Source organism: Vipera berus (assembly GCF_964194415.1).
Source record: "Vipera berus genome assembly, chromosome: 1".
In the NCBI taxonomy this organism is placed as follows: Eukaryota; Metazoa; Chordata; class Lepidosauria; order Squamata; family Viperidae; genus Vipera; species Vipera berus.
Genome location: NC_138202.1, coordinates 242,366,853 through 242,423,529, shown reverse-complemented (window position 1 = coordinate 242,423,529; position 56,677 = coordinate 242,366,853). Strand labels below are relative to the sequence as shown.

Sequence of the window (56,677 nt, the reverse complement as noted above, 5' to 3'; positions counted from 1 at the left end):
CAAAACTCCAGGAACAGATGGATTAACAGCAATTTATTATAAAAAGTTGCTGCCTGAAATGATTGAACCCTTAAAGATTTTGTTTAATGAAATTCAGACTGGAGGCGCAGTTCCTCCATCATGGAGGACAGCTTTTGTCTCGTTGATCCCAAAGGAGGATCAAGATCTTACCAAACCTAAAAATTATAGACCTATATCGCTCTTAAATACAGATTATAAGATCTTTGCGAAAGTATTGGCTAATAGATTAATGCAAGTTTTGAAACAAATGATTCATAGTGACCAATCGGGATTTATATCTGGGAGGTATATGAAAAATAATGTAAGACAAATTGTTAACTTGCTTGGATATTTGGATAAGAACAACCAAGTCTCCGCAGCACTGATATTTTTGGATGCAGAGAAAGCCTTTGACCAATTGAACTGGCAGTTTTTATTAAGAGTTGTTGAGGAGATGAATTTTGGAGAAGGTTTTCTACATGCTATTAAAGCTATATATCAACAACAAACTGCACAAATTATAGTTAATGGGGGACTAACAGAGACTTTTAGAATTGAAAAAGGTACAAGGCAGGGCTGCCCCCTATCACCATTATTGTTTGTTTTAACATTAGAGATTTTACTAATTAAAATTCGAGAGTCCTCTTTGATAAAGGGAATTAAAATAAAACAGAATGATTATAGACTGAGAGCTTTTGCTGATGACTTGGTTGTGACAGTATCCCAACCGCTACAGTCGGTTGTAGACTTGATGGAAATTATAACTCAGTATGGTAAGGTTTCTGGGTTTAAGGTGAACAGTAATAAAACTAAGATATTATCCAAGAATTTATCTACGAGTGAAAGGGATATGTTATCTAACTTAACAGGTTTTGAAATAGTGAAGAAGGTTAAATATCTAGGAGTGCATATTGCAGCCTCAAATGTAAAATTGTATAAGAATAATTATGAAACACTATGGTTGAAGGTACAAAGGGACTTAAATAATTGGAAAAAATTACAATTATCACTACTGGGAAGAATTGCAGTTGTTAAAATGAATGTTCTACCAAAGTTCCTCTTTCTGTTTCAGATGATACCTATACTGAAAAAGGATGCCAACCTTGATCAATGGCAGAAGGGTATTAACAAATTTATCTGGGCGGGGAAAAAACCAAGAGTTAAATTCAAGATTTTACAGGATGCCAGGGAAAGAGGGGGACTCAAGGCGCCGAATTTGAAATTGTACTATGATGCGGCTGCTTTGACCTGGGTTAGTGATTGGCTTAATTTAACTAACAAGAGAATACTTCATCTTGAGGGATGGGATTTGGTATATGGATGGCATGCATACTTGCTTTATGATAAGAAGGTAGACAGGGCTTTTAAATCCCATATTCTTAGAAGTGCTTTACTGCGTGTCTGGAAAAAGTACTATAATAAGTTAAATTATAAAATACCGATTTGGGGAATTCCTGGACACGCGATAGAGGGTGTATCTATGGGAGTGAGTATGGATATGGTTTCTTATAAGGAACTACTCAAATTGCAAGGGAATGATTGGCAACTTAAATCAGCAGAGGAGTTAAGACAAGAAAACATAAATTACTCTTGGTTTCAATATACCCAATTGAAAGCTAGGTGGAAGTCAGATCAAAAGGTTGGTATCACAATTACAGATCAAAATTTAGTAAAGCAAATTAGAGATTCAAAATGTGCACATATAAAGAGGATATATAATGCTTTAATTGAATTGGATTCGGAAACGGAATTGGTTAAAGATTGCATGGTAAAATGGGCACAAAATATTCAGGAACCAATCTCGTTGGACACCTGGGAGATAATTTGGGTTAGAAATGTTAAATTTACCCAGGCTCAAAATTTAAGAGAAAATTTTTACAAAATGTTTTATAGATGGCATCTGGATCCCAAGAAGTTGTCCAACATGTATCCTAATCTGCAGTCTAAGTGTTGGAGGTGTGGTAGCTTAGAAGCTACCTATTTCCACATGTGGTGGACTTGTAGAAACATAAAAGCCTTCTGGATTAAAATTTGGTGGAACATTCAAAAGATTTTTAAGAGGAAGATAAAGTTTTCCCCGCAATTGTTCTTACTGGGTATCGTTGTAAATTGTGATGTCAAAGAGACTAATCTGATGTTGAATATGATAACGGCAGCACGGTTACTGGTGGGACAATATTGGAAGAAGGACAATCTGCCCACGGTAGAAGAATGGGTGTTTAAAGTTTCTAATCTTGCAGAAATGTCCAAGATTTCTGCTTATTTAAAGGATCACTCACAGGAGAGATATATTTCAGTTTGGAGGAGATGGATAAATTATATTGAAAACAAATATGGGACCAAAAAGTTCCATTTAGCTTATGAGTAGAATTTAGTGGGATATTGTTATTGTTAGTAGTTATGCTAAGAGAGAGTTAAAGCGCAGTACGAATTTGGTTGATTGTATATTGTGTAAATTTTTATTTAGAATATGATTGTTGTAACTATAATCCTGTATTTAGCTCTGGGAAGTGGGGGGGGAAGTGGGGGGGTTGGGGTGGGAGGGATTTGGGGATATATTGTAAAATATTGTAAAACTCTTTAATACAAAAAAAAAGAATGAGCATGCTAGAATTCTAATTAGTATTACAATTCTTACATGCACTGGAGTGTTCAAAAGAAGGAGAGGGCATTTCAGCAGTTGTCATTAACAACACTCTGCAGTTTGACACAATATAAAGCATGTTACTATGGAATATCAAGCTGAGCTGGAAGTAAATGACATGTCCAAGGACACATCAACCAATGATGGAAAAAAACAATCTCTTCTAATGCTGTGATAAATGTCAAGGACTAGAAGAAAAGGTTACTTTTTCAGGACTGTCCTGGCTAAAGCATTCAGTTCAATTTCATTGTTGTTATATAAGACAGAAATATAAAGTCCTCGTGACATGTCCTTCACAGAACTAGTCTAATACAGACAGAACTGTAATCAGTTAAATAACTGGTTAATGCTAGATTTTCCCAACTTTTGGGGTTGCATTTAAAATTTGCTACATTTACATCAATTTAATGTTTTGTTGAAACAAATAATGCATGTTTATGTCAAAAGTGTTATATCCAGTTGTTGCACAAATACCAACTCATGCCAATAGATTTCCCACCCTTCCCTCTAAACAACCTTGGAGTTACTTCAGCTCCCTCCTTCCTTCCTTCCTTCCTTCCTTCCTTCCCTTTCCTTTCCTTTCCAAGAATGAAATCTAACATTTGAGGCTGCACAGCATGGAATTACCCTAAAATTCCCCACCTTTCCCCTCACTACAATTCTGCAGGGTACTGCACCCACTATCTAAAGGATGACATAATCCCCCAGGGATTAAAGTTTTTGGAGGGAGAGCAGGATTGTAGATTTTTTTTAAAAGAAAACCTAGGGGTATTCCTAAACTACTTCATCTTCAACCCCCCCCCCCCACGTAACATTTTGTCATGTGGCAACTGGGGTCAGGTATGTGCCATCTAAGAAGCTTGGCTCATGGAATGGGTTTACAAGCTATAGTTTTCTAATCAACTGATTCTGTCTCCCAGCCACCAAGGAGGTCCTGTGAAAGTAGTTAAACTTGAAGATAATTGTTTAGGCTTTGCTAACCAGGATAAGTCTGCATTATTGACCATTGCATTTTCCCCATCATCTAAGTCCATTGATGGCTAAACAGTTAGCCCTTTTTTCCTCATACAACAAGGGAAAAAATATCAAGGCAGGGTTATTTTTGTTCTCACACTTTCCACATTCTTAGGAATCAATTGCCATTTCTCCTCTCTTCACGATTCACTCATTTCCCCATCAACTCTACATTCCAATATAGTATTTAAGTAATGCACAGTATTATTGCTAGGGTTACTGCCTTGTTATTATTATTTTTTGTTTATTTGAGTTATTAGTATGCTGTAAATCTTCAGTGGGGTGGGTGTTTTCACTTCAAAGTGAAAAAGCTATTTGAAACTGCTTTGTAAAGAATCCTTCTCTACTATGTTTCTGTAGATAATTCTGCAGTTAGCTGAGCTCAATCTCTAGTACAGTTTCATTTTATCTCAATCTCAAAAACGCTTACACCTAAATAAACTTATGCTCAACATTATCCATTTGCATCCTTAGACTAAGTCCAAGTATAATTACTTCAGCCTTTAACTGGTGCCAGTTTTAATGCATTAAATGCAGCTTGATGAGGCATTTTGTAGAAGTTAAAAACCTGGTGTGTTTTTTTTAAGCTTTTTTTATTGGTTCCCATTAAGGGCTACAGAGTTTGATCTCTTTCCAACGGATCTAAAAGAATTGTTTTGGGTGGTTTTGTCAATCAATAGCTACTCCACTCTGCACATCTTGTGTGCGCGTTACTCTCCTTATAACAAAACTGCTACAGACACAGCTCTGGAGCGCTAGCTGAAGGAAGCTGGGAAAGGGTACACAAAGTATCTCCTTTCTCCTTCTAAGCCACTCTGTGGAACTACAATCATAGAGATTTAGGAAAACGGCCACACATTTTATACGTTAATTTTTTTCAGCCCCATGCTTCAAAGCCATGACCCTCTTCGTTGAAAATAACCTAATAGCAATGTATCTCATATTAGTGATCCCTCCTCATGCCATTTTGTTTTTACTGTAACAATTTACCTTTTCCTAATCGTTATTGCGATCAATTTAGGAAACAGGTTGTAAACAACCTTTGGTAACGGAGTAGTTTCCTTCTCGGCCATTTTATGACCCCTTTCTTGCTGAACTCTGAATCCTTCTAGAATTACAATATGAAAGCACCCCAGCTAGTCCCTAATAAGCCAGTTCCTTCCCAAACAGGAAACAGGCCTACACCTGGGTAGACTCCTTTTGGAGGGTCAAAACAGTACTTTATGGAAAGAACACAGCCTCTTCTTTTTACATGTATATTTTTTTACATTTATAGATGTCTAGAAATTCAGAATTTTTTTTCTCCCAATACATGAGAAAGCCAAAAAATCATTACTTCACCTTAATACATGTTTTAATTATTGGAACAGAAGTACTATTTAGCAGTTGCCAATAAAAGAAACAGACATGATTTTTCTTGCCATTTGCTCAAGCTACAGATTTTGCACTTTAATTGCTCTTTACCATTAAATTCCAGGAAACTAAAACTACAGATGTTATTGCTGTAACATAAAAATAACACATTTTGTGTTATATTGTATATATAATTTTAAATTCTGGTTGCTTTCTGTATACCATAGACTTAAGAATTTGGGCACAGTAAATTTAAGTAAGGTGAATCTTTCTACATTTCAGATAATTTCCCTCACAGAATGCCTCTATAGAATTCGTGAATATTCAGATGAGATGTTTGCTCACATGAATGCTGAATGGATGTTTGCATAGGTTATTTTAGTACAAAAAAATCCTGGTTCAAATCCATCCTGTCTCCCTCTCTAAAGAATGTTGGTATGTGTTGGAAATCAGTCTTCACCTAAGCAGATAAACTGTATTTCCAAATCTGTTTTTCATTGGGTGTGCACAGTCCAAAGCAGACTGTAGTTTCTTCACAATAAATATTAAAAAAACATGAGTGATACTAGGGGAAAAACGTTATATAAAAGCATATTTATGCATTGGGCTTTGTGCAAGGTTATCAGTTCCAATGGGAAACAGACAAAAACAAAATTTTCTGGCTGAGACAGACTGTTAACAACCCAGTTTTACTGGAAATTCTTAGATGACTTTTATTTGTATGCTACAATAATTTTTACATTTGGAAAACAGCTCCAGATCCTCCCCCCCAAATTTCCTTCTAGATTTGCAGTAGTGATTAACGTGCTAAATGCCGAGAGATTTTTCACGCTAAAAAATTAAAAAGAGGGCTTTGTATTGAATAGCTGTAGACAGAAAGCCTGTAATAAAATGCCGGAGATTCAGGAGAGCCATATATATATATAAAAATTATAAAATCACTGGATCCTACATTTGCACCACTATTGAAAGGGAAAAATATTTCCAGGAAAATCAACACATCATTCACCTATGGCGCAAAAGCATGCTTTGGCATTATCTGTCTTCATCTACAATGCACAATATGAAAAGGCTGATATAATTAGTGTGTGTGTATCTGTGTAGGGAATGCACAACATATGAACCTGTAGAGGGATTCAGGCATTAAACATTCTCATGAAGCAATTGTAAGGAAGGCTTCACAATGACCTAGTATTCTTCTGTGGCTGGCTTATACAGAGTGAAGTATCAGCAAATTTTGAAAAGAAGCAGTTTGCCAGTGTTTAGTGTTTACATTCTGCTGCTCAAATAAACAATATTTAAAATATTTAAAAATGAGAAACTTGAAACATAACACAGCCTCATTTTTCTTCCTTCAGGCTTTCATACTCATTTGATATTATCTTACTTTTCCTATTTGCATTTGGCATGTATTATATGAAAAGAAAATTGCACTAATTATATTCATAGATGGATACGTGAAATCAGGCACAGCCCTCAGTCTGAACTGGAATGTTTACTGCAGCTATGCAGGAGTACAGACAGCCAACGGTTCCAAGATACTGTTACAAAAGCCAGGAGAATTGAGTTTCAGTCCTGCCCTAGGCATGTAACAAGTTGGGTGACGTTTTTCGATCATTCCCTCTCTATCAGTTCTAGCAGAAAGGTAAGGGCAAACTATTTCTGAAAATCTTGCCAAGGAAGCAAGTCAGGATTTAAGACTGACTCAAAGACCAAAAAAATAAAAAATAAAAAATGGGTAGAATTCAATTTAGGAACATTTATGAGGCTTTCTTCAGTTCTGTTATACTGCAGAGTATGGAAGAAGATTATGCTTCATCATTCTGATTACCAGTACATGAGAAACCACTTTTATTTTTATTTTTCCTTATCCTTCTGGGAAAGAAGACTATATGATACTAAAAAGTGGCCTATTTTCAATCTCAAAATATGACCATATGGCAGGATGACGGAGAGACTGGCAGCTATAACTAAAGTTTTTTCTACTAAACATCATGCTCCGTGTAGTTAGTAACTAGTATATTAGTAGCCATAAATATTTCAATGGATACATAGCAAGCAAGAAGAAATTTAGTTCCAGTTGCAACTGGGAATAAAGAAGTTGTCTTGCCTCTTCTGAAGATCTTCTTTGAATAGCACTTTTACGTTTTAATGCTACCTTGAACACATATTACAAATAAATATAAAGGTGGTAAATCAAAATTAGTTTCAAAATTCTTTAGAAAGCACTGTCTACAAAGCAGTGCTATAGAAGTTACTCTATACACCAATCAAAAATTTCAAAAGGAAAAGGACTTTTGTAAGATAAAATGTAAAAAAACAAGAAATGAAATGTGATTTTATTTAAGGCAATACTGGGCTACTTCACAAATCACCACCTCAAATATATACACTGCTCCACATTACTAATTTTCTAGCACATTCACGATGGATTAATACCAAATGGTGCTTAAATTTTCATTATCAGCAAACTATTTAAAATTTACATTTCCATCATTTTATGGAAGTGGAAGTTTTCAATCTGTTTAAAAGCAATGTATATGCATGTAGGAAAACCTTTTGAGTTAGCTACATATGAATACCATCCAATAATATTGGACACTTGCAGTTACAAATACAACTGTGTCAGTATGTATTTTAACCATTTAAATGTGATCTGATAACTTTTTCTCTTATACACACAGTTTAGGCAAAATAAATTGGATATGGTAAACTCACCTATTGTATTTTTTACTTCAAAAAGATTTAAGTTTAAAAGAACATTTTAAAAACTGGATCACTTAGTTACAAATTAAAATTCTGAATATAAATGTGTCATTTAATATTTCAGACTTACAGACTGCCATTTGCAGCAAATGATTTACAATAATAAATATGTACAAAAATGTATCTACAAATAAAAAGTACTGTTATATATGAGCAGTGACCCGGCGAAAGATACCACAGACAATTCACAAAGATTTCAGTCATGGAAAAGGACAAATTTTGATAAAAAAATTGAGGTTTTGTTCAATTATTTACAAAACTGAAACAATGATTCTGTTCCAAGTCCCATAGGGATAAAAAATAAATTTACATGACGACCGTCATGAACTTGCTAGGTTAAATCACTTCAAAAACAAAAACAACCCAAAAAAACCCAACACTTTAAGAAATAGCATCATGCTCAATGGCTTCCTACTCAAAATAAAAAAAATGTGATACAGATATACATTAATGATCAGAACAAGGAGCCCGCTCATATTACCTGATTATTTTGTAACCTCTAGTTTCGCTTCCCAATGTCCATCAAGTCTTATCAGACTAACAATAGGTTTCATTTCCTGAAGCTGCTTCAATACACGCTCAGTGCAATCTTTAAAAGTCTTATCTAAAACTATTTTTACAGTACCACTACACTGAAATTGTGATGGATTAGCAAACTGTACATGAGTTTCACTTTCTGAACATGATCGTGTTCTCACCACAGAGTTCTTTTCATGAGACTTTCTTGAGTTAGAATGAGAACTCCGCCTGGTTCCACAATTATTATAACCCCCCCTTTCTGTGTTTTTCTTCTGCTTCACGGCAGATTCTTCAAGGAACTTGAGGAAAGATACTTCAAATCCCATGGGCTTAAATGAACTCCAATCAAAAGTTGAGGACTGCTCTTCAACAGTTTGAACAGCAACAGCACTTTCTTCTTCCCTGTGCACACTGCTTAATTCAACAGCCAAGATTTCTTCCTGCTTTTCAACTTTTCTCTTTTTACTTTGGGATATATTTTTTTCTTTGTTTACTCTTTTAAAATTACTGTTTACGCTTTGCTTTTCTGAAAGAGAAGAACTGGTTTCTTGACAGTCATTATTTACATCAGAAGAGGCCTTTACATAGTTTTCCGAACTTGCTAGATCCTCGTTAATAAGTTTGGTAATAAACAGTTCTGCAAGCTCATCCACTTCATCCTTCTCAGTCTTTTCTGGTTCCTTTGGCATCACCAGCGGAGGCAATCTCAAGTCCTCACAAGAGTCTGGCAAGGGCGGCTGCACTTCTTTTACATCACAAATCTTGCTCTCCTCAATTGCTTCGTTTTGTGAGAAAGCCTCTTTTCCCGAAGGCTTTGCATGCATATTTGAGACAATCAAGAGATCCCGATGTTGTAAAGTAAATGCTTTAGATAATTTATGACATTTATAGTGCCGAATTACATTATTCTCACTTGTAACAACTGATGAACAACCTTTTATCATACATGGGTACTGTACAATAAATTTGCTACTGCATTCTGATAAAGCATCGTCTTTTGTCTTTACGGAATAAATATACTTTCCACACTTTAAAGAATATGCTTGATTTTCATCAATTGGACCTAGTTGGAAGTTTTTGTCTTCTACATTTATTGCTCTTCTTCGCTTCGCTCTAACTGATATTCTGTTTCCATTTTTTCCTGTCCTGTATTTTAATCCTTTATGTTTAATTTTCATGACTTTCTCCTGATTAGCTTTAATTGATATATTTTCCTGACCTGGTGTCAGGAATCGCCTGGGTCTTATTAAATGATCTTTGTGCCTATCATTATGTTTATTAAAAATGTGCCGTAGAAGATTAGATCTTGTTGCATAAATACGATCGCAACCTTCACAATCACATTTGTACATGCAATCTTCTGTTTTGTTCTGCCTTATTTTTATGTCATGATCTGTCTCAAGATGAATAATATAATTACCATAGGTTGTAAATGATGATTTACATTCAGACTGATCACAGGGGAATCTTCCAACATCCAAGGATGACTTCATACTACCAATTTCTTCAAGAGTCATCTCATGAAGTTTCACGTAGTGCTGAATAAGACTAATAACTTCTTGAAATATCCTAGAGCAATTTCTCACTTCACATCTAAATTCTTTCACAGTTTCAATTGCATCACTCTCTTCTTCCTTACCAGCCTCTTCTTCTTTACTTGGTTCACTTTCTTCTTCTGCCTCTAAAGAGAATAACGGTAGGTCAGATTTATGTACAGCTTGATAGTGCAGAATCAAATTCTGTTGTATTGTAAAAGCTGCAAAACAACCTTGATGCACACACTTGTAAGGTCTATAGGGATTATAACTAGTGGGCAATTCCAAAGGCTTGGGAACTGGCTTTTTGTTCTTTTTTTCTTCTTCTTTCCTATACCTTCTGATCTTACGTAATTTGGGTTGCACTTGATTATTATGAAGTATGGATACATTATGAACTTCTAGAGGAACTGGAACTATTTGGGAGAGTTTTACTAACTTTTCAGAGTTATCAGACGTATTTTCTGGTTTTGCTGCTTCTGGTATCAATCTTTCTGGAACCTTCATAGATTCCATGACTGGTTCTTCCTTTAGATCGAGTTCCTTAGTCAAGTGCGATTCTCTTTTATTTTCTATTAACACTTGTGGCATGTTTTTTAATTCATTAGGTCTTGGTAACACATTTAGTGTTTTGCTTTGGGATCGTCGTCCGTAAGGCCTTTTTAGCTTTAATTTTACCATTTCCTCTGTTGTAAAATGATGTACCAGCTGGCAATGTGCCCGGAGGTTAGAATTTCTTGTAAATGTTTTGGGGCAGTTAGCAACAACACATTTAAATGGAGCATATTTTAACTGGTGTTTCTTAATTTCAAGAATCATTTCTGCAGTGTACTGATGTACTTTACTATAGTGCTTAAATAATGCATCCTTTGTCATGGCACTATAATTACAACTTGGAGCCTGGCACGTAAATGGCTTGTGAACTTTTTCAACAAACATAGGATGTGTTTCTGAAACTGTCTGGACAAGAGATGTGGCCTCAGTTGTTACACCTGGAATAAGGACTTGTGGCATTAAGGTATTTGCTGGAAGACAATGAGTTATATTATCTAGTACTTGATTTGATGTTTCATTTTCTAAATTCAGCTTTTTCAAGCCTTCTAAAATTTCCATTAGTTGAATATCATCTTTATGAGAGGCTTCAGGCTGATTACTGTTAGCAAGGGCAACATTCTGTATATATGTTATACACTGAGTAGAGTCAGGTTTAGGGAGTTGTGCAGGATTTTCAAAAACACATTGAGCAGTATTGTTTTGTGGGCTCCGTATTGCTTCAATGGATATTTCTTGAATTTCACTTTTAACTTCTATCTTCTGAGAATTCATAGTTGTTTTGATTATTTCAAGAGTTTTCTCAAAGTTCTGAACAATGTTATCATTTGAAATCTCAAAATTAGACTTTTCTGGAAGGCAACATTCCAGAGTAACCTGAGAATCGCCATTTTCATTTTTCAATGGCAAGGGAACAATTTCTATGTGATTTTCATTTGACTTTAAGTTTTCTTTGATATCTGCTGTTAATCCACTGTCAACATTACTTAATTTCTGTGTAAGATTTTCCACTAATTCTTGAGTTTCACTATTTGCTATTACATTTGACTGAAAATTTTCTTCTGCTGCTTGTATATTGCCTTCAACATTTCTAGTGATAAGCCCTAAACCTGCTAAATCATTAACTACCAAATTTTGTGAAATGTGAGGTACAACCAAAGGAATAGGTGTTTTCTTCTTTTTCTTTGAATTGCTATTTTCTTTTTTAGTCAAACTACACACTTCTGAATTTTTAATGCTACTTATGACTGAAACACGTGGCAGACTGTTTCCCAAATTATGAGTTGTGGCAGTAGAATTAGGAATCAAATGAGGGCACAAGCCATTTTCAATAGTCTTAAGTATTAAATCATCTGAAAACACAGGTAAACTGTTGCATTCTTCTGATGAAATTTTGGTGTTAAGTATTCTGTTTTGGTCTGCGAGCAAGGTAGATGGGTTGCAACTTGTTGGTAATGAAGGTGATATGCCTGGATTTGGTAAAACTGTTGTATTTATTTGTGTAGTACTAGTAACACAGCTGGTAGTAATTATATGCGGTAATGTATCTGCAGAATCAAAAGTGCTTGGAATTCCTGCAGTTTCCAAAGCCTGTTTGATAATTTCATTTCCTTCCTCATTTTCACTTGGATTAAAACTTGTCATATTCGTCCGTGGAAACAAATTCTGCAAAATGGCAGTTGGCCGATTTTCATTAGCAAGCAGCTGTAGAAATGATGGTTCCTTAAAACATGCATCTGGATTGTAAGTTGAATCCTGTTGCTGTTGTAAGCTTAAAACATTTGAAGAAAGAATCATACTTGCAAGTAGGGAGGATTGTCCATTAAGCTGTAGAACTTCAGGGGAAATTTCAGATTCATCCAAAGGTTTGCAATAGGATCGTTTAGACAGATGACCACCAAGTGATCTAGGATTGGAAAAAACCCTGTAACATCTACTACAAATAAATTTGCCATCCCTAATAATTGCTGGCCATTTTGCCCGCTTATTATGCTTTGGCTTTTTCTCTTTCCCATCTGCACCTCGCCTACGATCCTTTTTTGTTTTTTCTGATATAAGAGGCTGTGAAGTGGTTTCACCAAAGTTACTTTCATTATTTATTTGTGAAGGGAAGAGTATGTCAACACTTTCCTCTTTTGAAAAAGAATTTGTATTTCCTTCTAGTTGGGAGGAAAAATGATTGGCATTCTCCATTTGTGAGAAGACAGAACTCGGACTGTTGTGAGCTGGGGAAGGAAAAAGAGAAATGAGCCCATTTTCTGCTGGTAAAGGAAGAAAAGGATCAGAACCACTGTCGATGTTCAGAGGCATAACTGGCTTTTCTAAGTCATCCATCTGTGAAGGTAAAGTTCCACTAGACATGCCTGCCAACTGAGAGCTTAAAGCGTTTTCTGATTCACTTTTAATATGAGAAGAGAGACCAACATTCTCCACAATTGGTAATAGTGAGTTAGTTGTATTTTCCAAACGTGTTGGAAAAAGAACATTTGATAGTTGCTGCAGCTGACTTGTACAAGTAGGATTTAAGGTAGTTTTGGTTTGTTGAGGAAAAGCATCAGTAGCAGGAGTAGATACTTGCGATGGTAAAAAATAAACTGGTTTATTATCATTTGGCAGGTTTTGCAAACTTATTTTTTTACTCTTCTTATTCTTGCACTGCATTTTAAATTCAGCATATTGATCAGGATGTGCTGTCTTCATATGCTTTCCGATGCTCTGAGAAGAATTGTAGATTCGTGTGCATCCTTCAACCTGGCAAGTAAACCTCTGAACTGAAGCTGCTAAAGGTACAACGGGTAAAAAAGTAGTGCCTACATTGTTCTGGGGAGAAGCAAGTGAAATTTCTCCTAAATTCTTCAGAGGCTGATTATAGAGATTAGCAGCTGGCCTAACACTCTCTCCAAGCTGAGGCTTTGGAGAAAGTAAATTCTGACACTCTAATTGATTTTGCGTGCCGAGGGACATAGGGCTACTCTCTTTTCCTTGACTTTTTGTTGCAAGAGCATCAGGTTCAAGCTTGGCTGAGTTCACGGAAATAGTTTGAGCCTCACCAACACAATCATCCTCTTTCCCTTCAGGGAAAACAGAAAGGTCACTGCAAGTATCTTCAACTGTTGAGCAAAATGGATGGATGACAGCTGCACCAACATCTACGGCAATATTTACAGCAGGTAGTTTTCCTTTTTTTGCCATGTTCTCTCGAATTTTTTGGCCTAGAAGAGGCATCAAAACATTGCTGGCTGGACCCAATGATTCTGTCCTTGCTGCAGTAGTTAAAAGTTGTTCCCCACTATCAATGGAGATTGAATTAGGCTGCACCAGTACATTGGTTGACAGTTTTGTACTTTCAGACTCAAGTGATTCATCATGGATCTCATCTGCGACATAATTTTCTACTTTGGCACAGTTATTTACATTACTGTCAGGTGGCAGCACCAGCGTCTCTTCTGGATGGACTTCTTCATTATTTTCATTATTTTCTAAAGATTGAGAAGAGTTACTATCACCATCAGACTGTAATATTTTTTCAGATTTAGTGTGATCTTCAATATGCTTTTCTAAATCATTCTGTGAGTGATAAACTTTCCCACAACCTGCAACTTTGCAGGTGAAAGTATTATAGTGCTGAGCTTCATGATCATAAAGCAAATATGCTTCTGAAAATACTCTCCCACATTTGGGAAACATGCATCTTGCCCTAAAGACTGGGTGTTCTTTTCTGTGACTCAAAAGTTCAGCGTAACTGTTAAAGCTAGCCTTACACTTAATCTGTATACAAATATAGGGTTTGATACCACAGTGCATTTGTAAATGATCATTAAGGTGGGTAACACTTACAAAATGTCGCCTACAGTACTGGCAAATTACTTTTTTGCTCTGCATTTCAAGAAAGCGTTTAGCCTCTTCATTCTCTTTGTGACCTTTTACATGCGCAATCAAATTCTTGAAGTATTTAAAGCCTTTTTTACACAAGGTAACAGGACAAGTAAACTCATTGACAGGCAATGGCTTTTGAACTGGAATTACTTCTGGAATGTAAGGTTTGTCTTTGTCATAATTTTCATCATCTGAGCCATCGTTGTCATTAAAAACAATGAAGTCTGCTGCATAAAGACTGTTCTTTTTTATGTGTCGTTGTTCTTGCTTAACTAAGGTATTGTTCTTTCTGTTTATACCAGCGGCTGCTGTTTTGGGTGGCCTTCCTAATTTTCTCAGTGGTTTCATTGCAGCTAGTCTTTCCTTACTGGATTTCTTAACATGTAGTGTTACATGAGGAACAAAAGTTTCTTTAGAATTAAAATTTTGTGCACATATTGGACAACTATAAATCCCATCCTTGTAGTGTTTCTGTGCATGCCTGACTATTCTGTGTCCAAGAAATTCCTTATCACACAGCACACAATATTGCATGTATGCTTGCCAGTTCCTGAACCTAGCAGATATGAATCCCCTCTCCCTTAATTTTTTAATTTCTCTGTTTTTCTGTTTCTTATCTCTAATGCCTCTGAGCAAGTTTGTAGCTTCATCGAAACACCCAGAAAGCCCATTTGCTGAAGTGTCTTTGTTCTCATCTTGACAGTCCTCTACCTTTTCATGCATTTCACTATCATTCAGTTCATCTATTGAAGATACAATTGATGCTTCTTCTCCCATCAACGCTAGACACTGACGTTTTAGCATTTTCCAGTCCCAGAATTCTGGATCAAAAGGCCACTGAGTTTTTAATACGAGTAAAAGCTCACAGCGTAATGAATTTGGAATTGGAAGGTTTTCTTCATCATATTTCTGGTCAGGCTGATTATACAACATTTCTACGGCGTAATATGCATCCACAGTAGGTTCAAGAAGAAATTCACTTAGTTGGCAAGCACGTTTAACTTCTAAATCATCAGGCAATAAGCAAGATATTGTCTTGCAAATGGAAATTTTAACTTCTGTATTCTCACTAGCTTCCAAGCGTAATGCTTTCACACAAAGTTCAATACAGGTTGCAAGACCAGCAGCATCAATCTGTAGAGCAAGAAACAGATTATATTATAAATGTAATGCCAGTTCCTAAATTTATAAATGCATATAAGCTTTGATTTTTATTTCAATTAATTTTGCATTAATTAACTATAACATTAAGAATTCTTAGTGTTAATTATCTCAAAGGGGGAAATGTTCATTTCAGATTTTCATTTATTTGGGATTAATACTCATTCTAAGAAATACCCTTAATTTTTATGTAAAACATTAACTTTATTATAACAAATATGCATTTCAGCAAAGTCTTTATCAACAATATTCTATTTATGCAGTCATCACTAAGAAGAAATGTCAACTTTTTGAGTTGGTACAGTCAATAATAATTAAGGTACATTCCACTCTTGAAACCTATTCACCTCAAAAGGTTGCTGTTATGGGGAAAAGTGAAGAAGAACTAAAGAGCCTCTTGTTGCGGGTGAAGAAGGAGAGTGCAAAACTTGGGTTGAAACTTAACATTAAGAAAACCAAGATCATGGCATCTGGCCCTCTCAATTCCTGGCAAATAGATGGGGAAGAAATGGAGGTAGTGACAGATTTTATTTTCCTGGGCTCCAAGATCACTGCAGATGGGGACTGTAGCCAAGAAATTAAAAGACGCTTGCTCCTGGGGAGGAAAGCCATGGCAATTCTAGACAGCACACTAAAAAGCAGAAACATCACCCTGTCAACAAAAGTGCGTATAGTCAAGGCTATGGTCTTCCCAGTTGCAATGTATGGCCGTGAAAGTTGGACCATAAGAAAGGCTGAGCGCCAAAGAATTGAGGCCTTTGAACTATGGTGCTGGAGAAGACTCCTGCAAGTCCCTTGGACTGCAAGGCGATCAAACCGGTCAGTCCTAGAGGAGATCAATCCTGACTGCTCTTTAGAAGGCCAGATCCTGAAGCTAAAACTCAAATACTTTGGCCACCTAATGAGAAGGAAGGACTCACTGGAGAAGAGCCTAATGCTGGGAAAGATCGAGGGCAATAGAAGAAGGGGACGACAGAGAATGAGGTGGCTGGATGGAGTCACTGAAGCAGTAGGCGTGAGCTTAAATGGACTCCAGAAGATGGTAGAGGACAGGAAGGCCTGGAGGAATGTTGTCCGTAGGGTCGCGATGGGTCAGACACGACTTCGCAGCTAACAACAACAACATGGGGAAAACAGGATAGGTTTGCTGCCCTGAGTTATTTGTAAAAAATAATAAAGGCAGGATACACATAAACAAATAGAGAAATAAACTCTGTCCAGAGAAGTACAAGGAGAAATATATTTATGCAACAGACGATTGCTACTGAAATATGCCCAATGGAATGGGCATAACGAATTTAAGTCACTTGGGTAAATTATCTAAATATGGGTAAAAATGGTTTTTCTTTGGGCCCATTATCCATCACAAGAAGAACATTTAAACTGACTTAAAGATTGCCACCTTTACTAAAATAGATTTGAAATTCTCCCAAATTATTCCTATTAAGATGAAAATTGATGAAATTACCAATAGGTAATTGATCATTCAAAGATCATTTAATGGTATTGTTTTTATAACACAGATAGTTCTCAATTAGGACTATTCATTCAGTGACTATTTAAAGTTATAATGGATGTTATTTGTGACTCATCTGGTAAGACCTTTTGATAAATAGTTTGGATAATGAAGGAAAACGTTTGGGCAGCATTGGTTTAAGCAAACAACATAAGGTTTAACACTGGCATTCCATCTCTGAGTCCACTTCTTAGCTTCCTGAAACAGTAAGTTGACAAGTACATTTTTCACCAATGAAATATTGAAATCTATGGATTGTGGAAGTTTTCAGAAAAAAGTAATAAAATAGCCACACAGAAGACAATTATGAAATTTGCGTTTTCAACAAAAGAAACAACTGGTATATATCTGAAACTGTCCAAAGGTCCCTAGCTATAGCTTCTATCTAATTGCTAAAATAATTTATTTTAAGAATTTTATCTTAAGAGATCTTAATACATTAAAAGAAACTAACATCTTTCTATCTGAGAAGGCCTTTTTATCTAACTTCATGTGGGATCTTAACATTCAACGTAATTTCAGTTTGCAGATTTTATTTTTAATTTCATACCGCAATAAAAATAATTATCTTACACATATCTACCTCAGAATTTATTACTTTAATCAGGAAGAAAATGTGGTACACAGTCTTTGTTAATACAGATAGTTGACGGCATCTCTCCAAATATATTTGTATAGAAGGTTCTACCCTTTGCTGTAGTTTACTCCAGAAAAGAGTCAGTTCCCTGAAAAAGAATTTTATCAAAATATTAACTATTTTATTAATACTAAAATAACACAGAATTAGTTTATCAGACTAACTTTCAGTTGCAAGGAAGAGTGGGGTAGGTGCGGTTTTGGCGTGACGCATCCGGCCCATGGGCAGGCAGTTTGACACCCCTGACTTAGGCTATTGATGAAATTACTATTGGCCAATCCCAGAGGGCTCCTTTGTTCTCAGAAGATCTCTGGAAGATGAAGCAATAGAAACAGTGCTTGAAGTAAAACTGGACAATAACCAAGAGGGAATCTCACTGAACACAGGTACATGGTCAGTTCTGGCTTATTCCAGCAATAAAGTTGGTAAGATGTGATTCAGCAGCTCTTTTGCAGGTGGTTAACTCTCTTTAGTGTTAACAGCTGCACAGCAGTTACCACTGAGCTTTTGTGATTAGTTAGCACGTTTTGCTTGTATTCACTTGAATCTGGAGTCCACTTGGGTGAGGTCTTTGTCATGACCGGGGCATTGTCCTGTGCCATTATCTAGGATTCTTTCTGGCATGTAATTTTCTAAAAAGTGGGTACAGTGCCCTTTCAGTTATCTAAGTACCTGTCCTTTGGGCAGCTGGAAGGAAGGATATTTTCTAAGATCTGGAAAACTGTGAATTCCTCACTGGGGAGGGGGAAAGGCCAGCAGCCATTAAAGGTATACTGATATGTCCTTCCTCAACAGGCCCTCCTTAGACTTGAAGCTATAAGGAGACTACTGCTTGATTTCCAACCTTCTCTTTTTGGCAGAGGTTATTGAGACAATTATTCAGGGCCAATTACAGAGTGACTTAAACTAAATTTATTACCTGGTTCAGACCCAGGTATGGGGCAGACACATTCTTGATGGATCATCTTCGTTAAAGATCTGGTCACCTATCCTAGTCACTTTGCACCTCCAAACCACCCTTACTAGTGTTGACAATGGCATTCTTCTGGACCTTCTAAAGGAGTTGAAGCATTCATCTTTTTTTAGTGGCTTCATTCCTTTCTTGGTGAAGGGTTCCAGTTAGAGGAATAGAGTTTAGGAAGTTGGTTGATCCCTGATGGGATGCTGCAAGAATTAGTTTTCTCCTTTTCTATTATTTAGTATCTATATTAAGTCTATGGGGAGGTTATTTGGCCATTTGGGGTCTGGTATCATTAGCATATTGATGATATTCAGTTTTACCTGAAGACCCCTTGCAGCACTACAGTTGCTGTTGAAATCTCTCCTGAAGATTGTGAGAGTCTGAATGGGATATAGAATAGACTAAAATTCAACTCCAGCAAAACAAAGTTAGTGTTTGTACACTGGGCCTCTCCTAGTGTATGGTCCCAGCAATGATTCTGGGCGAGGCTGCATTATTCTAAAGAAGTAATAGATACTTCAGATGAGCAGATCGCAGCCTTATCTAAGACATGAAAACTTTGTTATGATGGCTCATGTTCTTTTCACCACCACCTTAGACTGCTGTAATGCATTCTACATGGTACATCTTTAAAGACTGTGGGAAGTTTTAATTGTCAGAAAATGCAATGGCCTGATTACTCATTGGCAATATTTGGTAAGATAACATTATGTCTTGAAGGCCCTGCATTGGCTCCCTCTTAAATTCTCAGTGCAATTTAAGTTAATGGTTTTAATTTATACAGCCTCAAGTTGCCTTTAGGATCACATCTCTCCACTGGAGTTATCCTAATCAATTTTATTGTGCCAGGAGAAGCAGTTGCTTGTTCTCCACTTCTGGGGTCAAAAATCAGAATAATTATTTGTAATAGATCTGGTCCTCTGGAATGATTTCTCATCAGAATTCAATTTGGTTCAGACATGAAGCAGAAGCAGAAGACAGAACTCTACTGAAGGCCACTTGGGGTAGAATGCCACTTAATGACTGTTAGTGGGTTTAGGTATATTTTTTGTACTGCTATGCATTTTGTGTTTTATTCTCACAGTAGATCAGGGGTCCGTAACCACCGGTCTCTGGACCGGTACAGCAACAGGTCCGCACAAACAAGCAAAGCCCCATCCGTGGGATGCAAGCAGCACACATAACCACGCATTCTCCGGTCTGTGGAAAAACCTTTCTCCATGGAGCTGGTCCCTGGTGCCCAAAAGGTTGGGAACCTCTGCTTTAGATCACTGAAGTGTTTGTTCAGATGGCAGTAGGGTAAAAATTTGAGAGAATTTTTCTGCAGGCATTCTACTACTCATTAACAGAAGAATGAATTCCAGGGTCAACTTATTGGCATATAAATTTAATAAATAAATAAATATTAATAAATGAAACACCTTGTGCAATTTGGCAGAAAAATGCAACCCTTAAAATGAAGAATACCCCTCTGTGAAATTATGGTGCTCTTTGCTCTAAATTACTAAAGATGATCATGAGGAAAAAAACTTAATTTTTGTGTTTAAGGGGATGAAATATTGTTCATCTAAATTCTTCCAGAGGATGGAGTTGAGTTAAAAAATAAAGAAAGCCACAAATCATACTTCAGTACTGCTGTTCAAGCATTATTTTTGTCATGCTTTTCAGTGCATTAAACATCCTGAAATGTTAAATAAATCAACCTTTTCAAAACTAACTTAACATTTCTAAATGCTGAAAGTAAATTTTCTAATGTTACCCTAGAAGAATGGGAAATTTCAATGTTAACTGTATTCTAATATAAGTTTATGTTTATTTAAAAAGTCTGCTTATTACCAGCAAATGCTCCATAAAGATATACTGAAACAAGAAGATTTCATAACCACACAAAAAGAATGTCATAAAATACAGACAGGATTAAAAAATTATGTCTGCAACATGTATTAATAGAACATTAAATTTTTAATGAAAAATAGACAGCCAGAAACTGATGTTTTGAAGACTTCAAAACTAATGTTGCTATGTAATAATCAATATGCTACATGACCTTTAATTTAAAAAAAAATAATTTCCAAGTGCATTAGTTATCTGGTGACAAAAGCCTTTATTTTACTGCTAAATGCGACACATGCTGATCACAACAGAGTTCAAATAAACTCAAACCTACCATGCACAATACATCTCTCCTTGCTGTAGCTGCCGAGATAAGAATGCTGCACACAGAATCAGAGCACTCTTTTCATCTCCTTCTGATTCTAGATTACAGATCATTTCCAAAGCATCTTTACAGTCTATATCCGTAATCTGTAGGACAAGACAAATCATGAACAATAAAATGTTTATTTTCAAATGAACAATAATTTGATAGTAACATTTCAAAATGCTGGAAACGTTCAAAAATAAAACTTTCAAAAAAACAACTAAAACTAAAAGCTAATCAAATTATCTTCCTATTACACATTTATTAATTTTCCTTTTCTCCCACATTAATATTTTTCATTTCTAATAACCTTAGAATGTTCGTGAGGCAATTGTCAAGCCTTTCAAAGTGCACATGAAACCTTGGTGTTTCAGATCATGTGCCTAGGTTTGAAGTAAAACCAGAATTATTTTCCAAAAATAAAACAAATTCATATTATGTTAAATCTATTACCCAAATTGTTATTCTATACGTATTGTGAAAGGAGGAGAGAAAAGGAGAGAATATGCTTTCAAGTCAGTTTTGACTCCTAGTGACCAACCAGGAGTATTTTCTTAGCAAGGTATTTTGCTAAGGTGGTTTGCTATTGCCTGCTTCCTAGGATTGAGAAAGTGTGACCGGCCCTAGGCCACCCATCTGGCTTTGCACCTAAGGTGGCAATAGAATTCAGTCTCCCACTTTCTACACTTTGCACCTAGTGCAATAGCTACCTCAATTACTTCATATCTCAAGTACTTCTGCAGAAAACCGTACACAGAATTATCATTTACTATTTCAGTATTTTTTAAAAAATCAGTAGAAATAGTCTTTGACTTATGATTGTTTGCTCAGCATGATTCAAAGTTATGACAAAGTTGGCTAAGTGACTCATGACTTGTACTCACACTTACAACTATCGCACATCCCGATGGTCACTTGCAATTTGGCCTCTAGGCACTGGGCTCACGTTTAAGGCTAGTTACAGTACCCTGTGGTTAGATGATCACAATTTGCAATCTATTTTGCCCATTTCCACAAAAACAACAACAACAAAAACAACAACAACAAACCATTGGTAAAACTGGATTTAATAATCACATTTTGCTTAATGACTGCAGTATAATTTTTCATAAAAGTGGGTCCGACTCAACTTGTAACTCCGATGGCTTACGACAGACATTCTGGTCACAACTGTAGTAAAAGCCCATTTGGGAAAGCTGGATAGACTTAACAACCACGATTTGCTACAGTGGTTCCCTTAACAACCAACATAAACACTGCTGCACAACTGGGTTCAACTGCGATGATTTATGACAGAAATTCTAATCCCAACTGTGGTAATAAGTTGAGGACTAATAGTAGTGAAACACTGTTGCTAATCAATTGCAAAAGAAAGGCAAGAAATTGGAAGATTAGTTCCTGCAAACCACAATTTTGCCTTATATAGGTAGCCCTTGTTTAGCAACCACTATTGCGGCTGGCAATGGTCATTAAGCAAAACGGTCACTAAATGAAACTTGTGACTGTACTTATGACCTTACTTCAGTTTCTTTCATAATTTTCAGATCATGTTTCCCGATACTTTCCCCTTGAGAGAAACAGACATGCAATATACTCACCTCTTGCATTAGTTTTTCATTTGGTGATCCAGAACAAAGACAGACTAGATAGGTTTGCTTAAAATTGCCTTTGCTGCTGATTTCTGGATGGTCCGAGCATAGTTTTGCTAAGGCAGTTGCTTGAGATAATTGCTTTGTTTTCATCAAGTGCTTAATACGCATATCCAGTAGCAGAGGGCCTTCGAAGGCTAAAAATTTATTCACTGAAAGACAGACCATTGCAGGCAACATTATTTCCCCATATAATTAGCATATCAAATCTGCATAACACTGTTAACATTCAATATAAATATTGTTAGAAAAACTGTAATTATAGAAAAGACCAATAAACCAAATGCCTGGACAAGATGCAGTAAATTTAGTTCTAAGAATAAAAGGCAAGAATCTCAGTTCTTCAATGCCATGATCAACTTAATTGTACAGTTATATAAAATCTTCCCAGCGCTTTCCTTTCCCTCCCTTCTCTGCCTGTGGTTCACCTGCATTAATTGCCCCAGTGTAGCATATCTTATCGAATACTTCAATTTACCCAAGGCAACTCTTTACTCTCTTCCACAACTATCACTGTCACCAAGAAAATATTCAATCCTGAATCCACATCCCCTCACCACGAGCCAACCACATTTCAAACCATATCCAAAGACACATGCTTTGGACATTAACCACCTGAAAGTAATTATTTTTAGATTATTTTCAGTATGGGTTCAAGCCTCCCTGAGGAAATGCTATAATCACTGTAGTTTAGGAAATACCTGAGCTACCATGACACTGTGCAGAAATTAGCAAATGAATGGGCTAGTTTAAGATTATTTTTCTTGGTTGATATCATAAATCGGTAAATTTATGTGTAAAAAGTGGTAGAAATTGGGTCTTCGGGGGAAGAATAAACGAGAAACTGAAGAGCGTTTATTCATAGTTATGACTCATCTATAAATATAAAACTACTGTACACAATAAATGAACAAAACTATACTGCCAAGAATAGTTTTAATTAATAATTAAATCATTTGCACCACAGACTTTCCCTAGCCTGGCTGGATTAAGATGTCTTATAATATGAAAACTGATATTCCAACAGGTAAACCCATTGCTTTAATTACTTTAGCAAGATGATGAAATTAGATAAATGGGCTAGATACTGGTGTCATTCAGCTAAACGGATACTGTAATGAACTCCCGGCCTGTACCCAAATCTATTCCAAAAGATAGAGAATATTTTAAATGGGGCTGCTGTCGGACAGAATGTTAACAAACTCTAGATTTAGTTCTTATCCAGCTTAATATTACAATTGGAAAATAATCCATTATTATTTAGTAGAGGAAGAAAAAACAATCATGATATAATTAATAAATCTAATGAAAACTAAACTGATAAAAACAGGATTTGCAAAGATTCTTAACAAGAAGAAAAATACCTATATTTCTTTTAATAATTCAGATTAAGATGGGTGGTCTTATGACTTATTTAAATAAATAAGATAAACATTTTTAAATATTAGAAATAGTCACTGTACTATTCAGTCACTAACAGCCACTGTAATGTAAAGCAAACTGCAAAAATATTTAATAGAAGTGAAAATGTTTATATGAACTTTAGATATAGGAAGATTATGATATACTGTTTAGATATTAGAAAGATTAAAATTTGACTGTTAACACAAAATGATAATAAAGGTTTAAAACCATCATGATTCAGCTCTATGGGTCAAATATATGTTTAGTGTCAAAAAAGCTCACCTCTTAGGCTCTAGTTATGAACTCTAGCCATAAAAATGTTTCTTAATCAATTGTTAAAATGTTATACTATGTAACATTTTGTATGCAGTACAAAATTTGTATACTGGGATAACGAACAATAAATTTAACAAAAACATTCCAGCAAAAGGCAACCATTACTAAAACAATTAGCAATACTCATCTTAGAACTATACTCAAGCAGTGAGCTATATCCTTCTATATCAAAACAAAATGGAAAAACCAACAAGATTTTGATAATATGTAGTAGATAATAGATATCATAGAAAAGCTACTCCAATTATTTATTTATTAAAAAACCCTTTCCTTTGATGTCACGATCAATTGCATGTAGATAATGGCTTCCATTTGAGCGCCAAAGAATTGAGGCCTTTGAACTGTGGTGCTGGAGAAGACTCCTGCGAGTCCCTTGGACTGCAAGGCGATCAAACCGGTCAGTCCTAGAGGAGATCAATCCTGACTGCTCTTTAGAAGGCCAGATCTTGAAGCTAAAACTCAAATACTTTGGCCAACTAATGAGAAGGAAGGACTCACTGGAGAAGAGCCTAATGCTGGGAAAGATTGAGGGCAAGAGAAGAAGGGGACGGCAGAGAATGAGGTGGCTGGATGGAGTCACTGAAGCAGTAGGCGTGAGCTTAAATGGACTCCAGAAGATGGCAGAGGACAGGAAGGCCTGGAGGAACGTTGTCCATAGGGTTGCGATGGGTCGGACACTACTTCGCAGCTAACAACAACAATGGCTTCCATTCATCTCCTTAAAATTGAGACAAATTATCCGCAAAAAGTTTGGTCCCAGGCTTTTTTAGGCCTTCAACATAAGAATCACCACAAAAGCAAACAAGCAGCCAAGTACAGTTATCAAAATGAATGTTGTAAGACTCCTGTTGATATCCTGATTACAATCTTGACTACTGCTTCTTTAAGGCAGCCCTGTGTATAATAGCTCTGGAGGAATATAATTATTTGTGCTTATAAACTTCTGAAAAGTGAAACTATATTTGACAATGATGGATGAATCAGATCCATTAAGAAACACAAATAGTCAATATTTTTGATTAAAATGTTTTTTGTTCAATACCCTATAGAATTCACTATAACAAAAAAATTGTTTTACAAAGGAAAAATGTCTGTGGGTAACACTTAGTCCACAAAAACAGTTTATCAACAGTTTGTTATAAAGTGGAAATATACTGCTCAAAAAATAAAGGGAACACAATGTACTGTATTTAATAGTAGGATGTCTTATTTTGTGTTCCCTTTATTTTTTTTGAGCAGTATATAATCCTAAATAAAAAGTACTGAAAAAATTGAATAAGTAACTGGAAATTGTAAGTCAGAAATAGTTCTTATAATAATCATACTCTATTCTGGTGCTCATGGCTCAAAAATACTTGAACCAAAAATAAATATTCACTTTATATCTTTAAACTTACAACTTGAGATCTTTTAAATTACTTTTACTAAAAAAGGTAACACTAAGCTATGTCTTCATATCAGAAAGCTGAATCCATTAAAAAAACTTTTGGAAATTCATGTAACCTCAGTCTAAATAAAAAAACAGGCATGCCTATTTTAGATTTCTTATTAGTAATAAACATGTCTTTGAAATCTGGAATCACATTAATTAGAAAGGTTGATTTTGTGTAATGTTTCTGTGTTGGACGACAGTTTGATTCACAAAATCAAAATTACTTGCCAGCCGATGCTGAAAAATAATACAATATTAAAATCCCATCAAACAATTGTGAGAAGTGGTAGCAACAATGAATGCATCCATTTCAATTGTTAATATATAAATATGAATAAATATAATCCATAAAAAGATTCTACTTTCGGGTTTTCCATAAATTTTAAAAGTGGGAAGAGGGGCTAAGAAAAAGTATAAAAGTTTAATGTCTACATACATATACAGTATTTAGTTAAACAAAATGCTAAATTTGCTTAACATTTATTGTTTAACATTCACAGTCTTTTTCATCTTCAAATGATTTGGTAACATACGGTATTAAGTTTGCTATTTTTTAGACTTGTTCTTCCACCCACAGGAACTAATAAGCTTTTAAGCCACAATGTTTACCATTTCAGGTTGTTTCTCTTGTGTTAACAGTCTGTTATAATTGAAATGAGTCAAAAAGACCTTTAGAGTTTTAAAATGTATTAACTAACTTATAAACAGGAACTGTTAAGTCACGTCAATGTTAAGAAATATTTAGAAGGTTTAATGTCAAGGTTTATTTTTCATTTTCCAAACATGTGGCAATAATTATTTAATCTCATGGAACTTTAACTTTAACTTGTACCCAAGGAATACCTACCTACCTACCTATTTATTTCTATCCTACCTTTAGGGTATTTTTACAAACACCTCAGTGTGGTGAACATATAGTATGGTGAACATCTATAGAGAGACGATCAAGAGCATACTGTCATATTGCATTACTGTCTGGTTTGGAAGCATCACTGCTTCAGATAGGAAGGCGGTGCAGAGAGTGGTGAGGATGGCAGAAAAGATTATTGGCATTTCCCTCCCTCCCATCTAGGACATAGCATGTAAGCCATGCTTGAGCAGGGTCCGCAGGATTGTCAGGGACATCACACACCCTCTTTACCACCCGTTTTCCTTGTAGGCTTCCTGGTATCTGAAGCAGAACATCCAGACTCAGTCAGAGTTTTGTTCTATACATTATCAACCTTTTGAACTTTCAAGCTTCCTTCTTCCGCTAGGTATTCAAGATGGACAGTGATTAACATTTATATGTATTTATACATAAGGGTGTATGTGTACACTTTGGAGAGCAGGCAATAAAATTTCATTTTTAATTTGTGCCAGTGTGCCCACAGTAAAAAAATGACAATAAAGGTTATCTTATCTTGTCTTATCTCCAACACACTTCCCACCTCCTATTTTCCCTACAACAACCCTGTGAGATGAGTTGGACTGAGAGTGAGTGACTGGTCATCCAGCTAACTTTCATGGCTAACATAGGACTAGACCTCACTGTCACCCGCTTTACAGCCTGATATCTAAACCACTAGACCAATCTTTAAGTGGATGTAATTTTTATTACAATTCTATTACTAAAAGGAATTCCTTTAAAATACCTCAAAAATTAGGCAAACCATAATAGTTTGCTATAGGTTGTAAATGTAACAGCTTGTGAATAGTGCTATTGACAAGCACAATTAAAGGAATTAGGGCTGTGCAAAGCATTTAAGGTGATACGGTCTCAACTAATGACAGTGGGATTCAGTTAACAACGGCAACTGGAACTGCAGGATTTACTTTATGACTGCATCACTTAGAAATTCCAGTTTCAATTGCCATCGTAAGTCAAGGACTACTTATACCTTAAGGGTAGGCGCAGTAGCTGTCTTCAAGTTTCTACAGTGCTTCTTTAATTTTTTTAAAGTTCTACTACTATTCAGAAGGAGTAGCTGTAATTTTGAAGGGACACGGTGGCTCAGTGGGTTAGGACGCTGAGCTTGTCGATCGGCAGTTTGGCGGGTCGAATCCCAACTGCTGCGTAGCAGAGTGAGCGCCTGTTACTCGTCCCAGCTTCTGCCAACCTATCAGTTACCTTAGCTGTAATTTTTAAAAAAGGAATGTTTAAAAAAGAATAGCTTGTTTAGCTATAGTATCTGATTCTACAATAATCTACCAGATTTTTTTTAAAAAGGACAACTGAAATAAAAAAATGAAAACGCTGCAACTTTTTTAAATCTCTATTTTAACATCAAAAGTTATTGACTTGAACTACAAAAACTAAAAATAGCAAAAAAAGAGAACATTATATAAATGCTGAACAGCTCCCCTGGCTTGAATTCAGGAAGTTTCCATTTTTAACTGAAAGTGAAAGGTGCCTATCAGCTGGCTAAAGAAAAGCCTTTTGTACTTAATTTATTTTACAAGTTAAATCTCTGCCTGAGTAATCATTGGACATTATTAAATGTAGAAGGGCTTATGTTCGGGCCCATAAAATTAGTTTTCAGTTTTCCCAAGAACATATTCTCAGTTGGGAGCAATTGGAACTTGGGCAATGTTTTAATTGGAATGCAAAATATTTCTCCCATTTATGAAATGCATTTACAAGAATTGTTAAAAATCTGTTGATGCTCCCATGTCAAAATATTTAATTTCAGATATTCCTATATCCCTGTATATCTGCAAAGTAGATTTAGACCTCTTCCTACAAAAAAAAATCATCATCATAAGCATCATTATAAGACTTTTCTTTAAAAAACTGATCATAAATAAAATTACATAATGAAACATACAAACATGATATGACTGAATTTGCTACCTAACTTGGAGAAATTAGTATTTGGCTAAGAAGCCCAGATATAAAGCCCATACTGAATTCACCATATGAATTGAGGAGGAATTTCTACTTCCATGTATTAGTATTCTTGTCTTCTCTTACAAATTGTATAGTGCATCTTTTCATGAAAGCAGAGAAAAGAAATAATAAAATTCACAATAGAAAAAACAGTATAATCAGGCAATGTTCCAAACATACCAACAATCATATCTTCTACCTTCAATCAATAAGCTTCCAAAAATGAGTTCCTATTCAAATAATGGAATCTCTATTTAATTTTTTTTTGTCTCCATAAACTCTCCAGAACCTATTTCAGAATTACGAAGGAATGGATGGGGAAGGGGGGGGGGGAAATTTACCAACTGATGCCATTCCACCAGTGAACCAACTCAAATAAATCTAAGAACTTCCAACCATACTGTTCCAGCTTTAATAAGATTATTTTAAAATAATGATCATTTCACTATGAATAGACATATTATTTATATTAAAAAATTCATTATAGTACACATGTATTTAGAAATTAGAAATAAACCTACAGTGCAAAGAAGCCCGTTTTCCAATGAAATAAAAATTTTAAAATTAAATTTCAGCAGATTTTAGTCCATTTACCATTCAAATAAAAGCATTTAACATTACCTTCAGAAAATATCTATACTTCTTCACGCGTGTTATTTCTTTGCCTTCAGTTTGGATAGTGGTGATTCAGCTTGCCTCTACAGGTAATCCTTGTCCATTCATTCAGTGACGGTTTGAAGTTATGATGGCACTGAACAAAGGGACTTACAGCATTGCAGCACCCCTGGGGCCCTATTATCAAATTTCAGATGCTTGGAAGCCTGCATGCACTTATGATTTTAAATGCCCTTCAATTCCCCCCCACACACACACATCTTCCTTTTTATGCCCTTTTTATTTTTATTTATTTTATTAAATTTGTTTGCCGCCTATCTCACCACGAGGTGACTTTTGGCTCCCGGCTCTGCACAGCCTGAGAGAAGTTGAAGTGGAGGTTAGTACAGCAGGGCAGGAGAAATGTGAGGTCCTGCTCTAGCAATGATGCAGTCCTGACCTAACATACACAACCAGAACTACCAAAACTGCTGTCACTAAGCAGGGTAATCAGTCACATGATGTTTTACTTAATGACTGTTAGGCAGTCTAAACCCAATTGGGGTGCTTATTTTATTGTTGACTGATTGACTGATTATTACCCATCTCACCTGGGGTGACATTAGGCAGCTTACAATAATTAAAACACTAAATGGTGACATTAAATTGGTTAAAATTGACAAAAATGGAGAGGAAGGGAGAAAGACAGTTAAATGTGGACTACCTATAACCTCTCTGCTTAACTGGTAAGGTATTTATAAAATAATAATAAAAGAGAATGTTTCTCTTATTTTAGGAATAACTGAAATATGTGTAATACCTAAGTGCTTTGCTTAGTAACAAGCACTGTAAATTTCACATCATGCATATTAAAAGCAACTTCATAAAAATTACTACTGAAGTTTCATGCAACCTATCTTTCGGATGGGGAGGCATTTATGATTGGGAATTCCAGGGGAAGGGGAAGAAGCTCTAATTATATGAACACTCAATCTTCATATGTGAACAACTACGCAGCCAAGAAATATTGGGCTTATAGTACTGTAATAATAATGGAGGTGCTAGCTCTTTTCACATTATAAATCCAAAATAATTCATTGTAAGAGTAGTTCTGGATAAGGTACTCTTTCTTATAAATATTCTTCAGTGTGATTTTAGGAAAGAATTTTAAAACCTTTCATCTGTTCTTTTGGTATACTGTATATACTTCTTTATATACAATTGCAGCCTATCATTATATATGAAGATATCTGCAAGCTAACTCAAGAAAAATAGCTAGTTTGAATTGGTGAATGAAAAACTTAGGAGATACAATATCTTCAAAATTTGTCATACAAAAATTTTAAAAGGGAAGTATCCTTAAAAATTTTTTTTGCCAAGAAAGCAGTAATTATTTTCCCCCCAAACTATCATCTTACCTTCATCCCAATCTAGCAACTCTTGGGAAAGAATGCTGCAAAGAACTGGATTCTTCCATGCCCCATCCTCTTGGGCAAGAACAGATAAAATATGTAATTGACAGCTGCCATTTTGCATTAATTTTGTATGTGCCATCTGGAAGAAGAATAGCATTTGTTATAAAAAGTGACAGAAAATTATACTTGCTCCAGCATTTTTAATCCTCAAAATCCCAACACTTTCACTAATTACCATGCTTAAGAACATAATGGAAACCTACAATGTTTTGCATGTTGACTTAAATTCAATGAAAACTTGTAAATAAAGATATGGAGTTATCTAGTGATCTTGATATAAGAACATTGTAACATTTGTTTATTTAATTTTCTGCCTTTATTATAATTATACAATATAAATACTGTTCTTGTCTAACATTCTATTCTCATCTTGAATACAGAAGATTTTAATTAGAATTACAAGAAAGGATGATATGGAATTCTAAAATGCTAAGCAAAGTGCTAAACTACAAACAATGACAGGTTATTAAACCAAGCCAGAGCTTCCTTATGTTACATTTAAATCATTTTAAGTAAACAATGAAAATCATAATGATTTTTTTAACAATGAAAACCAATATTTTTACAGATTATTAGTACTACCCTAACCCTAACCCTAACCAGCACACTTGAACTTTATTTTAAGGAACTGATTTATAGACTAGCTATGAAATAAGATACCCACTTGAATAAATGACTGAAACTCTTTCCATTCATTTTCAGGAAGTTCAAGAGGCAAGCATAGCAAAAGTTCAGCATAGCTTCTGAAAAAGCAAATGGAACAATGTAAAGGTCAGCATTAAGTGTCCTTAATACTACTACTTTTTAAACTTAACAAATAGCTTTAAAACAAATGAGAAAACAAAATTATATACAACTAATATATAACATACTTACAGAGCTAAGCGTTCAAGCACAAAGGCTACATTTTCACACTCAGAGGTAAGGTCAGGTCTTGCTTTTATATATCCATGGATTGCCTGTGTATATACCTCCAACAAAGGCAAGGGATCCTCAGATGTCTTCCACTTTTCTGCATATTCAAGAAGGGTCTGTTTATAAAATAGAAATTTGAGTCATTATAAAAGCATAATTATAATTTGGAGAAGTGGCATTTAGCATATGAACTATGAGCATACTATCTACATTCTTGGAACTAATGCACCAATAAACAAGATTTTATTCCTTGAAATGTTCCATTTCCAGAATTGTGGAAACAGAACATTTATATCTTGACCCATAGAATCAATGTATTGCAGTACGTATAATACAACACTATAAAAGCTACATCCCATTCCTCAGTAGTTAGTTACTGCAATAGCTCCTATCAGACAATAATCACGCTACTAGCTTTTGGACATTGATTAGGTTGTATATGATAACTTGATTTCTAATTATGCTCAATATTAACATACTGAAGGAGTGGATGCAAGAAATAATTTCAGAAGACAAAAGAAATTTTCAGCTCTATAAAGGGTCATGTTTTTAACAGTAATGATAAAAACTGTTTTAAAATGGCAGTATAGTGGCACTTGATTGAAATATGCAATAAAGTTTTCAAGAGTGCAGATTATATTATATACTAATGTAACAAGGAAGAACTTTTCAACATTTGACAAGAGCACAAAAATGATATCAGATAGATTTTTCTTTTAAGAAGGAATCTACTTTGACAATGTATTCAATTATGTTTTATTACACTTTCTTTAAGGGTTAGCACCTGAAGTTGAATAAGGTGTGCATTAGGGCTATGCAAGGACAATCCAATCTGCTTCAAGATTGGATTCTTAAGTTTGAAATGAGACAAATTTATGAATGTGAAGGGAACTGACTGTTCTGTGCAAATTCTGGGGCATGAATGTGGAAAAAACCCCGTTATTTATCATGAAAAAGTTGGGAAAAAAAAATCAGAAGATGAAGAAATTAGCTTTAAAGTTAAGAGTATTGCAAGTTTTGTTATTTCATAAAATTCAAAGGTTTTTCCAGAACACATCTTCCCAATCTGATTCTTAAAGCCTGCTCCTCTTTTCCTTTTCACCAGAACAGGACAGATGGATTGCTGTTAAGAGGTGATGACTATCACATTTCACAGAAGTGAAGAGGTTTTTCAAACTGTTGATACTTTGAATTATGATATTACAAAACATAATGTAGTGAAAGTTGAGGCGAAATGGATTCCATTATATAAAGGATATCTGCATCAAATTTCACATTGACAAATTTCTGTACAAAAGGAAGAGATGATAGCAACCCATTGCTGACTGTAACTGACTCAATTGTTGAGAGCTGAGAACATTGAAAAGTGTAATAAAAATCAGCTAATTATCTTTTGCTTAAAAATATAGTCTTTACAATAAGCAGGTAGGTAAAACAATCACAAAACTTACTTTTCCTCCATGTATGGGAAAAGGTAAACAGTACTGGAAGAAAATACTGCATCCAGTTTTGGTCACCACAATGTAAAAAAAGATGTTGAGACTCTAGAACGAAGTACAGAGAAGGGCAACAAAGATGATTAAGGGACTGGAGGCTAATACACATTAAAGAGTGGTTGCTGGAATTGGGAATGTCTAGCTTAATGAAGAGAAGGACGAGGATAGCAGTCTTCCAATATCTCAGGGGTTGCCACAAAGAAGAGGGAGTCAAGCTATTCTCCAAAGTGCCTGAAGGCAGGACAAGAAGCAACGGATGGAAACTAACCAAAGAGAGAAGCAACCTGGAACTAAGGAGAAATTTCCTGACAGTTAGAACAATTAATCAGTGGAACAACCTGCTTCCAAAACCCGTGAATGTTCTAACACTGGAAGTTTTTAAGAAGAGACTGTACAGCCATTTGTCTGAAATGGTATAGGGTTTCCTGCCTGAGCAGGGGGTTGGACTAGATGACCTCCAAGGTCCCTTCCAACTTTATTATTATTATTAATATAGATAAAATAGGATTCATTCTCAGGTTCTCATTTCTATTCCAGCCCCAGGTCGATGTGACTAGATAAAAAGTGGCAGTCAGAACACAAAGATTTTCACTCTGATTAAGACCTCATCAGCCCATATTCAGAAATAACACTCAATAGACAAACTGGTACATATACTAGTATACACTGTCAAAAACTAGCTAGAATGTCAGGCAAAGCCTACTGAAATCCAGGGCCATTTGCTTTGGTCACAATCCTCACTAGTTGCCTTTGGGCTTCTCTCTCTTCTGCATAATTTTACCTAGGTATGACTGATACCAGAATTAAAAGCTGATAAAAGAGCATGCAGTTCCCTAAGCTCCTTGGACAAAAGGTAGAATAAAGGTGTCATATATAACATAGCCTCAACTTAAAACAGCTGGGATGGGGAGAGAGAAAAGACAGCACAGCTACAGTATGAGACCTAACATAGTAAGTTTAAACCATCTTTCAAACTGAATGCATCTCCAATATGATTTCTATCTCTGTATCTGGGGTATGACTCAAGTTTGGAAACCAGCAATTAGTCTAAAACATGGTTTACAATTGCTGCTCTTTTAGAGTCCTTTTAAATTTTAAAAATTGGATAAAATCTTCTATTCTGCAAGATATTGACCTCTTAAGAATTTTTATTCTCTTTGTGATTTTGAGCCTATAAATAAAACTCAAGGGTATTATTAGGATCAGAACCATTTTCTGACCCGTGTATAAGATAAGCACTCTATGGAATTTTATTTGACAACCTAAAGAATAAAGGAAAAACAGAATCCATTGTTTATTACGGATATTAAAGTTTGATATAAAATCTCTATCTGAAATCTGACTTACAGAGCTATTTCATTATGAACAAAGTCTAAGCTAAAATTCAAGCAATCTATAAATTACTATAAATTTTCAGCACAAAATATACATTGGATCCTGCAATTGAGCACGACATTTGTTAGGGGTGGAATTATGATACCCTCAGCTCTTTTCACCTCACAAAATCAGGATTCCCCTAAGCTAGTTAGCCAACTGGACAGAGTATCTTCAGCTCCCTCTAAAACCTCTATTTTTGCCCTTATTTCAATTATGTCAACTTGAACAAAGGAATTTGTATGTGAATGCTATTCAAAAATTGACTAGAAAGATGGTTGAATGCTTTTCTTTCCTTTTGACATTTATCACCGCCTAATAAATATGTCATAAGGGACACGGTGGCTCAGTTGGTTAGGACGCTGAGCTTGTCGATCAGAAGATCGGCAGTTTGGCGGGTCGAATCCTGAGTGCCGCGTAACAGAGTTGAGCGCCTGCTACTCGTCCCAGCTTCTGCCAACCTAGCAGTTCGAAAGCACGTAAAAATGCAAGTAGAAAAATAGGGACCACTACGGTGGGAAGGTAACAGTGCTCCGTGCGCCTTTGGCGTCTAGTCATGCCGGCCACATGACCACGGAGACGTCCTCAGACAAGCGCTGGCTCTTCGGCTTTGAAACGGAGATGAGCACCGGCCCCTAGAGTCAGAAACGACTAGCACGCATGTGCGGGGGAACCTTTACCTTTAATAAATATGTCAAGGCCAGAACAAGACTTGAGAAATTTTTGAGTAGTAGGAGCTCCTCCTTGATTCTCCTATATACAACAGGGGAAAAAGATGAACAATGTTCTTTTGTTTCAGTTACTACTATGTTGTCTAATTCCCCTCTTATTGTTGTTACTGTTACATAGTGAGAGAATGACTGTAATAATTTGAAGGAAGGCTTACGTGTAACTTAATGGCTTCTTTCCCTCACCAATTTGTATTTAAGTTGCCTTAATCTAGCCTTAGTTTGGTTTTATACAAAATGGATTTTTTCTATAGCAGAAAGAAAATTTTATGCTTAAAAATGATAGGTTATTATGGGAATCAGACACCTCACTTCCTTGTAATTAGGATCTCTATTAAGTGACTTGCCTGTTTCCAGCAGTTTTCCTTTGCGCAAAATGGGCTTCTGCTGGAACAGAAAGAAAAATATTGGATCAAGAGAATAGTTCTCTTTGCTGCTGAACCCTCCCCCTGGTTGAATAAGTAATTTATTCAAGTTATTTGGCTTAATTTGTCTTTGTGGACTGAAACCTATGAAGTGAAATAACTGGTTGCATGTTAGGATAACCCTGGCTCAATCTATCATTAATTACCCTATCTTACATCCCAAGTTTAATTAAAGAAAACAAAATCAAGAAAACAAGTTTGTACTGTGTTTACTCGCACTGATTCTTTTAAAAGTGATGCCATAAGAAGCATACAAAATTAGAGAGCAAAGTATCCCACTACAAGAGAGTAATTCCAAAAGTAGCAACCAGACTGTATTATTAACCAGACAGTATTATTAAAAATGCCGTTTGCAAATTATTCCTGAATCTGGCCACAACTTTATAGATAGATGGCATAATTATCCAACCAAATTTTTTGGAGGGTATTATTAGATGGTTGTCTAAATGTAGTAAAACATTGATGATCAACAACAACTGAAATTATGACTGTCCATTTTAAAAAAAAATTAATTTCCTTTGACATTAGTAGTGTACTTTATATTGTTTTATTTAGCTCCGATGGTATTTGCTATTAATTAGAAAAATGATCCTGATTACAGGTAGTCCTCAAATTACAACAGTTCATTTAGTTACAACAGTTACAACAGCACTGAAAAAAGTGACTTATGACCGTTTTTTTTTTCAGTTGCCTTTGCAGCATCCCCATGATCATGTGATCAAAATTCAGATGCTAGGGAACTGCTTCATGTTTATGACAGCTGCAGTGTCTCCGGGTCATGTGATCACCTTTTGTGACTTTCTGACAAGCGAAGTCAATGGGAAAGCCAGATTCACTTAACAACCGGGTTAGTAACTAATCAACTGCAGAGTCATTTAACTACAGCAAGAAAGGTTGTAAACTCACTTACCAAATGTCCCATTTAACAGAAATGTTGGGCTTAATTGTGGTTGTAAGTCAAGGACAACCTGTATTTGTTTTAAAGCTTTTGACCACATTTTTATTACTATATCCTATTTGGGACTGCTATGTGCAACTATTGGTAGGTCTTATTGTAGAAAGACAATACAGAAATATGATGTTGGACTCAAGACAAAGAATAATCAGCTGGAAATAAATGTATAAAAGGCTAATTGTCACATGGCTTCAAGAAAGAACTCTGTACCTCTGAACCTCCTCTTTTATGGTTACTTCATATAAGGCTATCTTTTACTGGAGTATTTAACAATACCTAACCATGGTCAAATAACAAGAAATTAAGCGATGATATTTTGACTGACATCCACGTGAAATTGAAAACATTGTTTTTAATATGAAATCCACAGGAGAAAGGAACTCTAGGTTAAGCAAAGTGACTTGAGGTTTAAAATACTATTCAATTTTATATATAAATAGCATTTTCATATATAAAAGTCATTTTCTAATGATGCTCGCATTAATGATAGGAAATGGTATATAAATTGATACTATGTCAAGAAGTTATTTAAGAAGTGTACAAAATATAATTAAAGTAAAATTAAGATGTATGCACAATAGCATACAAATGTCAATATTTAAATGATTAGGTGAAGTACACATTGTATCTGTGACTCCATCATAATTTGGACTATTAAACCGGTGACTGAATGATTCTAAATATCAAACAATATAGCGTATTAAGACTAGCATCTATATAGAGGTTGAAGAAATTCCATTATTGGGCTTCGGATGGCCCAAAACCTCCAATCCTTTCGCCGCGGCCTCAAAACACACCTGTTCCACCAGGCTGACCTAGACTGACAGGCATTTTAATTAATTTATATTTAGTATTTTTAATTCATTTTTTAAATTCTCTAATTTTAATTTATTGCACTGATGTTCTCAATTTCATTTTTATCTTGATTTCTGTACTTATTATATGTTTTGTTGTTAGCCGCCCTGAGTCCTTCGGGAGATAGGGCGGGATATAAATCCCATCAATCAATAAATAAATAAATAAATAAACACACCCTGAAATGCTTAATGTAACTTACCACTGACCCCTTCTCACACTCCAAGAACCAACTGTTACAGCAGAAGCTTCATTATTATCATCTGCTTAATACTGCATTTTTGTGAAATTGAATTTGACTCACTGACTCCTCTAGAACAAAGTTTTATAATTCAACACTTCTGATTTAGTTATATCAAATAAGCTACTAAAGTTTTTCTTTTATCTTCCCAATTTTTCTAAGAAAGGTGGTGAAATATCAAGGTATTGGAAGTGGAGGTGAGCAAGTAAGCTCCTATTGTATAAGCAAATATATTTGACATGTGAAATGATCCCATATTACTATATAACTTGATACAGAAATCCTGTTTGATTTTCTATTCTTGCTTTAACCCAACATTATCAACCCAAATGTCCAAATTTATGCAACACAATCTTTTTCCATAAGCCCTGCCATGCAGAAAACCTGTATATATAGTATGTGAATTACAAAATATATAACTTATTTCAATTATTATTGAATTATTCAATTCAAATAAAGAAACATGCTGCTTGTGTTGAAGTCCTGAATTGTTTTCCAGAAATAATACTACAACAGTTTATCAATATAAAAATCATTGCTTCAAAAAGGCAATGACTTTTCCCCCACTTTAAGGCACCATATACTTTTACTAAACTCTTTCCTGTTGATAGGTCCTCAATTCTAAACATGGGAGCTGTAATTCAAATGATTTAACTCCTAATTTGCCAATTTAATTATGCAAAGAACTATTTTTATTTCTTACAACCTTTTAAAGGTGATGAAAAGTTACAGTGTATCATATTTTCAGCTCATAGATTCATGCCAACTTCAGGACCAACCTGGAAAGTGTCCACCTGAATAACTGACTGACTTTAAATGAAAGTATTGTTCCTGAAGGTAATACAGAAGGAAGGTTAAATAAGTGATTCTAAATGTCTACCTTTATGTAACTTAGCATGCTACAAAAGAATTCAAGTACTCTTTAATATTATTTTTATATTTTGCCTCTTGGGAGATCTCCGTAAACCGATTTAGTACACAATGTAGTGAATTAAGTCTTAATTACAGGATAAACCATACCCCATGAATATTTACCGTTGAACAGAACATGTAACAAGCAACGAATAAAACAGCGTGTAGGTGTACCTTTAAGACAACGTGAAGTGAAAGTGGGGCACATTCAGGCCACAATTCAAAAAGGAAGTAAGGTCACTTAATTCAGAAAGAACCAAGGACAGTTTGAGGCAACCCGCATCTAAAACTAGCAGAGATCTCAGCTTAAGGACTGTACGGGTTTGGTGTTGTTGTTTTTTTAAAAATATCCCTAGCCAGAGCGGTTATGAAGGGTGTCCCACTAAGACCACCCCCCCCCGTCCCCTTAACTACGGGATAGATGCGCGCTTGGGTGCAGGCAAAGAGAACTGACGACCACGGCACGAAGGGTGGGCGACCCAGCTCTCGCCCTCTCGTTTGCAGCATACCCATCCGAGGCAGAATGGAGCGGGCAAGGAAACCCCCCCCCTAGCCCCTCCCCAGGAAAGCAGCCACCCTTCCTCTGCCTTCCCCTGTCGCTCGGCCAAGGGGACACGGCGCTCTCCGCCGTCACTAGACAAAGGCCCCTCCAGAGCCGAGGCGGCACCAACACAACAAAGGGGCCGAGTTTCGAGGAGAGCGCGAGCACCCAAGGCGGCGGCAGGGGGGGGAGGGTGCAGGAAGAGAGAGAGAGAGAGAGAGAGAGAGCGAGAGAGAGAGAGAGAGGGCTGTTCCGGGCCGCCAGAAGCTCCTCTCCGGCGCAGGGGGGCGGGACACCCGCCTGGAGACAGGTTCAGTGGGTGCTGGCGGCGCTGAGAGGCGCAAAGCGCGGCCCAGCTATTAACATCGCCCAGCCTCTTCCCCCAAAGGGGCTTCCTTTCCCTCCTCCCCCCCCCACCCACCCACCCAAGGCGGCCAGGCCCATCCTGACCTGGCACAGCTGCTGACAGTATTCGGCGGCCGCTTCCACGGCCGGCTGGCTGCTTTCCCTCAGCCCCGTCTCCAGCTCCAGCAGCCTCTCCTTCAGGCTCGGAATAGCCAGGAGGCCGCTCTCGCCGCCGACGCTACCGCTGTCCTGCTCGGCCTCCTCGTCCGCCATCTTCGCACCCAGCTCCGTCGCGTACGCAGCCCCCCTCCCCCCCCTAATTCCTCCAGAACGGCCTGCCTCCCCTCCCGCAAACTCCCCCCCCTCCCCTCCCGTACGGGTCACGTGATTACACAATGCCACGTTCCGGGGAAGCGGTCACGTGAGGGATTAGGGAGGAGAGAGCGAAGAGACAGTAGTTCGCTCGCTTTTTTTTTTTTGCTGTTTCCTCTCCCCCCCCACACACGCACAGACACACCAGGCGCTCCCTTTTCGCAGAGGGGCGGGGTCACACGTCCTAGCGCTGTCACGTGCGGAGTTGGCGCGTGCCGAATGGCACTGGCCGCCTCGTGACGTCTCTCGAGGACTTTTTTGGCGGCAGGGGAACAAACGTTCTCGGTTTCCTTTCGGTAGCGAAAGCTCCCTTTTTTAAAAAAAAGTGGGAGGAAAATGTTGAGTGCGTTTGCAATCAAAAATAAGTGGAAAGAAATGGGGGCTGTTGTAAGCTAAAACGTTTTATTTTAACGTGGATTTTGTACGCTTGAGATTTCCTGTGGTGGAGGCTACCCCGACGTTGGTTATCCTTCCACGATATTTGCGAAGTACTCCACTGCTGCAGCTGACGGAGAGTGAAATATAAGCCATTGGAAAAGAGTTACATTTATTTGTCATAAATTTATACACAAATTTCACACAAAAGACCTTTTGACTTTCCTGCCACATGACTGGCAAATCAAGTGCCTAGAAACAAAACATCAGAAGCTTGGTGCAAAGTTCAGTGACACAATGGAAGACATGGTTGCTGGTCAATGGTGATAGATTGGGAAGGGTTGAGAGGAATCTTTGAAGGACACTTGCTAGTATCACCACTACTGTTTTGTCATTGCATTGATGCTTCCGTCAAGAATACAGAAGAAGTCAGGCCACGGCTACCAAACATCAAGAACATCTGCCAGGCTATCACACCTCTTTTACGTGGACGATCTGAAGCTGTAAGGAAAAACATCGTCTGGAATAGAATCACTGCTTAACACTGTCCATATACACATCCAAGATTTTGCAATGGAATATAACTGAACAAATGTGCCATTCTTAACAGGAGAAAAATTGTGAAAACTGAAGGACTCATGATGCCTTATTGAAAGAACATCAATCAAGTTTGGATAAAAAAATTTTTTTCCAAATTTTTCCATCCCTACCAGTGCAAGCATAGCCCAAAGGAACTGCCAGGAGCCCTAGAAGTCAATTGACCTTTCAAATATTTCTGAGGCATAAATCTGAGCCCTGTAGAGGGAGCACAACTCTTCCAAATCAGATTGAATTCTGCTCAAGTGGTTAAAGAAGGGGAGCAGATCCTGTAAAGCAGGAGTTTGGGGGTAAGGGAATAGTTTTAGCCCTCCATTGTGATGTGTCGAGTTGGAGAACTGCACATTGCTGCATCTTCTCACAGAATGCAAGTTTTCTCACTTTCCTGAGCATCATCGTTATTGCATGAATTTTCACACCATGATGAAGTGACTCCCAATTAAACAGTAGAAGGAGTTGAATTGTGGGATTTATCATTGATACTGGTAGAATCACATAGTACATTAAGCACTATTAATAATAATAATATAAAAATTATCATATGCAAAACATTAGCTGAATGATTTCTAACCATGAATGTTATCTAGTCACAATATATAGTCTGAGGCAGAGGTCCCCAACCTTTTGGGCACTAGGGACTGGTTCCATGGACAAAGGTTTTTCCGCAGACCAGAGGGGGCGTGGTTTTGTGTGCTGCCTGCATCTTGCAGTTGGGGCTTTGCTTGTTTGTGCGGACTGGTTGCTGGCATGCCATGGCCTGGTACTGGTCCACGGCCTGGGGGGGTTGGGGACCCCTGGTCTGAGGTACTATGAGAAAATAAATAAAAATGGAAAAGAGTTTAAAGTTGATCTGAAATGCTATAACAGGGGTCCCCAACCTATGGGCTCTTGGCCAGCGGGCCATGGAAATGGCTGGCTGTTGTGTGCATGCGTGGGCAAGCATTCTCCGCCCACTCGTGCTAGCACCCGCGCCGTTTGTGCATGTGTGTGGGTGCAAACAGGGTCCCTAGCTCCGAGCAGATGTGTGCAGCCTGTTTGTGCATGTGGGAACGGGGCTGCTGGCTGCTGCAGGGGTGCACATGCCGCATGTGCAAACAGAAACACTAGTGCCATGACAGTGTGCATGGCCGTTTGTGTGCATGCGCACCAATTTGGAAGCTGCTCCTTCCCTCCAGGCCACAAGCCTGGAAAGGTTGGAGACCTCTGTTCTAGAATATTATTTCTTGGGTCTTAGCTTTCTATGGCATATTAAAATTACTATAAATACATTTATAGTCTGAGTGAGTAGAACCTGACCTTATGTTCCAGATTTTTAAAAATTGTTTTTCCCAATTCACAGTAAATATACATAATAAAAATGCATATGATAAAAGTGGCTGCTATGACATTTTTACTGCTGCATTATTGTTCACATAAAATTTCCTTTTTATTTTCCATCTGATTAATATTACAAGCTCAAAGACTTTAGAGGATCCCTGCTGTTCTTTCATTGATTGCAAACTACTGCTATATTGCCAGTTACAAGGATATTGAATTTAGTGGAGTGCTATATATTTAGAACAGAGAAAAACAAAATTACTAGGAGTGCAAATGAAAAGCTAGATGTGCAGTAACATTCTAGATTAAGAGATGGCTTTTGTAATAAAAAGATTTTTAAAAATAATGTACTTCTAGAATTAAATTCTTGGCTCTTTTAGCTAAGGAAATGAGTGACAAAACATTGACTGTAATCACTACATATTCTTCATTCTAAATTTATGAACTGTTGATTTCCAAGCTAGAAGAATATATGTTTATCCCTTTCCTACTACAAATGCTAAAACTCACCATTTTGAGATAGAAAACACGGTTGTATGAATCCTAAACTAAGCTTTATTTTTTAAAATCAGAAACATTCCAAAATTCCTCTCAAAAAAGGAAAAAGCCTGACCCTGTCAATGTCTGCAAGCTGTATTTACTTGCATCGTCACCCCATTTCCTCAAAAGTGTAAAATCTGGCCCCTGATTTGCCATTTTGTTTGTTTAGCAATGACAAAGTCATATTACAGAAATAAATAAGAAAGAAAGGAAAGAGTAAATATATTAGGAAAGATGTTATTTTTTTCAAGTTTGCTATAAAAAGCCAACTCTAGTTGGCCATATCTATAATTTGATATGGAGAAATAATACCGTTATCTTGAAATCCTGAGATGTAAACCTGCATGTAAAGGCTTGCCATTTTCCAGAGCATCAGAGCATCAGAGCATTTTGTTTGTTTAGCAATGACAAAGTCATATTACAGAAATAAATAAGAAAGAAAGGAAAGAGTAAATATATTAGGAAAGATGTTATTTTTTTCAAGTTTGCTATAAAAAGCCAACTCTAGTTGGGCCATATCTATAATTTGATATGGAGAAATAATACCGTTATCTTGAAATCCTGAGATGTAAACCTGCATGTAAAGGCTTGCCATTTTCCAGAGCATCAGTGATATGTATAGACTGCTCAAATGTCCATTTTGTGATTTGAAAAAGATCATATCAGTAATAAGGAAAATGCAACCAATTATATGCAGCAGTCAAGATTTAATTGATTAATATTTACATTAACTTGTGCTGAAAAATAGTGTTTTGGCTGAGTGTATCCATGCATGTAACTAGACTAGATCCAGACCAAGATGGGTTCAGGGCCAAATAGGCTGCAACGGACCCTCTGTTCTGCACCCAATATAACATATACTTTTGCCTAAACAAATCACAGCTATATATCAATTATCAGGAACAATTAATACTAATAATTTAAAGGAAATTGTGACAGTTAAAGCAGAGATTCTCCTGGCAGAACTGCCAGTTATATCAAAAATCAACAACTGGCTTTAGGGCCATGAAGCACAGGATAGAGAATTTTGTAATGCAAGGGCAAAAGGTTTAAACTACTGCAAATACAATGAGGCAACTACATCCTCATGCTAACAAACGGCAATAACTTTTTAACGTGGTTGTAGTCTACTTTGCAGATTCTTCTCTAGCTTTGCTGTGTTGAAGTTCTGAGAGACTTCTGCTGAATGCAAGTTTAGCATACTAGTACAGCAGCCGGGAAACTGACACGAATCTGCTATCCTGGAAGCAAAAGACTAGTAGTTTGTTAGTGGTACAAAACAGAAGCATAAATTTAATACTTAAATCAACAATACAGTGGCACATGTTGAAAAGATTTTGAAACTGACTGAATTAGCAGTGTCAGAGAAGAACTCATTAAAGGGAAGAGATAGCACACCACAAACATCTCACTGTAGGATCCATAGGTTTATTGGAATTTAGCACACGCAATAAGTACATACTTGTCATAACCCATTGTGATGAGGGCCAACTGTACAAGCAGTCAAAGAGGGACGGCTTGTGGCCGATTGGCCCCGGCCCTCTTTTAGTGCCATCCTTTTATACCTTAAAACCACAACCCCATACTTTTGGGGTTCTGGGATTATGACAGGAATTGTGCTAGTTCCTTGTTCTTGCTTTTACCACAACGTTCCACACTACCCTTTTGACATGTACCATTGCAAAAGGTGTCTTGATGCAAGGGTAGTTCCTCAATTCCCACACTGTCTGGTTCCTTATTCTATGAAGAAATAAGTGCAAATGCAATAATTATATTCTATAGAAGACCATGGTTCAAACTATGGTTAAATATCACTCAGCAGGATCAGGCCTTTATTTAATCAACAAGTTCTTTGGGAGTTAACAACTTTTTATCCATCAAAGGGACGCTGAACCAGATATAGAGACATTGATGGATTTTATTTTCTCACAATCCCCACTTCTTGTCCTTTAAGGACAATACCTACAATGTGGGCATAGACACTGACAGTTGTGTAGTACTTGTGATGTAAAGGCAATGCACAAGTGTCATCATGAGGTTTATGACCGCATGAGGATACTATATGATTACAAAGGGAAACCTAAAGGGGAAAACTATTCAATGTGGCAATATATTACTACGGTTGCTGTATCGTAGCCAAAGGAGGCTGAAATGGTAGAAAGGTGTTTGGGCAAGGCAAGCATCCCATTGGGGGTATAGATTGGTTTGTCATTAGATAAGCTGACATTCAAATACTGCATAAATGAGGCCACGGTTGCTCAGAAGATGCTATTGAGAGCCTTCAAGCTTCAGATGGAGGCAAAATTTTTTTATAGAGACAAATATTTCGGCCTCCCTCACGGGTTGTAACTGTCATTACAGGCAGTAGGAGGTTTGTGACTGAACGATAACAAACATTTCTTTATTGCCAAAATAATTATATAAAGAAGTATAACAGTGAAGAATATACTGAAAAGGAGCATCAGAATCTTTCCTCCCAAGCCTGAAAATATAGTGGAAAATATATTCCACAATCCTCCTGTTTCAAAGGTCTGAAATGGTGAAATGGAGTCCTTATTATATTCGGCAACCGCCTTTCTTATTTTTGTAATATTATTAAACAGGCTTTGATTCCCATCAAGAATGAAAACAGAAAGATTCCCCACTAATTTACAAACCCCACCCTCTTTGGCTAGCAGGTAATCGAGGGCGATTCGGTTTTGCAATACTGTTTTCCTTATGGCTGTCAATTCTGTGTTGATTATCTCAAATCCATCGGCAGTGGTATTAGCCAATTGTTCTAAAAGGACAGAAAACTTTTTACACTGTTACCACAACATATTAATACCTAACTGAGGTATTAGGGTCCCAAAAAATCACTACCATCCATCGCGTAGCAATTCTCGCCTATAAATCTGAGCAGAAGCTGAAGGTTGGAGGTCCATAGGCTCCTTGAGAGGCAATAATCCTGGGAAAACAACTCCTAGGTGACAACGATCTACCCATCCTAGTGGGAGCATTCGGTATGCTCTATCTCCACAAACAAAATGCATGCCTTCTGGGACCTTTATGCCGTGGAACCACTTAGCCGGATCGAAAACAAGCATGTCAGCAGTTGTAGCCCGATCCTCCTTATGTTGGGGCCTGAGATATGGAGGAGAGGAAGTGTGTGCATTGAGCTTAACCAATGAAGCACAATGGCTGAAGTTGCACTGTTTTGAACCTGCTGGCTGGCAGCAAACTGTAAGCTTGGGAGTCATACCATGGAACTTCCTAGCATTAAGGGTTTGATCAAAACATGGATATTTAACCCAGGAATCGAAGGAGCAGTCATCATTAGAGAAAGAATCACAAAAGAGGGTATCCCTGCTTATGGTATAAGAGCAAGACCTAATTCTGGGACTTCCAGGATGTTCTTTCCATGAGGAAGTTATACGAATAATGATATTACAAGAACTACAGCCCAGTAGTTGGGAGTACCTTGGGAGGTGATATTGATGCCGTTTGACCCAATGCAGTATACCCAGAGTCAAGTCACTGCCAGACCACTTATAGTAGTGCCATTGTAATGGCATGGGCCTAGCAAACAAGTTTTAGTTGGGGCTGGAGATTATACACCGGCGGGGAGCAGAGGTTATTAGCACTGGCTTTTCCCATATGGGCAAAACTTCAATTTTTGCCTTGGTGTGTTTGGATGACTTGGGTCATGCAGCTTCCTCATCTGGGTCTGCTACTGCCTTGCAGTGCAAAGCATACACCCAGGAGGTGACACCTTGACACTTCACGGCGGTGTTGGTGACTAACAAGATCTTCCAACAAGGAGCTAAGCAATTCTTACGCTGAAATACTTTTGTCAGAACCCAATCGACAACTTTTAACAAATGACAAGGATGCAACGGTTCCTTGGGCAGAGCTGCTGTAACCTGTGAACGACAGCTTTAAAGAGATGTGATAAGAGCTTGGCAATAGTCCAACATAACACCGTCTAACATATGAATCTCTTTTGGATGTAGAGTGATGGAGTGTGTGTGTGGGGGGTGAGGCTGGCATCCGCATGGGTCTGGCCATTAATATCTTGTGTGGAGAGAGTCCAGTCCGTTTAGAAGGAGACATTCTCATAGACATTAGGGCAAGCGGCAGGAAATCAGGCCATTTTAGATAAGTGGCATCGCCACTCCCTTTAGACTGGGAATTTCCCATCATAGAGCAAAGAGATGGCAGTTGGACTAAAACAAAGGAGCAGTGGGGAAAAAAGCCTTTCATAGGAAAGCAAAGGTTTATAAAGGCGTGAATGGACTTGTCCAGTCAGGCTAAAATGCATGTGATTACACTTTCTTATCCCTCAACCAGTTATTCCTACTTTACATCAGTCGCTTTGTCCGTCTCTGGCTGTTTCCTTTCTGGGAGGACAGAACCGCAGATCAGGACTCCACACTTGCTTTGTACTTTAAGTACGTCTCAAAACTTCAACCACATTTGAGGATAAAGGTTAGTTCTTACCTCTTCTGTTGTTGTTGTTATATATTTGTTTGCTTGTTTGTTTGTTTTTTACCCACTCTCCTTTTGTTTTTTCCACCTAGGCAATCAAGAGAGACAATTGCCCAGGGGTAATATAGGGATACTGAGCCCTGCCACCAAGACAGTCCTTATCCACGGAAAAGGCCCATTCCCGATCTGTCAGTGCAAAGGATAACAATCATAATAAATGCGTCACCCCAGCAAACAAGCTGGCCCTTATCTACAGGGAAGGTAGCATTCATAAACGACTTGATGGCAGCAATTAAAAAAAAATGCACCACCAAAATGCTGAACCAGATATAGAGACATTGATGGATTTTATTTTATTTTATTTTCTCACAGCAGAGATGGCAAAATTAACTGGGATGAGCCAGGGTAGATCCTACATGTTAAATGTTAAATTTGTTTGATCACTTTTCCTCTTTTTTTGTACACCTCTTTTTCTTTCTTTGTTGTTGTTAGGGTTGAATATATACTTTTGTTTTATTTTGTTTATTTGTTTTTCTGTTTTGTATTTTACTTTTATGATAAAACAATAAATAATGGAAATAATAAAAAAATACTGTGGCTCAGGAAACACAGATGCATACAAGACACAAAGTGAAAGAGCTGCAGCTCAAGTCATTGTCTAAGTCAGACATGTCAAACACAAGGCCCGGGGGCCAAATCCGGCCCGCGAAGTGGTTTCATGCGGCCCGCGAAGCCATCCTGGAAACAGTGAGGAAACGGCCCCCACTGCCTTGGCCCTGGCCCAGAGACCCTCCTCCTGCCAGAGACCCTCAGATCTGTCCCACTTCTGCCCAGGCCCCCATAGGCACCCTTGATGCGAACGATGTAGAGCTGGCCATGCCCACCCATACGCACTTTAGCCACACCCAGCCAGTAGGCCACGCCCACCCAGGCCACACCCACCTGGCCTCCTGAGGGCAACTGCAATGCTGATGCGGCCCTCAATGAAATTGAGTTTGACACCCCTGGTCTAAGTGATAGAAATCAAGCAGAAAAGAAGAAGAGAGGTGCCCCTAAAAATATAAAGGATTTGTCCTTGACATTTTGTTGGAGAGCTGGATTAATCAATGCCCTTTCCTATTCCTTGATGACATTGAATCAGTTATTGTCTTTCATCGTAAGCTGTTTCATTGCATTGATTCAAGGATAAAAATAAGTCCTTCAAATTCTGAGGGGAAGCACAATTTAGATATAATACAATTAAGTAAAAATGATATACTCAGAAAAATGTAATTAAATTGTATGGTGGTTGAGTATACGTTGATATTAATATGGACAAGACAGGATCTGCATTGGACATTCTTCTATTAGTAAGATGACAGTTTTCCAAAATGCAACTGTTGCCAAAGGCACATGACAAAGTCTGTTGCCCAATGTCCATTCACTTTATACTGTAATTTTGAATGACCTTGTGTACAGTGTATTGTGCAACATACAGGGCTGTAAAGTCTAGTTTATATAAAAGTCTAAATTTTTATCTGTTAATGTGCACAGGTTCCAATCCTCACACATCACTCCCGCTTGACTATAAATCTTCATCTACCTGCCCCATCTTCATTAATGTTAAAAAATATGCAACAAATAATAGCTATCTACTCAAAATCAGTTCTAAAGAGTTTACATAAAGCAAAGAAAATGAAGGATTACAACATTATGTAGGTATCTGTGTGGGAGAGATAGCTCATTTTTTGTTAAATAAGATGTCAGAACAGTGTGAGTGCAGTTACTGTTTAAATTTCTCTCCTCTCTAAGACTCTTGATAGGTCAGTATTGGAAGAAAGAGGAACTGCCGACCATAGAAGAGTGGACATTAAAGGTTTCCGACCTGGCAGAGATGGCGAAGATTTCGGCCTATTTGAAAGATCACTCGCAAGAACGCTATATTATGGAATGGAGAAAATGGATTGAGTTTATCCAGAATAAGTATAGGGTTAAGAAGTTTTATGTAGCATTTGAATAAGTCTTCTTTCTTTTTTTTTTCTTTTTTTCTTTTAGATTTTTTTTATATATATTTAATATTACTAAGGCTTGTTTTATCCTATATAAGCTAGAGAGTGATGGATTTTAGAGTTTATAGTTGTTAGTATATGATTGTTTATGATTGTTTTTTTATATATATACCTTGTATTTAGCTCTGGGAAGTCGGGGGGGGAGGGGGGAGAGGTGGGGGGGAGGGAGAAGGGAGGGGGAGGGGGGGTTTTAAAGAAAAATTGTATGTTAAAACTTTTCAATAAAAAAAAAAATTTCTCTCCTCTCTTCTTCTTGTTCCCCCTTCCCTCCCCTTTCCCCTTCCTCCTTCTTATCGCTATATAATCCTTAATTTTGCACACCCAAATATATTTACCTAAAGGAATTAGAAAACAATAATAATTCAATATATTAACTGGTAGTATAACAACACTGTAGTCTGTATCACAGGGAGACCATACAGCACACCTTTCTTGCTATTCCTCTCAGCAATATGGGCACAGCAACACTGGTCAGGTTTTGCATAGTTGGCTAATTGTTTGATTAATTTTTCAGCTCCAGTTTCTGTCCTCCACAAATAGGATGTTTCACAAGTAGGATGTGAAAAAATATGTTTACAAATTTAGTTAAGAAATTTTGGAGTAACAGTATGAAATTAAATACTCTATTCATAGCTAGTTACTTGTTCCTTGGAACAAAATATACTACCTTTTCAACTAAATTAGCTATAGTTACAGTTGTTCCAGTTCATTACAGTTATGTCTACAATTAAAACTGCTTACTATGAACAATAATGATTAAATGTCCTCAGCCAAACATGCCAAAAGCCAGAAGCAGAACGAAAACCATTAATTTTATTAAATATCTTGACTATAAACTATGTTATTGGAGAAGCGAAATAGTTAACATGCATATTCAGTTTCTGTGGAAATGTTCAGAAATAAGATAGTAACAAAATTATCACTTACTCAAAATCCAAGCAAAAGAGAATTCATATTGCATATGAATTTAAATGTCTTAACTATGATTAAAAATTAGAGTTATAATTTTGTTCTAAACTTTTGTGGAATGTGTAGCACTATCTGTATGTTGCACGATTGATGGTTGTGTGCTTGAAACATAAATCATTGTGAATCAATCCAAAATAAATGAGAAACTGCAGATAGAAAGAAAATATTGCAGAGTAAACAAATATACATGGAAGCAGTATTGTGTAAAATAATGTGTAAATTAATGTATCTTTCTTACTAATCTCTACTAGTTTCTATTGATAGGAAACTGGTTCGTAGGGGGGGGGGGGAAAGGAAAATTATGACATTTATTATTATTTTTTTAATTCCATTTATATCCCGCCCTTCTCCGAAGACTCAGGGCGGCTTACAAGCTTAGCAGTAGCCTTCATTCTATGTATATGCCTGCTTATTAGGGCTTTCACACACACCCCAAGCGGCATTATTACAAAGTCAGCTTATTGCCCCCAACAATCTGGGTCCTCATTTTACCTACCTCGGAAGGATGGAAGGCTGAGTCAACCTTGAGCCTGGTGGGATGCGAACCTGCACTAATTGCAGGCAGCTGGTGTTACCTAAGGAGGCATTAGCCCACTGCTCCACCAAGGCTCTAAAAAACTAGAAAATTTGGTCAACGAAACGGTCTTTATTTTTGTTTTATGGCAACAGTTTTTTTAAAAACACAGCAATGAAGTGCAGTTAATAATGAAAGAGTAATCTACATGTTAACTATTAAGAGGAGTCTGAGAATTTTTTCATACTACTGTAACAAATTTGTTTTAAAAGACATAGTTATTGTGAGCGATTTAATCAGATAAATCACTTGCGACTTTTAATAAAATTTGTTAGTTTGAAATTTGTTAGTTAGACTCCTTCTAATTTTGGACTAAAACTGATCTTCTCCTACAAGCAAATGGCATTGATCCTTGTGATTACCATCTGACGCTTCTTTAATATGACAATTGAAAAAGCAATCTGTTTAAGGGTAAAGAAAGAGATAACATCAGTATATGGCAGAACAGTAATTACATCAAGCAATATGGAGCCACTGAGTGAAATTACAGTTGATCCATTGGCTTAAGTCTGGGTGGAAGATGGACTATTTTGCCAGTATAAAAGAAAAGCACAAGGTTTATCATTTCGGAACTTTGTCAGACAAGCTGCAGCTAAGCATCCAAAACTCTCTTTCCTACTCTTAAACTGCAGGGCTCTCGTGAAAAAAAGGAAGGTAATATTATTTATTAACACTGTACAGTATCTCTCTACCTCTAATTTATTCATTTATTTTATACTGCCTTTATTATTTTTATAAATATATGTATTGTTGATTTGTTGAGAATATCAAATGAGCAAAGGTTTGTAACATTTCATATGGCTTATACTTAAAAACAGTTGCTTTTTCTTACTAAATTAGTATATCATAGATATATTGCCAAAAGTACCCTTGTGCCCACAAAGTTTTCCCCTTGATTTCCATTCAGGTTCAATAACAAGCATACGAATGTTCCTAAGATATAAAAGCTTGAATATGGAAATACTGTACTTTTTATCTCAAAATTGGTGTTTGCGTGCACAGTTATGGGAATGTTTTATATTTTTGTTTTGTTTTCAGAAGCTGCTCTTCTAGGTTGGAATCCTTTTTACATTTATTTTCTTTGGATCCTCAAGCACAGTGTGCTCCATATAATATGCACAACAGTAGGCAGGCAGTCTCTCCTCTCACTGATTTGAATCAAAGAGAACAAACGAGCTGTTGCAGCCAATTAGGTATGTGAAGCACCTTTTTGAGAAGTGCAAAATGCTGCAACAAGAAGGAGGAATGTCATTTCGTAGAGAGATGGTTTGGTTCTCAAGAACCATTTGCTTTACTTTCTGATCAGCTCTGAATTGGATTGTTATCATAATACATTTCTTTTGGGGAGCTTCTTGATTTATTTCTGGCCTTGTGTCAGTTTATTGTTAACATTTGCCATTGAATCATAGCATTTTTACAGATTTTGTAGATTAGGTATTTTCCTATTGGAAGAATCTCTGGCCTCAGCTCACCTACTTTTGGACTTTGCCACTTCAAAAGATTTGTATTGTTCCTGCGCTTCATAATTTAGAACGTATCTCACCTATCTTTTCTAATGCAGCTGCTCTAACAGCATGTAACCATGATAAAAGTTTGAAAAGTACCCAAATTGCTGATATTTTATTATTCCACACTCACAAGGGTTTCTTAATCCAACAGTGAATGGAAGGCACAGCAGCCAGGAAACACTTGTGGGATTTCAATGCTTGCAACTCACATTATTTATCATAACAACTGTTTAAATTTTTATTTGTAAACTAATATGAGTTGGGACTGAGTGGATTTTTGCTATTCTGGGGTAACTCACGGGTGAGGTCTGGATTGGATGGTTTTCTATTCATTCTCCTCTTAAAGAGTGAATTAAAAAAAGGATTAGTAACAATTGCTCCACTATATTTCTCCATTTTAAGTGGACAGAACTGAACAAAGAGTGTAAATGCCAGTAATATGGAAGAATTCTAGATTAGGTAGAATCAATATGTGTCCAGGAAAGATCTGCAGTTCAAATATTTTTATTAGTTTATCAAAATATAAAATACAGATAAACCAAGAAAAATGAAGATAATAGGAAAATAAGGGAGGAAAAGAGAAAAATGTAGGGTAAGGGGAAAAAGAAAAGGCATTGCCATCCGGCTCCATTTGGTGCAGTAGAATAAGGTAGTAACATAAAACCTCAACTTTTTACTTCTATATGATAATGTACACTAGCTATTTCTCTAACAACAAACCTATCTAATCAGCAAAACCCAAAATCAACATTTCATTTTTCCCCCACCTCAAGTCCAAAGTCCAAAAGTGGTTTCCAAATACTGTAGAAGTGTCCGGGAAAGATTTGCAGATTCAACTGGTAGCCAATAACTTCTGCATCCTTTTCTAATTTAGGGACAGATTGTATTTCATATGGATACTTAATGCATGAAGTGTGACAAATATAGGTGGATCAAATAGGTGCAAAACTGATTGTGGATTAGTAATATTCACATTAAGGGATGCGGTGGCTTGGTGGGTTAGGACGCTGAGCTTGTCGATCAGAAGATCGGCAGTTTGGCGGGTCGAATCCTGAATGCCGCGTAACAGAGTGAGTGCCTGTTACTCGTCCCAGCTTCTGCCAACCTAGCAGTTCGAAAGCACGTAAAAATGCAAGTGGAAAAATAGGGAGCACTACGGTGGGAAGGTAACAGCGTTCCGTGCGCCTTTGGCGTCTAGTCATGACGGCCACATGACCACGGAGACGTCCTCGGACAAACGTTGGCTCTTCGGCTTTGAAACGGAGATGAGCACCGGCCCCTAGAGTTGGAAACGACTAGCACGCATGTGCAGGGAAACCTTTACCCTTTTAATATTCACATTTCAAATCAAGAAATAAGAAATAAATGTACAAAGCTTGTTCAATATCTCTACCAATTACAGATTTTTCATATTTGTCTTAGAAAGAGCAACAATTTGTCATTACAGAAGCACTTCCATTTTGCTATTTTATATTGGTCAGTTATTGGTATATAATTTTATTAAGGATTTTTATTACAACAGTAAAACAAACTAAATTTAAAGAAAGAAAAGAATAACAAGAAAGAGTAAAGTGTAAGAAAAAAGAAAAACAAAAAAACAAAAATGAAGAATATAATAAAGAAAAATAAATATATAAAGAAGTGACTTCCAACCTTCACTGCAACAATTATAAACAAATGTAGTAGCTCTTTACTCCCCATAAGGTTACAAACAGATATCTCATATCTCATTTCTTATCTATAAGCAAATTCATAAAACATCAACTTTTCAACCCTAATGTCAGAAAAAGTTCATAAAGGATTGCCATAACTTTGCAAATAAATGTCTTATTGTAACTTTGATCAAATATAACCAACTTTATATTCTTTCCTTTCACTTCTAACAGTCTTCATCTTTAGTTCATTCAAATTTTGCCATAGGATTTCTCTTCAATTCTTTTATCTCCTCATACAAATTTCTTCAAAGATTTAACAAGCCTTTTTTGTAGATCCATTTGTCATTTGGCATCTCTTTTTAATTTTTAGAACTTCAGCCAGTTTCTTTTGAATCTATATACCACTACAACCCTTATGTCTGTTTCATTCTTGTAAGCTTCAATTGAGTGAAGGTACTGTACACATAGGGCAGGGGTAGGCAACCTTGGCTCTTTTATGACTCGTGGCTGGTTCAGGAATTCTGGGAGTTGAAGTCCACGAGTCATAAAAGAGCCAAGGTTGCCTACCCCTGACATAGGGCAATAATTTTTCAACTAAGGAAACCCAGAATGAGCTAACTTCTAGAATCTATCCAAAATCTGAAACCTATGACTTCCATGAGATTGAAATTTGGCAAAAATTTGTGGCTGGTTCAGGCTGCTACAGTCAGCTGCGGCCATGTGATTATCATTTCCAACTTTCCAGCCAGCTTCCCACAGGAAAATTAAATGGGGAAGCCAACAGGAAGCTGGAAGTTCTAGCCTAGCAGGCAGGTAAGTGACTGCTGCTGGGTGGTGGTGGGGAGATTGGCGGGTTGCACAAGGGCACAGGGGAGATGGCCAGTGGATATGAATCACTCCAGTAGCTGACACTGAGCCACAGCACAACAGGGAGGAACCCACATCGATTCCCAAAAGCAGCTAGTATATCTTCTTCTGACGTTTTCATCTGGCCCTCACTCAGCAACCTGGCATCCCAGCACAACCTGCATACAATGCAACCTTCTGATGCATCTGACGCTGTGTCCGAAAATGGCAGATTACTTGCTTGCTCCAACTCTGTCCATCTCTGAGCAGATCCACCCTGCTTTTCCAAGAACCTAAACTAATCCAATTGTTACCCATTTCTCTGTTTACTTATAGTATAGATTATTTTGGTTGATTGCGCACTCTTGTTTATGGTGACATTTAAAGAGAGTTTGATTGGTTCTATTTGGGCTACCCGGTCTTGCATCTTGAATGAGATGTTTTCTAGCCAGTAGAATCCTATGTTTAAACATAAGGCTCTTCAATTCAATTTCCTTGACTCCAAGGTAAGTATGTGTAGATTGCAACCACTGTATGAATGTCTCTTGAGGGAGTACTGTACTGTATTTTTGAAGTAATGCTCACAGTTGTAAGCAATTCAGAATTCAAAACTCAGAAATCAGATTAAAAATTGTGATCCTAAACTAAGTCCACTAAAGTAGCTTTAGGCAATCAGATCTGGACTACAAACAGACAAGTCATGGAGCAAAGAAAGTGTTTCATATGTCCTTTTGCAACCTTCTGGAGATAATTCCAGATTTTTGCAGCTAAGATCTGGTGGCTATCTGGTTTTAAATCCCTATAATTTAACCTACACCTTAATAAATTGGATTTGTATGTACAGTACATGTAAATCAATTTAATCAATAGAAATTAATGTAAGATCGTATTGAGGCAGAAAGTCCATTGTTTTTCTCTTTTTTATAGGAACATCATGGATTGCTATGGAAAGTATGCCATTGTCATTTGTGCCTTGCTAGCTGTATCTCTGAATATTTTTCAATCATTGCCAGAGGAAGAGTTTATCACACAGGGTGAGATGCTTTTAAAATATGAAATAAAAGAAAACTTATGGAGTTTATTATTAGTGCTGATTCTTCTAGTTTAATAATGTAATTATTAGATTGTTTTATGTTTTCTAAACTGTTAGATTGTTTGATTATATCGAAGGAAGAATGTATGTATTTATTTAATTTTTTATATTATTCAATGTATTTGATCACCCATCTCACCATAGTGACACTGGGCAGCTAATAACAATTAAAAACACAGCAAACAAGAAAAATATAAATACATAACCAGCAAGTGAGATAAAAAAAAACCTCTACAGCTATCCACATAACCACTTCACAAGTTCTAACTGACACACTGACTCCCATGTCTGGGTGGGTCTAAATTTCAGAAGGCTTAATCAAAGTAGATTGCCAATAAATAAGTTCAATATAAACACACTGGATAAATAAACATGTGGAATATACCTAATTAAATAAAAACAATTCCATCTATAGACAATTCTGCAGAAGTTGGCATACTTTTCAGGGACTATTGTGCAAAAAAATTATATTCTTTGATTTATATAGTAAAAAAAGTAGGCCATGGTTCATCGGAATATTTTTTAAAACTTCCACATCAGTGAATGAGTATAAAGCACAGAGCTTTCCAATAGGGACCGTCTCAATAGTTCACCTAAGAAGGCCCCCTTGCTACCTTATTTAATGAGAAGTTAATGCCAAGCAAAAACTCAAGGTATGAAAGATATGGAAAACAGAGAGCATTTACTTAAAAAAAAATACTTCAAAACCATGTAGAGAGATTGATAGACTTTATATCATGTGATCGTACAGTATGTAAAGGTGTTTAATGGAAAGACAAAAACACTGCAAAAAAGCTAAACAAATTTTCTGCATCACTCTTCTCTGTGGAAGGTCAGAAACTTACAATTAAACTTACATTTATTTCCAGGAAATAAATGTACAGAACAGAGTTCTTCAAGGACACAAGATAAGATCTAGACCTTCCTATCAACAAACTAAAAATGAACAGATCACTGGTCCAGGCGGTATCCATTTTAGGATATTTAAAGCATTGAATTTAATCTAACTAATGAGTAATGCGTTTATTAAAAATAT

The 56,677-nt window shown here is 36.7% G+C and overlaps 2 protein-coding genes across 4 annotated transcripts in view; one reads left to right on the top strand and one right to left on the bottom strand.

The window, feature by feature from the left end:
• Positions 1-7,335: 7,335 nt before the first annotated feature.
• On the bottom strand, positions 7,336-39,582 carry ZNF292 (zinc finger protein 292). 3 transcript variants are annotated; one of them, XM_081313019.1, is made up of 8 exons: positions 39,386-39,582; positions 31,370-31,524; positions 31,158-31,236; positions 30,437-30,572; positions 22,333-22,535; positions 20,702-20,838; positions 17,520-17,661; positions 7,336-15,393 (listed from the first exon to the last, which is right to left on the bottom strand). In XM_081313019.1, the coding sequence occupies exons 1-8, from the start codon at positions 39,551-39,553 to the stop codon at positions 8,263-8,265; spliced, it is 8,151 nt and encodes a 2,716-aa protein (XP_081169145.1). In that variant the 5' UTR covers positions 39,554-39,582; the 3' UTR covers positions 7,336-8,262. The 3 variants fall into 3 exon arrangements, with proteins under 3 accessions (XP_081169145.1, XP_081169146.1, XP_081169147.1); XM_081313020.1 differs by lacking the exons at positions 30,437-30,572; positions 31,158-31,236; positions 31,370-31,524; positions 39,386-39,582 and adding an exon at positions 29,046-29,058; XM_081313021.1 differs by lacking the exons at positions 17,520-17,661; positions 22,333-22,535; positions 30,437-30,572; ... (1 more) ...; positions 31,370-31,524; positions 39,386-39,582 and having other exon boundaries at positions 20,702-20,832.
• A 15,900-nt stretch (positions 39,583-55,482) lies between these two features.
• The window catches only part of CGA (glycoprotein hormones, alpha polypeptide), a gene marked incomplete at both ends in the record, with an annotated part of 4,459 nt that continues 3,264 nt past the window's right edge, over positions 55,483-56,677 (top strand). The window contains one exon of the mRNA XM_081315356.1: positions 55,483-55,582. Within this exon, the coding sequence (XP_081171482.1) occupies positions 55,483-55,582 (100 nt within the window). The remainder of the gene's footprint in view (positions 55,583-56,677) is intronic.

Bases quoted from the DNA above. Each gene is read 5' to 3' on its own strand.
- ZNF292 (XM_081313019.1), bottom strand. From the start codon at position 39,553: ATGGCGGACGAGGAGGCCGAGCAGGACAGCGGTAGCGTCGGCGGCGAG. The intron at 31,525-39,385 runs GTCAGGATGGGC...TTTTATAAACAG, and splicing joins ACTGTCAGCAGCTGTGCCAG to ACCCTTCTTGAATATGCAGA. The intron at 30,573-31,157 runs GTGGGTATCTTA...TTCTTCTTCCAG, and splicing joins AGTTTCAGTCATTTATTCAA to ATGGCACATACAAAATTAAT.